The following is a 72,089-nucleotide window of genomic DNA, read 5'->3' on the forward strand; positions in this document are numbered from 1 at the left end:
CAAAACTTTCACCACCATCCAAGATAAGGGAGGCCACTTAATTGGCTGTCTCTTCACACTAAACATTCATCCCTTCACTTGTGTACCTTCATCCCTTCTAGTTTGGCACCCAGTTGTGCTGCGGTCTGTAACGTGACTTGGTTACTCCGACAGCATATCCAAAGCAAGAAGGCGGGGAAACACCACCACCTGCAGGCTCCCCTTCAAGTTGCACAATATTCTGACATGGAAGTATGTGACTCCACAGATCTAAGGACCTTTCTCTCCCTGCAGCCTTCACAGTGGCTAAAGAAGGTGGCTAACCACCACCTTCTCAAGGACAATCTGGAGGAGCAAATGCACTGGCTTTGCCACCCACCCTCATGTTATTCGAAAGCTAATCACGGCTGTTGCAAGTGTTAAATGCACCAACCCTGCTGAAACATTGGAGACACACGATGGTGGCATCTACAGCAACTATTAATCTGCTGCAAGAACTCGTGGGGTCGAGCAGCATCTGTGGGGAGATAGGAAGACTAGGCCTTTCCTAGCCAGCACCAGATGTTCCATGATCCGCAGATTTTCTCCAGCAGATCGTTTGTTTCTGCTGAAACATTCCTAGTTTGTGGGGAGTGCACCGGCTTTTCTGCAAGTCCATTGAGGGGAGCTGCTCAGACTCGACCCGAAACATCACCCATTCCTTCTATCCAGAGATTCTGCCTGTCCCACTGAGTTACTCTGACATTTTATGTCTATGTTCAGCCTGAGCTTTGCTTGGACATCACAGAAGGCGTTCAGCAGCCGCCATGTCTGCACACTTGCAGGTTTTGTCACTTTGTTTCTGCATTTTGCTCATGAGATAATTAGGTTTGTTGCTAAGGGGTCTCTTGGAAACAGTGACGGTAACACGGTCAAAGTTTACATTACAAGACGATGTTGTGAAAACTTAAACCACGGTTTTCAGTCTAGGCACAGAAAACTATGAAGGTGTTTGGAGCAGGTTGGGAGTGTGGGGGTTCATACTGTATTTGGAACTATATTTAAAGGTACAACAGTGGGCAGGCAATAATGCATTAAAATAAATGCAAGGTGAACATAATTTGAAAGCATAAACAACAAGTAAAGTGGTTCAGCCATGATTAAAAGAGAGGTAGACACAAAATATTGGAGTAATAGCCCTGTCCCACTGTACGTTGATTCAAGAGTTCTCCCGAGTTTGCCCTGATTCGAACTCGGAGATTTAAGGTAATGGCCGCTCGCAGGTACTCGGAGCTCTCGTGGACATTTTTCAACATGTTGAAAAATCTTCACGAGTCTTCCCGAGCCTACCACGTTTCCCGAGTACCTGCCGTTAACGTTATGAGCCTCTAAGAGACGTCACCGAGCTCCGACGTACCCGCTACGTACATTCTACGTGCTTACCACGAGTTTGATTATTTTTAAAACTCGGGAGAGCTCTTGAATTAACTTGTACAGTGGGACAGGGCTTTAACTCAGTGGGACTGGCAGCACCTCTGGATAGAAGGAATGGGTGGCGTTTTGGGTTGAGACTCTTCTTCAGGCTGAGAGTCAGGGGAGAAGGATATAGAGATAAGGAAGTGCAAGATGTGAGAACGACTCATCAAAGGAAAATGTAAAAAAAGGATAATTGTTAACTCAGAGAAGGTAACAACAAAACAGAGATAAAATGTAATCGGGGACAGTCAGAGTGGTTGGAGAACTGGGAACAGCACCTCATATTTTGAGTGGGCACCTTACACCCCAGGGTATGAGCATTGACTTCTCTAACTTTTAATAACTCTTGCATTCCCTCTCTCTCTCTCCATCCCTTCCCAGTTCTCCGACCTGTCTGATCGGTGCTGCAGGCTGGAGGTCGGCCGGTAGGCGGGGATGTCGGGTAGACGGTCACTAGCGGCGGTGTCGAGTAGGTCACTAGCGGTGGTGTCAGTAGACGGTCACTGGCGGTGGTGTCGGGGACGGTAGCCGGCGGTGTCGAGTACTCGCTAGGCGGTGGTGTCGGGTAGACGGTCACTAGCGGTGGTGTCGGGTAGACGGTCACTAGCGGTGGTGTCGAGTAGACGGTCACTAGGCGGCAGTGTCGAGTAAATGGTCACTAGCGGTGGTGTCGGGTAAACGGTCACTAGCGGTGGTGTCGAGTAAATGGTCACGAGTAGACGGTGTCGGGTAGACGGTCACTAGCGACGGCAGTGTCGAGTAGACGGTCGTCACTAGGCGGCAGTGTCGAGTAAATGGTCACTAGCGGTGGGTGTCGGGTAGACGGTCACTAGCGGTGGTGTCGAGTATGGTCACTAGCGGTGGTGTCGTGTAGACGGTCACTAGGCGGCGGGTCGGGTAGACGGTCACTACTAGCGGTGGTGTCGGGTAGACGGCTAGGCGGTTGGTGTCGGGGTAGACGGTCACTAGGTGGTGGTGTCCAGTAAACGGTCACTAGGCGGTGGTGTCGAGTAAACGGTCACTAGGCGGTGGTGTCGGGTAGACGGGTAGACGGTCACTAGGTGGTCGAGTGGGTCACTAGGTGGTGGTGTCGAGTAGACGGTCACTAGGCGGTGGCGTCGAGTAGACGGTCACTAGGCGGTGGTGTCGGTAGACCGTCACTAGGTCGGTGGGTCACTAGGCGGCGATGTCAAGTAGACGGTCACTAGGCGGCGATGTCAAGTAGACGGTCACTAGGCGGCGGGTGTCGAGTAGACGGTCACTAGGCGGGCGGTGTCGGCGGCGGTTGGTCGAGTCACTAGGTGGGTGGGTCACTAGGCGGCAGTGTGGCGGCGGCGGGTCACTAGGCGGCAGTGTAGGCGGCGGCGGGTCGAGTAGACGGTCACTAGGCGGCGGTGTCGAGTAGACGGTCACTAGGCGGCAGTGTAGGCGGCGGCGATGTCGAGTAGACGGTCACTAGGCGGCGGTGTCGGCGGTATCGGGCTCCCTCAGGCAGGGCAGGGACGGGATGAGAGGAGCTGAGGCAAAGATCCTATAGCAGTCTGCTATAAGATCTTTGAGCTGAGGGACGGAGCAAAGATACGGGAGGGAGTGGGTGAAGCAACGGGAACTGCGCAGCGGATCGAGCGGGGAGGCGGCACGGAGCCGGGTCGGTGAGTAACGGTTCACCCTCTGCCCTCACATCCCGGGCCGGCAGCAGAGCCCGGCACCGCCCGCTCCCTCAACTCCGGGCCTTGGGCAGCGGCGTCGCCCCGGCTGATGGGAGAGAGGGAGGGATGGAGGGAAGGAGAGAGAAGGAGAGAGAGACGGAAGGAGCAAGGGGAGAGAGAGAAGGATGGAGGGAAGGAGAGAGAGAGAGAGAAGGAAGGAGAGAGAGAGAGGGTGGGGGAAGGAAGGAAGGGGAAGGGAGGAATGAAAGAGGGAAGATGTGGAAGGGAGAATGAAAGGAGGGGAGAGGAGCTTGGGAAGAGGTAAGGTAAGAGGGAGAAGGAAAGGGGGAAATGGGGAGAAGGATGGAGGTGGGGGGGAAGAAAATATTTAGCCAAATATTAAAACAATCCCAATTCTAAAGTTTTAGCAATTCTTCATTTAACACCATATATAAGCTTTATTTTAATCAAGGTTGAATCACGTTGCTTGTTGTTTATGCTTTCGTTATGTTCACCGAAACAAAAAAACACCTTGCATTTATTTAAAAGTGAGTTATTGCCTGCCTGCTGTCGTACCTTTTAAATATAGTTCCACAAATACAGTACGAACCCCCACACTTCCAACCTGCTCCACACACCTTCATAGTTTTCTGTACATAGACTGAACACGGTGGTTTAAGCTTTCACAACATGGTCTTGTAATGTAAAATTAGATAATGTTACTGTCATTTCTTGCCAAGAGGATCCCAAGCAACAAGAACAATCCTTGAGCAAAATGTTAGCTACTAGAGGAACAGCAGTCGGGTAGCATCTGTGGAGGGGAATTGATCACTCCTGACCTGAAACGCTATCTGTTCCCCTCATAGATGCTGCCTGAGCAGTTGAGTTTCTGTAGTAGTTTTTTTTTGCTACAGATCCCAGCTTCTGCAATCTCGTTTGTCTCCAATAATTAACTTTCTCGTTGCACAGCGGTAGACATCCTGTTCCCAACTAGTTCCTCAACACAAGACCTGGAGACTCATCCCCTGCATCATTACCAACTTAAGTTGCCCAGTCTGTGTGCCAGTCCAAGCGTCACGATCACTGAGCTACCTCGTTACATGGACCTCCATATAGGTGGGCTCTCTGACCACAACCATCAGTGATTCGAGCCCTTACCCAGGTGCCCTCTCTTTGTCCCTTCCCCATTATCACCCCTCCTTCTTTTTCTTCTCATCTATTCTTTTCTCTCTCTCTCTTTCCTCTCTCCCCTCTTTCTGCTCCTCTCCACCCTTCTTTTCCTCTTTTCAAGGGATGTGGAATGATGAAAGGAAGTTGTATACTGTCTTGGTGAGACCACACTTGGAGTATTGGTCTCCTAATCTGAGGAAGGACATTCTTGCCATAGAGGGAGTACAGAGAAGGTTCGCCAGACTGTCTGCTTCCCCTCCACCCGACTGCTGTTCCTCTAGTAGTTAGCATTTTGCTCAATGATTAATTATTTTTGTTGCTAAGGATTCTCTTGGAAACAGTGACGGTAACACGATCAAATTTTACATTACAAGACCATGTTGTGAAAGCTTAAACCACGGTTTTCAGTCTAGGCACAGAAAATTATGAAGATGTGTGGAGCAGGTTGGCAGTGTTGGGGTTTGTACTGTATTTAGAACTATATTTAAAAGGCACGACAGTAGGCAGGCAATCTCACATTAAAAGAAATGCAAGGTGTTTTTGTTTTCGTGAACATAACAAAGGCATAAACAACAAGCAAAGTGGTTCAATCTTGATTAAAAGAGAGGTTATAGATGGTGTTAAATGTAAAATTGCCAAAGCTTAAGAATTGGAATTGCTTTAACATTTGGTTAAATATGACTTAAAAAATTGATAAGAAAAAAAAATTGGGTGTGAGAATAAACCAGCAAAGCATCAGAACAGACTGTAAGAACATAGAAATAAATTGAAAGTGTTAGTTCCTTGCAGGCTGCGATGGGGGAATTTATAATGGGAGCCAGGAAATATCAGAGCGAACATATTTTATGTGTGACTTCACAAAAGGATAGATGGAAAACCCTTCCAGAAATACAGGAGAGGCAAGGGGAGGCCAAGTTAGTGGATATTATTAATTCAGAGATATACAGATTCTTGATTAAAACGGGTGTCAAGGGTTATGGGGAGAAGGCAGGAAAATGGGATTAGGAGGCAGAGATCAGCCATGATTGAATGGCAAAGTAATCCTAATGGGCCGAATGGCCTAGTACTACTTCTATAACTTGCGAACTTGTGAAATACTAGTGGAGAAATTAATAAACCTGAAAACTGATACATTCCAAAACCTATTGATCTGCACCACAGAGTTTTGAAGATAATCGCAGTTGCTTAGCACAGAAATTGACTCTTCGACCCACCATGCCCATGCCAATTGTTGCCCATTTATATGAATCCCATGTTCCACACCTGGACTGTATGTGTAGAATAAGTAGAAACAAGGAACTGCAGGTGCTGATTTACAACAAAAAAAGATGCAAAGTGCTGGTGTAACTCAGTGGGGTCAGGCGGCGTCTCTGGAGAACGTGCATAGGAAGCCTTATGGAGGCTTCCAACCCTAAACGTCGCCAAATCCATGTTCTCAGGAGATGCTGTAACTTTTAATGCCGTGCCTATTTAAGTATCTGTTTGACTACCTCTTAATTGTATCTGATTGCACCACCTCCTGTGGCAGCACCTTTTGGATGTCAACCACCCTTTATGTAAAAAAAAAACCCCATCAGATCTCCTTTAAAGATAGACATAAAAAGCTGGAGTAACCTAGTGGGTCAGACAGCATCTCTGGAGAAAAGGAAGAGGTGACGTTTCGGGTCAGGGCCTTCATCAGACTCAACAGGAGAAATCACAGAGGGGGAGCAGTGAGAGAAGATGTTAATACATACATAGATACATAGACAATAGGTGCAGGAGTAGGCCATTCAGCACTTCGTGTCAGCACCGCCATTCAATGTGATCATGGCTGATTATCCACAATCATTACCCCGTTCCTGCCTTCTTCCCATATCCCTTGATTCCGCTTGCCCTAATAATAATAATATTAATAATAATAAATTTTATTTATAGACGCCTTTCAAGAGTCTCAAGGACACCTTACAAAAATTTTGCAGGTAGATGAAAAACATGTAGGGGGAATGAAATAAATAGTAGAGACATGACTAGTACACAAAGTAAAGACAGAATTCAATACAAAACGCAATAATAAGGCAATTAATGCACAGATGAAAAGGGAGGGGGACGTGGGGCTAAGGATAGCAGAGGTGAAGAGATGGGTCTTGAGGCGGGACTGGAAGATGGTGAGGGACACGGAATTTCGGATCAGTTGGGGGAGGGAGTTCCAGAGCCTGGGAGCTGCCCTGGAGAAGGCTCTGTCCCCTAAACTGCGGAGGTTGCTTGTGGATGGAGAGGAGACCGGCTGATGTGGATCTGAGGGACTGTGAGGGTTGGTAGGGGGAGAGGAGGTCAGTGAGATATGGGGGGGCCAGATGGTGGAGGGCTTTGTAGGTGAGGATCAGGATTTTGTAGGTGATCCGGTGGGAGATGGGAAGCTAGTGAAGTTGTTTGAGGACTGGAGTGATGTGATGCCAGGATTTGGTGTGGGTGATGAGTCGGGCGGCTGCGTTCTGGACCAGTTGGAGTCGGTTGATGTAGGTGGAGCTGATACCAAGGAGAAGTGAGTTGCAGTAGTCCAGTGAGTTGCAATAGTCCAGTCGGGAGGAGATTCAATTCAATTCAACTTTAATGTCATCGCACAAATACAATATTGTAGAAGCTGTTCCTCATCCTACTAGTACGTGACCTGAGACTCCTGTACCGCCTCCCTGATGGGAGGAGGGCAAACAGTCCATGGTTGGGGTGTGAGGGGTCTTTGATGATCTTCCCAGCCCGTCTCAGACACCGTTTTCGGTGGAGGGCATCCATGGCAGGGAGCGGGGCACCGATGATGTGCTGCGCGGTTTTCACCACCCGTTGTAGTGCCTTCCTGTCCGCAGCAGTGCAGCTGCTGTACCATACCGTGAAGCAGGTGGTCAGGATACTCTCTATGGCACAGCGGTAAAAGTTGGTCAGGATCCGGGGGGACAGGTGGGCTTTCTTGAGCCTCCTCAGGAAGTAAAGGCGCTGCTGTGCCTTTTTGATCAGCTTGGAGGTGTTGAGGGACCAGGTCAAATCCTCTGAGATATGTACTCCGAGGAATTTATAGCTGGAGACGCGCTCCACCTCAGTCCCGTTTATATGGATGAAGGCAAGGATAAGTTTTTCAGCAGCAGGCGGTGTGAGAGAGGGTCTGAGTGGCGATGTTGCGGAGATGAACGAAGGAGGTTTTAATGACATGGCGGATGTGAGGATCAAGGGAGGTCTTTGAGGGTGGAATCAAAGATCACGCCAAGGTTGCGGGCCTGGGGAGATGGGGAGACAGTGGTGCCGTCGATGGTGAGAGTGGGGTTATTGATTTTGCTGAGTGCATGTTTCCGGCATCAAGCGTGTCCAATCCCTTAATTTTATGTTTCCCCTCATAAGATCCACTCTCATCCTAAATTCCAGTGAATACAAGCCCAGTAGCTCCATTCTTTCACCATACGACAGTCCCGCCATCCTGGGAATTAACCTCGTGAACCTACGCTGCACTCCCTCAATAGCAAGAATGTCCTTCCTCAAATTAGGAGACCAAAACTGCACACAATACTCCAGGTGTGGTCCCTCAAGGGCTCTGTACAACTGCAGAAGGACCTCTTTGCTGCTATATTCAACTACTTTCATTATAAAGCCCAACATGCCATTAGTTTTCTTCACTGCCTGCTGTACTTGCATGCTTACTTTCAGTGACTGATGTACAAGGACACCCAGGTCTCCTTGTACTTCACCTTTTTCTAATCTGACACCATTTAGATAATAATCTGCCTTCTTGTTCTTGCATTCAAAGTGGATAAGCCTCAGAGGGCAGTGGAGGCCGGTTCTCTGGATACTTTCAAGAGAGAGCTAGATAGGGCTCTTAAAGATAGCAAAGTCAGGGGATATGGGGAGAAGGCAGGAATGGGGTACTGATTGGGGATGATCAGACAAGATCACATTGAATGGCTCGAAGGACCGAATGGCTTACTCCTGCACCTATTGCCATGCATCTGCCCACTCACCCAGCCTGTCTCAGTCACCCTGCATCCTCAAAGCATCCTCGTCAGTTCACAGTCACCCAGCTTTGTGTCATCTGCAAATTTGCTAATGTTACTTTTAATTCTTTCATCTGAATCATTAATGTGTATTGTAAATAGCTGCGGACACAGTGCCGAGCCTTGCGGCACCCCACTAGTCACTGCCTGCCATTCTGAAAGGGACTCGTTAATGTCCTTACTCGTAGTTTCCATGTCAATACCTACCCCTAATACCATGTGCTCTAATTTTGCCCAGTAATCTCATATGTGGGACCTTATCAAAAGATTTCTGACGGTCCAGGTACATTACATCCACTGGCTCTCCCTTGTCCATTTTGCTCTTGGCGGGGAGAGGAGAAATTCTTCAAAGTAGGCATGACACAAAAAGCTGGAGTAATAAGTTTATTGGCCAAGTATTCACATACAAGGAGATTCAAGATTCAATACTTGTATGTGAATACTTGTACACAAGGTCTACACAATCATGTAGGGTGTAGATATAGTAGCTATAGGCCTAGTTTCCTCCCACACTCCAATGACATACAGGTTTGTGGGATAATTGGCTTTGGTAAAATTGTCCCTAATGTGTAGGATAGTGCTAGTGTACGGGGATCACTGGTTGGCGTGGACGTGGTGGGCCGAAGGGCCTGTTTCCTTGCTGTATCTCTAAACTAAACTAAAGGTGACGTATAGGATCGCAACCCTTCTTCAGTCTGAACTAAACTATGTCAATTAGTTCTGGTAAACTACCTACCAGGGCCCCATCAATCTCCTCCTTTGTTTCCGTAGCATCCTAGGACAAACCTAGGACGACCCTGCGGATTTATCCCCTCGGCCAATAATGTTTGTTCCGAACATGATGCTCTTATCTGCCTGAATGTGATCCATATCTCTCGATTCTCTGTACTTCAATGTGCCTATCTGAAAGTCTCTTAAACGCCACTATCATATCTGCCTCCACCACCACCTCTGGCAGTATGTTTGCCCTGCACATCTCCGTTAAACTTTCCACCTCTCATTTTATGCCCTCTAGCATTGGATCTTTCCATCCTCGAATAAAGGATTTTGACTGTTTACCCTATCTATGCCTCTCATCATTTTATATACCGAAGTATTTAAGTCGTATAAAGACCTTGGCAAAACATCTTTTACCTGTTGTAAACAGTAATAGACAGCAATTATTTATTTTCATTTCTCATCACTCTGATGTCAGCGATTTGTGAATAGGCCTATAAGTTCTTTTTTTTGATCGTACCATTTGACTGATCCTTCTTCAGACTGAGAGTCGGGGGGTCTGAAGATGGGTCTCCACCCGAAACGTCACCCATTCCTTCACTCCAGAGATGCTCTCCTGCTGAGTTACTCCAGCTTTTTGTTTGTAGTGCCCTATATTGCGGTCTTGCACCAAGGTGCCATTCTGTCGATTGTTAGTGGAACACTGGGCTGTATTCGTGTTTCCCACCCTCACCATTGTCATAGTGCTGCTATATCCAGACTTGCTGATAACGTTGCTTGATCTTGTGCTGCCGGATACCTTGGATTTGTCAGCACTTCAACTTGTTGTCTCTTGGTTTTTAAAATGTTTTGGTCTAAGAGGCCATGGCCAGATCCCACTGACAATACATATTACAACCTCCATTTTGCAAGCAATAGTTTATGCAAGTGACTGGTATATTTTGTTTAGTCACCAAAGAGGAGGAGAATATATTTTATTATTGCAATAATAATAAGTACAACACTCTTTGTACATTGGACATCTTCACAATTTTGTTCATGTCAGCCACTAAAGCTGCAAGATCCAGCCACAATACTTGCCACTTTGAGCAGTTTATATTTTAGTTTAGTTCAAAGATACAACGTGGACACAGGCCCTTCGACTCAACGAGTCCGTGCCAACCAACAATCCCCGTATACTAGCATTATCCTACACACCAAGGTCAATTTTGTAATCAAAATAGCCAATTAACTTACAAACCTGCACATCTTTCGAGTGTTTGAGGAAACTGGAGTACCTGGGAAAACGCCATGGGTCATGGGAGAATGTAAAAACTCCATCCAGACAGCACCCGTAGTCAGGATCGAACCCGGGTCTATAAGGCGCTATAAGGCAGCAACTCTACCGCTGTGCCACCCCTAAAGTTGTGTTAGGATTTCGTGTGTGTACAATGAGTAATGACTTGAGTCCAGCACATTTTGCCTCTCACACATTAGGGAGATGTATGTAGCTTAGAAACTATTTTTATAGGCATTCTTTCCATTGGTTGAAAAAGTGGCGAACATAATGAATAAAAAGCAGAGAACGTAGTCTGAGAAGCTGGAAGCAAAGATTGTGCAAGCAGTGGGATTTGGAGCAGTTATTACCATTGGAAGTGACACAAAAAGAATACTAACTGTAAAAAGAATATGTTTTCCTTGTTCCCAACTGAAAAATTATAAACTTTGCCCATGCAGTGATATCACTATCATCCGAACATTCGTAACTCCAGTTAATAAAACATTTTATTTATCCAGTGCTATGAAGCCCTTAATTTGTTTTTATTGGCGAGTTCCAATATGAAGTCAGGGTCTTGAAGTACTAAGCTACAATGTGAATGATTGTGTTCGGCTTTGCATTCATTAAGCTCGCATTACAGCAAAGCTTGGAATATGCATTCCGTTTCTGTGAACAAATGTACCACATTATTTGCAAGACTAATACAGGCAAATGGTTAATCGTTTCATTAGAAGACCCCCCCTCAAGACTCTTCCAACATAGATGCGCAGAGGATAAAGACGGGTGGAACGGCAGATGCTGGTTTACAAAATAAGACACAAAATGCTGGAGTACCACAGCGGATCAGGCAGCATTTCTGGGAACATGGATGGGGGATGGATGTTTCAGGAGCGAACCGAAACATCACCTATCAATGTTCTCCTGAGATGCTGTTGACCCGCCGAGTTACGCCAGCGCTTTTGTCTTTATTTTGATGCAGGGATCAAAGCTGCCTCAGTGGATCCTGAGTTTTGTGCCAGGTCAGAGGTCTTGCCCTGCAAGTACCCTCTTCCTCAATCACCAAACACTGTGCTGGCATATTAACGATGGCAGTGACTTACATATCAGTGCCACCCTTTGCCGAGTGATGCATACTGTACTTTAGGAAGTGGTCCACATTTTGAAGGGTCTTACTGTGAATTATCAGAGGATAGTGTGGTGTCGTTGGCACATATTGGTAGAGGACTTCTGTCCTGTCAGTGTTGAGTGTAAGAGACACTTGTATACCTCAGTGAAAATGTTGCTACTGGCCTTCAAGCCCAGTGTCTGAGCATGTGCAAATGTAAGCATCGCGTATTGGTGCCTGACTGCTGTGTTTTGAGAGACAAACGTGCACATGTACACCCTGTAGGAAGTGAAGCTTATCGGATCAATAGATGCACCAGTGTAAGTTAGCTTGCCGCTGCCTGATTCACATTACACATTGCCCTCGATTTATGAATTGTTGCTAAAATGCAGTTATAGTTTAGTTTAGAGATACAGCATGGAAATGGGCCCTTCAGCCCACCGAGTCCATGCCTAGCATCGATCAGCCGTTCGCACTAGTTCAACATTATCCCACATTCTCATCCAATCCCAACACACCAGCGGCAATTTCAACCTCCAAACTCACACATATTTAGGATATGGGAGAACGCAAGAGGAAACCTACATGGTCACAGGGAGAACATGCAAACACCTCACAGACAGCGCCTGTAGTCAGGTCTCTGGCGCTGCGAGGTAGCAACTCTGCTGGATGCACCAGTGTGCTGCCATGCTGGCTTGTTCAGGTTGCTGCCCTTCATTTATGTGGATTCTGTCGCTGTAACAAAGCATGGGTAACATTAACAATAAATGGCAATTGAAATCCCAGTTGAGTGGAGAACAATCTTTATTGGTAGAACTGTGATTAAAAAGATTGTAATCGTCGCAACTCACAACTGCCTAAAATAATTGGGAGGTGGGAGTTATTGAGAGTGGGGTAAAGGGAAGATGGAAGTGGGTGCCACAATTCTCAGGGCTGGGTGAACAGGAGAGAGAGATTCACTTGGCTCAGACCCCGAAAGAGGACATTACATTCCTATTTTACGATACGTGCCAATTTGTTTTGAATGTAGTGCTTACATTTCTGTGACCAAGGTTCTTGAGCTCTGGAATGCAAGCTGAGGTTTTACATTGAAACTAATGGGAACACCGAATCGGTTCACAAATTTCTGCTTTACGAAGCACTTTCCGAGAATGTTACAGTCTTGCAAATCAATGGATATCGGTATCAACTTTCCTTTGTGGTCTAGTTCACTCATGCTGAAGCAACAATTTAAGATTTGCAGACTATTTATTTTGGCATCCACAGTGCCTAAAATAGCATGGAATGGTGGTGGTGCAGGTTGCAGTTTTAACCATTGGCATTTCCTCGTGTATCATTAGTTGGTTGATTAGCTGCACTTGGTAAGGCCCAAGGGAGCTTCATATAAAACTCTCGTCCATGATCAAATGACTTGTACACCTCGTTCTATATTACTAAAACAGTTAACGTTCTTGGTTCTGCATAATAGGAAATGTCCAGAAATAGGGACTGTGTGTTTTATCAATGTAAAACCAAAATTCTTCACAAAGCCAATGTGACCACAGGAGATGCAACACTTGTCCTTATATTTCCTCCCTAGACGCCATCCAGAGACCCCGACAGTCCTTTCAGAGACAGGGGTTCACATGCACCTCTTCTAACCTCATCCGCTGTTCCCGATGTGGGCTCCTGTACATCAAACGTAGACTCGGCGACTGTTTTGCTGAACACTCGTGCTCGGTCTGCTGAGGCCTACGGGATCTCCCGGTTGCCAACCATTTAAATTCCCCTTTCCATTCCCATACTGATCTTTCCGTCTTGGGCCTCCTCCATTGCCAGAGAGAGGGCACCCACAAATTGGAGGAACAGCACCTCAGTTTTCACTTGGGCAGTTTACTATTCAGTAGAATGAATGTTGAATTCTCTAATTTTAAGTAACATCTCTTACACCTCCCTCTCCCCTTGCCCCCTTCCTCCACCTAGTTATTTAACCAGTTTCACAGTGCACCATATTATACCCCTCTTGAGATTCTATCCAACAATTGGCCTACCAGGGCACCTGCCTTCCTGAGGCCATTTTTTTGCTGGCCCTCATTTGTGGTGGTCTTTTCTTCAGCTCTTCACCTAAACCCTCACCCATCGCCTACTTTCAGTCTGATGAAGGGTACCGACCTGAAACAGGGTCCTTTTTCTCCAGAGATGACCCGCTGAGTTACTCCAGCACTTTGTGTCTATATCAGGTTAGATGCTGAACAGGAATAGGGAATTTCAAGATTGGATTAGTCTAAGTGGCTGATTATGGGCAGTTACATGATGCAGAATAATAAAGGTGGAAATCACATTAATAGAAATGGTCCACAGACCATCTGAAATAAAAGGTGGTCAGCTAATTCCTTAAGACATTTTTAAGGTGATGGGGGAAATTTAAATAGGAACACGAGGGGTGATTTTTTCACGCAAAGGATGGTGGGTGAATGGAACGAGGGGCCGGAGGAGGTAGTTGAGGTAGGTACTCTATCGCAGCATTTAAGAAACATTTGGATAAGTACATGGGTAGGATAGGTTTAGAGGTATATAAGGGTCAAACATGGGCAGGTGGGACTAGTGTAGTTGTGTTTGATAAATCACCAGATTCAGACAACAAAGTATGAATAACAATGTATTTTATTACACTACCAATAAGGCACATAGGCTCACGTATCCGCAAACGCTCTCTCCAACCTTGAGTACACAGCAAAGCATGCTGCCGGATATTCCTGGTGTCGATCTCCTGACACCGTTCGCGACACCGTTCGGCTGGGGCTCTCTCCTCGGAAGGGCGTCCGACACTATCCTTTATGGCGTTTTGTATCTGAACAGACCATTCCATACCCCTCTCCCGGAGCCAATCATAAGTCCCCCTGCCTGCGTTGTTTCCGCACTACTAGCGGAAGGGTGGTCTATTGAGTCTACCCAACTATTGCTGTTGTGTTTTGCTCAACAAAGCTACACTTTCCCAGGAATGGTGTGAGAAGAGCCAAACTTTCTCAGGCACTGTGAACAGGTGCAAGGATATCTGACGCAATGTCTGGGGAACAGTAAAGAAAGCAAATACAATGCTAGCATTTATTTCAAGAGGGTTTGTACACAAAAACAGGGATGTAATGCTGAGGCTCTATAAAGCGCTGGTAAGGCCGCATTTGCAATATTGTGAGCAATTTTGGGCACCATATTTGAGGAAGGGTGTGCTGGCTCTGGAGAGGGTCCAGAGGAGGTTTACAAGAATGATCCCAGGAATGAGTAGATTAACCTTTGATGAGCGTTTGTCGGCACTGGGCCTGTACTCGCTGGAGTTTAGAAGAATGAGGGGGTCCTCATTAAAACATACAGAATAGTGAAAGGCTTGGATAGAATGGATGTGGAGAGGATGTTTCCACTAGTGGGAGAATCTGGGACTAGAGGTCATAGCCTCAGAATTAAAGGACATTCTTTCAGGAACGAGATGAGTAGAAATTTCATTGGTCAGAGGGTGGTGAATCTGTGGAATTCTTTGCCACAGAAGGCTGTAGAGGCCAAGTCAGTGGATATTATTAAGGCAGAGATAGATAGATTTTTGATTAGTACAGGTGTCAGAAGTTATGGGGAGATAACAGGAGAATGGGGTTAGGAGGGTGAGATAAATCAGCCATGATTGAATGGTGGAGTACACGTTGGTCCGAATGGCCTAATTCTGCTCCAATCACTTACGACATCTTGTTTTCGAAGTGTTTGGAATGCTGTGCTGCTAATTTGGAACTCCATTTTAGCTGAAATTGTCTGTTTTTTTACAATACAATGGGACATGTTAGTCGGTATGGGCTAGCTGGGCCGAAGGGCTTGCTTCCACGCTGTATGCCTTTATGACTATGAAATTAGGGAAATAATTAACCACTCAGACTTCAATTGGATTTTAAGAGGTTGGTAAAAGTTTGAAGGGAATGGAATCATTACAAAATGCACAAATGAGTCTTGTGAGAGCATTTGCAGTTGAGACAAATAATCAAATGAAATAAAAGGCCCTTGACTCTGTACAGCAGAGCATAGAAGCTGGATGAGTGGATAACTCAGCCCTTGACCCTGCCCTACTGCGCATTGAGGTGATTTGTCCCTCCATATTCGTGCCTACTCTCAGTAAATTCTCATTCATTGGTCAGGAATCTGCCTCAAAGGGTCTCCGTTTCCACTGGCCTGAGAGGAAATCTGCCATTTTTTGGCTTAAATAAGTGAACTGCTATCTTGAGATAGCGATGCCTGATTCTAATTTTTCCCATAAGTGAACGTGACCACCCTGTCAAACCTCTTCAAGACCCTGTCTGACTTGTTGATTACACAAAAGGGCAATTGTTTAAATGATCCAAATTTAATTCTGGATTGTTATTCTATTATTTATAAACTTATTTGGATGCAATTTTAATTGTTTGCGTTTTTTGACCTAAACACTTGAACTACAAGGGAGTGTAATTTCCATTTCCTAATTTTCACTTGCAACATTTTCCTGGAATATAACCCCTTCGCCTCTTTAATTTGATTAAATGCCTCAGTAACCAGTGAAATGCAACCCTTCCCCATAATGTGAAGCTCTCATGAGATCCCTTGAGACTCCCACAGAAACACACTGTTGCGCACTGCATATGTGCCTACTCCTGTATGTGGATTTTTTTTTTTTTTTTTAAGAGTTTACAGATGTAAGTATAAAACAAATAGATTTAGCAAGTGATCAAAATTTTGGAAAAATGGTATGACTGTCTGTTGGTGTGAGGTCTTCGAAGTAGAACTGGGATAAGATAGAGCAAAGTCTTTTCCAAATGGTGAAAAGCTAGGAAATACTAGATGCCCAAAGAGGATTAGGACTCCGATATTTAGATCATGAAGACACAGCATGCATGGAAAACAATAAAGGTGAATGGAATGTAAACTTGTGATGACAACTGCAGCATTGTGAGAAGTCCTGGAAACCACACCTCCATGAAGGACATTTTAATTAGCCTCGGAGGGAATGAGTGTGTTTGTGAAAGTGATACCTGACCTCAAGGGTTGAGTTACGAGACGGCACTGCCGACTGCAGCTGCCTTCTCTCTTAATCAGACGATGAAAGGGTTGAGGTTTTCAAGTTTCTTCTGATGGTAAAGTCCAGGGCCAGGGAGTGTTGTTGATAGTAAACCAGACGCACTTCCATTATCAAAAAAGATTGGAAGCTTTACGATCTTTTATAAATGCCAGATGGTGCTATCTGTTAATTTTCAACCTAGGTTTGCTAGATTAGTGATTAAGGTTATCAAACAAAGGCATAGTTAGTCACAAACAATCATTTTTTTCTTTGAGCATACTTGAAGCCTCTGCGTCTTGTCTGATACTCCGGGCTTGTTATGGCCTGTTATGTCCAAGTCAGACCAGTGATAGAGCTTCCAATCAGACCCACCCCCTTGCTCTTCCTCCACTCCACGGGTGTCACGGGTTATGGGGAGAAGGCAGGAGAATGGGGTTAGGAGGGAAAGATAGATCAGCCATGATTGAATGGCGGAGAAGACTTGATGGGCCGAATAGCCTAATTCTACTCCTATCACTTGTGATCTTATGATTTCCTGCACATGATTTCCCTTAAAATGGTGTCCAATTCCTTATGAAAGTTGATGTGGTCTATTTTAAACCAAATTGGATAGGAAATAGAATTGTGGAACATTTCCGATCCATGCTATCATACAAGAAGGATGAGTTAATTGGATCTGGAAAGTTTGGCTATAGTGGGTGTGGTCATTGTAAGAGAATGTTGTATATAAGCAGAATCAGTCAAAGCCAATGTGATCTTGTTACAATGCCAGTTCACAAGTTTGGTTCTTCCATTATAAGATGGCATGCAATTATGATGTAAAGAAATGATAACCATGGAAGTGAAGTATTTTTACAAAAAAACCCAATGTGACATGTACTTAAATATACAACAGCTTATGATGTGTCCCACAAAATTAGGGTATTGGGAGTAGAAGGTAATGAGTTAAGATGGAAGATTATCAGGGAGATTTAGAGCTGAGGCAAGGCCAGCAAATTGGATTATGAGAGTCAGACGAAAGGTCCTGATCCAAAACATCAGGTCAGGTAGGAAAGTGTTAGTGTGCAGGGCTCACTGATCTGTATCCATGCTGTATCTCTAAACTAAAAATAGAAAAGATCTGCGCATTCCCTCAACAGATGCTGCATGACCTGCCGAGTTCCCCCAGCGCTTTGTGTTGTGCTCAAGATTCCAGCAGCTGTAGTTTCTTGTGTGTCCAAATTGGATTGTTTCCGATATTCACAACGTGTTAGCCGAGAAAGCTTTTCATGTAGGTAATGCCTCAATGAAAGTTAACTCCAAAATAATCAGCTCGTGTATGCACAAAAACCAATTAGAATCGGTAATGAGATTTCTTTTTCACTCCGTTTTCTGATTGTCCATTCCAGAAGCCATTGGTTGCATTCCTGTTAGTTATACATTTCTCTATTACAAATAAGATCTCAAGTATTGTCTCCGCGAGACTTGAGATGCATTCATTTATACCTTTTTAATTATGTGTAGGAAGGAACTGCAGATGCTGGTTTTAATCAAAGATAGACACAAAAAGCTGGAGTAACTCAGCGGGACAAGCAGCATCCCTGTAGAGAAGGAATGGGTGATGTTTTGGGTCAAGAAGGGCCTGAAGTTTATTCTGAAGAAGGGTCTCGACCCAAAACATCACCCATCCCTGCTCTCCGGAGATGCTACGTGTTCCGCTGAGTTACTCCAGCTTTTTGTGTCTATCTTCCTTTTTAATTGTGGATCCCTTTCACCACTTTATGTATTCTATACACAGTTCAATTTGCCGTCTTTATTCTCTTGCCTTTTTCAACCTTGGTGGGGTTTACCATTTGATTGATTTTCTCAAAATAAATAAATGTAGTCCAGAATTCTGCTGACTGTGGACGGCCGGTGGTTCCAATGGGCCTTGAACAGCCCACCATAAATCTGGGAAATGGGAATTATTACTGGGATTCCTTTTCATAAGCTGTGCAATGTTTCTCTCCAATTAAAACTAATCCCCATTCATTTGAGTGGGTATTTCCAGTATGGCGATAAGGAAATAAGTTTTAGTTTTATAGATACAGCGTGGAAACGGGCTCTTTGGCTCACCGACCAGCTATCACCCGTACACAAGTTCTATACTACACACTAGGGACAGTTTACAGAAGCCGGTTAACCTACATACCTGTTCAAGAAGGAACTGCAGATGCTGGAAGATCGAAGGTACACAGAAATGCTGGAGAAACTCAGCGGGTGCAGCAGCATCTATGGAGCGAAGGAAATAGTCAATGTTTCGGCGAAACCCTTCTTCAAACTATTTGAAACGTCGCCTATTTCCTTCGCTCCATAGATGCTGCTGCACCCGCTGAGTTTCTCCAGCATTTTTGTGAACCTACATACCTGCATGTCTTCGTAATGAGAGAGCAATCCGGAGCACCCGGATAAAACCCACGTGGTCACAGGGAGAACATTCAAACTTCATGCAGGCAGTACCTGCAGTCAGGATTGAACCCGGGTCTCTGGCGCTGTAAAGCAGAAACTCTACTGCTGCACCTTTGTACCGGCCCCACTTTGGACTCTGGAAATATAAATATCACAATCATTCATTGGAATTTTATTTAAAAACCTGTAATTTTTTTTAAAACATTGTTTTATTAAAATTAACAATTTTCTTTTTGCAGATATTGAAGCTTGGTGATTTATATTAAAGTTGGAATAATGAGAATAGCAGGTAAGATACAACCAGCTTTATTGATTAGACTTTTGACACCGTTTGCATTACTGCGTTAACGGTATAAAATTTAATTTGGAGCTAAATTTGACAATTTATTCTTGTGAATTTACATTAAGTCGACAATCTGCTGTGTTAGTCATGCTGATTTTGTGGTTTGGCTTTAAGCATGTAATTATTGGCACAGGAAATAGGACATTTGTCTTTTCACCTGGACTTGGAAATGATTGCTGTCAGCAAGATATTATAGCTGGGAACATGTTCGATTTTTCAACATGAATATTCTGCAAATTGAAGATAAAATGAATCATGATGGAGATTTGCAAACATTCATCACAAGGGACTCGGCATAAATGGAGTGCAATTTATCCTGGTCTTAATGGTTTTATTTAACGGGGAAATTGTTAGGAAAGGTTGGTGTTTAGCAAGGATGTGCATTTCCGCTCTACATTGGTTCTGAGGAAAACAAACCCATATATAAGCACTAATTGCAGTAATTTAGAATATAATGTCATCTTGTTTATTGAAGTACATATTGAAGTACTTGTTGAAGTAAAATCGGACATTAATTGATATTCAACCCAAAAAGGTGGTAACTGGCTTTTCTGCTGTGTTTTATATTTTAACCCCTTCTTAATTACTTAATATAGTTTTATAATCTTGCACTTAAATTTAATATTTACTCATTACTGTTCCACCACTGATTTTGTGGCACTCTTGGCTTTGCTCGTGTATCCACTTTAATGGACCAACAGAGGTCACTGCCTCCGAGAGGGGTGGAACGGTACCGGAGCGGCCCAACTAGGCTGCTACGGGGGCCGAGAAACCAGCCTGCAAGATGTGCTGGCTCCAGCTGGGCTGGAGTTCCAGAGCCCCGGCTGCAGGTTGCAAATTCAACCCACCGATCGGCCGTGGAAGCCCCGATGTGGTAGAAATTGGCTGCCTTGCCCAGCCTAGGGGCCACATTTTCGAGGGGACTTCCAGGACAGGGAGATTTCAAGTGGGCTCTCGTAATTTTGTCTCGATTTAAGGAGGTGCCAGACCACCAATTGCTGGAAAATCAGTGGTGGGCCTGTACTGAATAAATAACAGAATTTTCACCCAATCTATTCAGATTTGCATACAACACTCAACTTTAAAAAAAAAGTGCATTTGATCTCATTTGAAAATATTAAGCCTTTTAATTAAATAATCAATTCAAAAATGCTGCTGGTATCATTTAAATTATAAGATTTTTGTCTTGCAATCATAATCTTTAGTGGATCTTACTATAAATGTGATTACATCTGAAACTTAGCCTGTTTGAAACGGGGCTAATCACAAAATGGTAGAATGAATACAGTATGAACGATAGTAATTTGACCTGTCAAATCCTGACCGGATCTACTTTATAAAAAAAAAAAAGGTTCCATTCTTTTCCAAACCCCAGCCCCCTTTCATAACTTTACAAAACCAAATTTTCCTTTCCAATATTTATCCAGCTCCTTTGTAAATATTGCTGTTGAGTCTTCATCCACTAACACAATGCATTACCCTGTGCAAAAAGGTTTTCCTCGTGTCACTTTTGGTTCTTTTGAAGATTCATTATGACGTTCTTGGTTTTGCTCTCTTTCCCCTTATGAGATTCAGGATTTACAGTGGTCATTTATCAATCTATCTGCCCTGGTACTCTCAATGAATTATTTCATGTTTGTACTCCTTTTAGAGTCATGGTGTGATACAGTGTGGAAACAGGCCCTTCGGCCCAACTCGCTCACACCGGCCAACAATGTTCCAGCTACCCTCGTCCCACTTGCCTGCGCTTGGTAAATAACCCTCCACACCTGTCCTATGTACCTGTCAAACCGTGTACCTGTCCAACTGTTAAACGATGGGATAGTCCAAGCCTCAACTTCCTCCTCTGCCAGCTTGTTCCATACACCCACCACCCTCTGTGTGGAAAACGTTACCCCTCGGATTCCTATTAAATCTTTTCCCCTTTAGCTTGAACCTATGTCCTCTGGTCCTCGATTCCCCTACTCTGGGTAAAAGACTCTGTGCATCTACCCGATCTAGTTCTCTCATGATTTTGTATACCCCTATAAGATCTCCCTTCATCCTTCATCCATGGAGCAGAGACCTAGCCTACTTAACATCTCCCTATAGCTCACACCCTCTAGTCCTGGTAACATCCTTGTAAATCTCTCTAGCCCTGGCAACATCCTCGTAAATCTTAGATTTATAAATTTTAGAATTGTACCCTCTAATTTAGTATTTATTATTTGTACCAAAATGTGACACAATTCTTAGTACTAAATTTCGTCAGCCACTTATCCATGCGTTTCATCAGTCTGACTATGTTTCCTTGGTCGACTGCCAACCTCTTCATAGTTCACTGCACACCTAAGTTTTGTGTTATCTGCATATTTGGAAATGTGCTTATTACACAGAAATCCAAATCATGAGATGTGTAGGAAGGAACTGCTCTGTCTCAGTCTGAAGAATGGTCTCGACCCGAAACATCGCCATTACGTCTCTCCAGAGATTCTGCCTGTCTCGCTGAGTTACTGCAACATTTTGTGTCATATCTTCAATCCAAATCATGAGAATAGATTATGAAAAGTATTATTCCTTCTGTTAATCCCAGGGTGATCCACTGTACAATTCCCTTCTTTTAAAACTTGCACTATCTCCAGTTCTGCTGCATTCATTTCATTCTCGTTCAGTCTTTGTGATTCTATTATCTGACACTTAATCAAATGCATTGGAAAATCAGCGCATACCTCAAGAATTCAATTTCCTTCATTTACCTTTCGTTCATCAAAGAACTCTTGAGATTAGTTGCACACGATTTGCCATTTGCAGTCGTTCTGATGGGTGCCGAGCCGAAACGGCACCTATCCATGTTCTCCAGAGATGCTGCCTGACCCGCTGTGTTATTCCAGCACTTTGTGTATCTCTCCTTGCCATTTGACAAACTTAGCTTTCTCTAGTTTATCTATATTTGTCCACATGACAGATAATTCTGTCCCTGATTATTGTTTCTAGCTCTTTTCTCATCACCCGTAGGATTGGATTTATTCCCACAGCTCTTTTTGAACAAGGGTGCAACATTTGTAGCTTTCCAGCCCCAAAGTTATGTACATTTTTAAGATTATAGTCAGGCCTCCCTTAGCAACCTAGGGTACTTCTCAACTGAGTAAATTGATATTGATATCTATACATAACTAAAACTCTGATCTTGGGCTCTTCTGGTTTGCGCGTTTTTTCTATTTGCGCAGAAACGGTACGCGATAGCACTACGATTTGTCATCAGCGCACTCCCCGTTCTCCTGTGCTCCGAGTGCAACATGTTTCGTTCCGACCGGTGGTATATTGCAAAAGTTAACGAGGTTTAAAAACCGTAAAAACCGCGCATGCGCAGATCGACCTCCTCTCCACACCGTGCGTATTGGTCTCCTGTCACTCCTCGGGACGGTCCGCCCCTTCCTGTGCCATCGCGTCTTTACTGGAACTGAGGGACGCTGCGGGTGGCCGGCGAAGATCTCCAACCGGACACAATTTTCGGAGGGACCAGAAGCGGCCTGGCCCGGAGTCGGAGATGACGCCAAAAAGAAAGCGGAGAGTCTGATCCCAGCGGAGGAGAGCGTCCAGCTTTAATTTTAACAGTTAAAAGACATTTGGTACATGGATAGGAAAGGGTTACAGAGATATGGGCCATACGCGGGCAGATGGGACTACTGTAGATGGGGCATCTTGGTTGGCATGGGCAAGTTGGGCCAAAGGGCCTGTTTACGTGCTGAATAACTCTATTAACAGACTTTTCTACCATTTGATCTTTCAGGTCCAATAAAATTTGGGGTAGTCATTGTACTGTTTTTGCTGATGGGTTATCTCGCATTCCAAATATTTGAAATCAAAATAGATGGAAATTTCAAATCAATATTTGGTAAGTATTTGACCACATGCCTTAGTAACTTGAAATGTTACGTTTCCAGAATGAAATGCAGCACAAAGTTTTGACATAGAAATGACATAAACATAGATATAAGTTATTCATTATTATACAAGAAAATGGCTTGCATAATTATTAATATTCAAAAATTGTTATAATGTTAATAATGGGTGCACACCAGACAGACGCTATTTCATTTTGATTTGTGTGAGTTTTGCTTTTCATCAATTTATTCTGATCCTTAACCATAGGCGACAAACCATGATAATTCATAAGTAACTAACCCCTTCCCCTCCCCTTTCTCCCCCAAGGCTCCCCCTTTCTTCCCCCACTCCCCTCCCCTGAACCTTGGCTAACCTTGCACTGTTTTTTGCCCTGCCTCTCCCCCTCCACCTGCATCCCTTCCATTGTATGGCCATTGGAAGGGATGCAGGTGGAGGGGGAGAGGCAGGGGGAAAAACGGTGAACGTTTCATAATTTGAAACTCTATCCTTTTTGGGCACGCACTAGTCTTTTCATCTCTGGTCTTTGTTCAACAATCTGCCTGTCAAAGAACCCCCTCGCCTCTGCCCTTTTTTTCAGCTTCCTTCTCAACACCTGAAGAAAGGTCCCGACCCAAAACATCACCTATCTATGTTCTGCAGAGAAGCTGCCTGAACTGCTGAGTTACCTTAGCATTTTGTGTCTTTGGTATAAACCAGCAACTGCAGTTCCTTGTTCTTACCTTCACTAATTCTCCTTTTCGACTATACGGTCTTTTTTCAAATAATTAATGAACTTGAGTATAAAAATAGTTTGTGTGGTGAATTCCATATTCTGTGTGTCCTGTGAAAGAACGTTTTCTGATTCACCACCTGATAGCTGATATCTTCTGCATTTTCCACGAATATCTATAATATCAGCACAATTGTCTATCCTTCTCTTCTTTTAGACATTAGAGATACAGTGTGGAAACAGGCCCTTCGGCCCACCGAGTCTGCGCTGACCAGCCTTTACCCCATTCACTAAATCCTTGTTCCTGCCAATTAATTTTCTCCTCGCTTCAAGGCTCTTTATTCATTCCTATTTAATATGTTTCCTCAATGTCAGTCTTCATTTGTCTGGGCTGTGTGGTGTTAACTGTCGCCAGGAAATCAAATGTGCTAACCCTGATGGTATCCGGAAACAAGTGTCAACTGCAGTTACCAATCCATTATCAATCTGTTGCCTTTCATTTTGTTTCTTGCAGTTCTTTTATCAAACTTTATTACATTTGTTTCAAGGGAAGTAATCTGCAGCTCTTTTAACTGCTTGTCAGTGTTATGAGCAAGCTACTTGCCCTCTCACAAAGTAGAAGAAAAACCATGACTACGATTACAAAAGAAGCATTGTGGGCTATGTTTCTTAATACACATAGTTTGTAACTTCCTAGTGATATTTTTTTTAGATAAGTTGGCTGGACTGTTACTTGTAAGTTAAAATTATCCAATAGCAAGGCTATGAAATTAGTTTAGTTTTGTTTGGTTATTGTCATGTGTGCAGTGGGAAATTTTGTTTGCGTGCTGTCCAGTCAAATCATGCTTATCCATGAGTACAATCAAACCATTCAGCCAGTGGTGCAAAGAGAAAAATACCAGCGTGCAGGATATATTGTCACTGCTATATATCTAGAGCTGCAGCGAAAGTGTAGGTAAAAATGTGCAAGGGCAACGATGAGGTAGATTGGAAGATCAGGACTAAATCAGGTGGCACATGCTTTCAAGGTTGTGTGTTTTCTGCCTGAGAGGGGAGAAAAGGGAATGACAGTAATCAAAATGGTTCTTGATTCTCCTCATTCCCTGAGGTCAGTAACCAGCTCCTTTGTCATGCTGACCTTCAAGGAGACATTGTGTACAGATGCTGATTTAAATCAAAGGTTGACACAAAATGCTGGAGTAACTCAGCGGGACAGGCAGCATCTCTGGAGAGAAGGATAGGGTGACGTTTTGGGTCGAGACCCTTCTTCAGACCGATACGGTTGTTGCCTTGACAGCATGTTTCTAAGTTTTCCGTCTCCTTCCTGTACTCCATTTCGTCATTGTTTGAGATCCGGCCCACAACGGTGGTGTCATTTTGATAATTTACAAATGGAGTTAGAGCAGCATTTGGCTGCGCAGTCATAAGAATAAAGAGTGAAGTAAGAGGCTGAGAATGCATCCTAGTGGAGCATTATTACCATAAGGATATTTTGTCGCCTATCGTCACTGATAGTGGTCTATGGGTCAGGAAGTCGAGGATCCAGTTGCAGAGGGGGATAGAGCTGACACCTAGATTCAAGAGTTTGGAGATGGGTTTGAGAATGAAATTACTGTGTAGAAAGAAGTAATCGTATCCAAAATATTGCGAATTGACCCCAATACATGTTCATCTAATTTCACAAGAGATAATGGTTTTAATAAACAAGACCCAAATGTACATGCTTTTCACGAGCATTTAATGGAAGCCTTCATCATGATGCATTTAAAATCTGAAAATATTCGAACTTCACGATTGACATGTTTGTCAAATGTGTGCTTGCATCAAATTACTGCAAAGCACTTGAGTTGTTTACTAACAACAGACAAATGATTTTATTTTGCAGCCAGATCACAAGATGATGCGCAAGTACGAAGTAAGTTTTCAGATGTGTGAAATGAAGGTTCAAAACTTTAGTCAATCACAGTGATTGATGAATTTATATTAAACCCATTAATTTTCAGGGGAAATGGAACTATCTATAGTTGCAATTATGCGCACCAATGGTAAATGTTTGAGTGCCCTATGGCGCAACAATGGCACATTGAGTGCTGTATTTCAAATTTGCATCCTCTTTCAGTCAGAATGTGTTTTGAGTGTATGATTGTTTAGGATTGGACCCTCAAAGGCTTCAATATATACATCCTATATTAACTTTATTTAGTTTAGTTTAGAAATGCAGCATGGAAACGGGCCCTTCGGCCCACCGAGTCCACACCAACCAGCAATCCCCGCACACTAACGCTATCCTACGCACACTAGGGATAATTTACAATCTTTACCAAAGCCAATTAACCTACAAACCCGTACGTCTTTGGAGTGTCAGAGGAAACTGAAGATCTCGGAGAAAACCCACGCAGACATGGCGAGAACGTACAAACTCTGTACAGACAGCACACGTAGTCGGGATCGAACCCGGTCTCTGGCACTGTAATTGCTGTGAGGCAGCAACTACCGTTGAGCCACCGTGCTGCCCTATAAGTATAGGGTGATTTAGTTATTTTGGTAAATGGTGATTTAGTTATTTTGGTAAATGGTGAATGTAATCATCTATTGATTCAACTTTGATTTTCTGTTACTTGGGTATCAAGCACTTTCTGTGTTGAAGTTTTTGCCCAGCTTTTGTCACCTCAAATATAATTCTGCTAGACATAAAATGTAAAACAAATTTATGCCCCACTTTGCTAGCGTCATTTTGAGGTTTATCTGCGACTTGAGAAAATGGAGCAGAAATATTGTAACCGCATGTCTGTTTGTGGCAGCACAGTGGCACAACGGTAGAGTTGCTGCCTTACAGCGTCAGAGGCCCTGATTCGATCATGACTATGGGTGCAGTCTGTACAGAGTTTGTATTTTCTCTCTGTGACAGTGTGGGTTTTCTCCGGGTGCTCCGGTCTCCTCCAACACGTCAAAGACATACAGAATTGCAGGTTAACTGGCTTCATGAAAAAATTGCCCCTCGTGTGTAGGATAATTCTAGTGTAACTGATGATTGCTGGTCGGCGCAGACCTGGTCTTCTTTTTCTTGCGAATGAAACATAAATATACCAAAGGAATAGTTAGATCTCAAGCCGGTTGTTGAGCAGCCAGGTTGTTGTCTCTGCGCCAATGTCTGCCAGGCCCTGAGCTGGTGGGTAGTCCGAAGGAACTGTTTCAGAGCTGCATCTCCAAAGTCTAAAGTCAGTCAATTTTGTTGTATTTCTGGGGGTTTTTTCTCTACCCGATAATTTATTGAATAGTATGTGTGGATGAGAAGATTTGTTTTAGTCAAATAAATCTTAACATTTTATCTTAGCAACAAAGTCACCAAAGTACAAATGTGGCCTCGCAAAGCCCTGCCCTGAGAATCATTTTGCATTCAAAATGGCCAGTGGAGCAGCAAACGTGGTTGGACCCAAAATTTGTATCGAAGATAAAATGTAAGTATTGATATATTTCTCCTCCTGTGTTACATTCAGTTGCAGATGAGTGAAGTACGGAGGGATGGACATTAACTGGAGCACAAATTGTAAAAGGCTGATGCAGCAGGATTTTGGGAAGGCAAATGGTGGATTGGTCTATATCATGAGAGTTGGAGTTTAGAAATAAGGAAGTGTAGTTATAATTGTACAACATACTGGTAAGGTCATATCAGTACGTGTATTGTGCAAATCATTGGTCTCATTATTTAAGGATTTTTTTTGGGGAACCCTACCAGACACAGACAATTAGATAAATGATTAATGATTCAGTATTTTAAAGCTGTTTATCATGAACAAATGTTAAACAGAACACCAAGAAAGGTTGCTGAATGTGGGATGTCATTTAGTGTTAATTATGGATGAACATATTTCCATCTTTCCTCAGCAAAGCCTATCTTTACCCTGTTTGATAAAGCAACTTGATATTGGGATCTGGGGATCTAATTGATTTGATTGGGCAAGGAATAACATTGTGTATTCACATGACAGATTAAAATAAACTGGATAAGTAAGATGTAATTGAACATATCTTATTTAATTTTGAGGTTTTATCTAAAATGAGATACTCTGTTTAAGTATGAATTTGTTTTAATGTAATCATTAAACACATGGAACTGCTGATGCTGGTTTACGAAATAAAACTAAGTGCTGGGGTAACTCAGCAGGTCAGGCAGCATCTCTGGAGAACATTGATAGGCAGCATTTCGGGTTGGGACCCTTCAGATGATAAAATGCCACCCTATCGAAATCTCACCTGTCCATGTTCTCTAGAGATAGACACATAGTGCTGGAGTAACTCAGCGGGTCAGGCAGCATCAGTGGAGAAAAAAGATGGGTGACGTTTCAGATTCAGTCTCCTGAGATGCTGCCTGGCCCGCTGAGTTACTTCAGCAATTTGTCAATTTAATCTGTGTTCAGTTAAAATGCAAGTCAACTTTGTTTGCAAGTGAGAACTTGTGTTTAATAATGCAGTCATCCTCTTTACTCTGATTTCCACACTGACTTTGGTGGTGCAAGCTGTGCTTCACTACTTTTGATAAGAATTTCTTCACAAAATTATGTTGTGCAGAAAATCCGGTGGTTTCTAAACTTGCAGCATCCGGAGCAAGGTACAAATGATATACCCTTGCACAAAGTAATTATCAAGGCATTAGCAGATCAATGCAATTAACGCTGAATCATTTTGAGGTTTACATTGACACACATTACATCTAAGGTTTGACATATCATTACACAACATCTGTAAATAAATAACTTGAAACCATAGCTTTAACGAACCTGAGGGCAGAGGTTTAAGATGAAGGGGGAAAGATTTTATAGGAATCTGAGAGGTAACTTTTTCACACAAAGGGTGGTGGATGTTTGGACCGAGCTGTCGGTGGAGGTAGTTGAGGCAGGTACTATTGCAACGTTTATGAAGCATTTAGACAGGTACATGGATATGATAGATTTGGAGGGTATGGTTCAGACGCAGGAAAGTGAGACTAGTGTAGATCGGATATGTTGGTTAGTCTGTTACTAAACTATGACTGAAATATGATGCAATTATTCACTCTTGTAGAATAATGAGCAGCGTGAAAAACAACGTTGGTCGTGGCATAAACATTGCCACAGTAAACGGTGAGTGAATCATCTTATCCAATTTGATCTAGTTCTTGATTGCCTCCTTTGACACAATGCTTCTTTCAGCGGTTTCTTACATTGCTCAAGATCAGTTACTCAAATTCCTGAAAATGTAATTATTGTTTTGATATCAGTATTTTCTTAATTATTTTGTACTTTGTATGGGGAAGCAACATCAGCAGGGCTTGTATATAATTGATGGGTGTCATTTACATGGAACGTACAGGTAAGGGGTCACAGCTTAAGGATAAGGGGGAAATCCTTTAAAACCGAGATGAGAAGAAATTTTTTCACACAGAGAGTGGTGAATCTCTGGAACTCTCTGCCACAAAGGGTAGTTGAGGCCAGTTTATTGGCTATATTTAAGAGGGAGTTAGATGTGGCTAAGGGGATCAGGGGGTATGGAGAGAAGGCAGGTACGGGATACTGAGTTGGATGATCAGCCATGATCATATTGAATGGCGGTGCAGGCTCGAAGGGCCGAATGGCCTACTCCTGCACCTAATTTCTATGTTTCTATGTTTCTAAGTGTGCTGTACCATGAATGGCATTAGGGCACTCAATATTTATCAGGCAAGAAAATATTTAAAAATGACTTTTTTGTCTTGTCAAAGATGAGACTAAAATCTATTTTTTTAAATGTATTTAAGAATGATTAACCATTGTTAATTTTGTTAACCCAGGATTCTAAATATTTGGTGGTTTACTCTTCAATTAAATGTTGGTATTTTACACTTAAGCTCATTCACTCTTCTGCTTCTTTCAGGTAGAACTGGTGAATTATTGGACACTAAAGTTTTTGACCTTTGGGGTGCAGGTACAGATTTAGTACTTTTATAACATCTTTTTAGATTTGAGTATACCTGTTGGTTTATAGTGATCTCCTTCAGTGATGAGATATTCATGAGGACCTTTTGGAAAGGTTCAATGTTGTTAGGTTTTATGGTTTGCCTGCCAACTCATTAATCACACTAAACTTGCTGAGTCTTTGAAATACTTCTGACATGAATATATTTAGTTGCTCTGGTCCTGCTGCAGCAACGTTTTCCATATGAATCTGCAAAATACCTACCCTCAACAGAACTTGATAGGTTTGGTCTGTGTGATGGACCGGGCTACATCTTCAACTCTGTAATTTCTTGCTGTCTGGGACAAAGATGTTCCCAGACCAAGCTGTGATGCAACCTGACAGTACGGTGCATCTGTGGAAGTTTATAAGAGTCATTGGAGATATACCAAATTTCCACAGTCTCCTAAGAAAGTAGAGGCATTGGTGTGTCACCTTGTGGTTGGTCCATGACAGATCATTGGAAATGTTAATGCCAAGGAACCTGAAGCTCTTAACCATTTTCTCTTTGACACCATTGATGCTGATTGGGGATTTATTCCACCACGCTTGGTAAAGTCAATAATCAGTTCCTTTGCCTTGCTAATATTGAGGGAGAGGTTGATGAGCTGACACCATATTACTGTTCTCTTTCTCTTTTCTGTGCTCTGTCTCATCATTGTTCGTGATCCATCTCACCACAGTGGTGTAATCTACAAACTTCTAGATGGAGCTAGAGCTGAATTTGGCCGCACAACCCAGAGAGTATAGGGAGAATGGTAGGGATTCAGAACACAACCTTGCAGGCCAACGGTGTTGAGAATTATTATTGAGGAGGTGGTAACGCCCCTCCTAACTGATGCTGGTCAATGGGTCAGAAAGTCGCGGATCCAGTGGCAGAGATGGGGGCTGATTCCTAGTTTGAAGATTAAATTCTTCGGTCCTGGAGTTTGGATATGGAGCGAGCTACTGGAGGAAGTGGTAGAGGCAAGAACTATAACAACATTTAAGTCATTGCACGGGTACAGGAAAGACTTTAGAGGGGGGTTCAAGCAAGGGCACATGGGACTTGCATAGAAAGGGCATCTTGGTTGGCATGGACATGTTGGGTCGATGTATGAAGTCAGAGATTTCTGCTTTTAGTTGTGAAGTATACAAATTGATTTGTATTATTGTTACACTAACAAGCTTTGAATCTTCTCAGAGCTGATTGTCCGATGAAAACATCAAGCAGCACAATGGTAAATCTTGGAGTGGCTGTGTGTTGCAGATAGAGTTGATGCCATCAATAATTGAGGGCCAAGATATCAGTGCAAGGGTTGAGAAGAGAAACATTTTGCGGGCATTTTCTTTATTTCCAGCTTGAGCCTTTAGAAGATGCTGGTGAAGGCTTCCTTTAACTACTATTATTTGTGTGAAGGTATTCCCATTAAATGGAGCGTTACAGGAATTTTCTCAGTTATAATAAAAAACAGATGCAATATATTTCCAAAATAGGAGAGTGTTGATTGGAAAGAAATTCGCAGGATTTCTTCCTTTGTACACTGTATGGGGGAAAAAAACCAGATTGTAGTATAGGAAACAATTCTAATGCGATGTTTCTGATACTCATTTTAATGTAGCACCATGTGAAATAAACATTTGGTTTCATTGCACAATTACACTATTTCACTAATTTCCTGATCTTGGCACTTCATCACTCTCCTCCAACCCCACCTCGAAACCAATTCCTGACGTAAGTATGATCAGTTTTGGTGCTGTACTAATCCACGTATCACTTCCCCCCCCATTTCTGTCAGGCACATCAGAATACTCAAGGTTTTGTTGATGGCCATTAATTAAATAGTTACAAGGAAATAAGAATTTCCTTCCCTGATTATGACTGTGCACATATCATTTTCTATAATCTGACTGGTGGCAGTTACTAATTTGAGAACAATACCACGATGTATAAATGTCATGCTTTAAATACATGGTTCAATATAGGTAAACACAGCTTAAGTTAATAATTGACCTGAGTGTAGTAAATTTACTTTTGTGTTCCCCACAGATGTAAAGCCTTTCAATGAATTTCTGAAAACCTTAAAGGAAGGAACAATAGTTTTTATGGCTACGTATGACGATGCTGCAACCAAGTTAGTAAACAATCATTAACTCCTGATGAATCAGTCGGAGAATTGTTTATCAGTTTACTTAGTGTTCTCATTTGAAGTTGATCTGGTATGGGGAAGGAAAATCAGCTCCCAAAGTAACCCTAGGTTGGAAAGTTTTTAATTAAATACAATGTTATAATGTGCATATATATATATATATATTTAAATTTTAAATTTTGTAATTGGCCTCTGGCATGGTTTACAAACTGCGAAAATCAATTCAACTTTAGATGACGTGAGTGTATAAATTAAGATTATAGCCGAAAGCCAACTTTCATGGTGAAATGACAGTGAATAGCTTGTAATTGGAAACTGGGTGGGGAAAATTAATGAGGAATAAAGATGATAATGTGTTTAGGTTGAAGTCATGATAGAAATTATAAATTAATATTTCTTATTATAGATGTAGAAGTTGTTGGAGAATATTTCATCAGAACAAGCAATTTGTGTGGAGGGAGATGTGGGTACCATGTTAGTTCAACCACCTTTAGACTTTAGAGATACAGCGTGGAAAGGGGCCCTTTGGCCCACCGAGTCCACGCTGGTCAGCGATCGCCCAGTATACTAACACGATCCTATATGCAAGGGACAATTTACTGAAGCCAACTAACCTACAAACCTGCACACCTTTGGAGTGTGGGAGGAAACCGGAGCACCCAGTGAAAACCCACACAGTCACAGAGAGAACATACAAACTCTGTACAGACAGAACCCGTAGTCGGGATCGAACCCGGGTTAATGCCACTGTAAGGCAGCAACTCTACCGCTGCGCCACTGTGCTGCCCTTTCTTCAGAACTGAGATAAACAGGAATGAATGGTACTGGATTGCAACCACGGCACTTCGAATCCAGTCACTCCTGTAGCAAAAAGCACACTGCTGGAGGAAGCCAGCAGGCCAGGCAGTATCTCTGCAGTTCCTCCAGCAGTTTGTTTTTTTCACTCCAACTTCCAGCATCTGCAGTCTCTTGTGTCTCCACATGCCTGATTGGGCGTGTTGCCTTACAGAATAATCATGCAAGTCATAAATACAGAGTGGTAACTTGAGACCGTATCCTGGACTCCATTACTGTTCTCGAACATATCTTGTTGACAAAATATTGTCTCGGTTGCAGGAGGCTACCTACTGACAATGGTGCCACATAGTTTTCTTTGTCTGCAACGTGCCGCACAGAATGTCAACAGTAGTCCATGTGCTACTGGACAAAATTCAGCCATTTCACAAGAAATCAAACTGTACATCTACAAGCAAGACTTGTATGGTGTCTTCCAAAGAGTGGCAACCAAGCTGTGAGGTATTGTTAAACTAAGCATTGTATGGGCGATAAAGGTACATGGTGAGAAGCAGATTGTTGTAATTTTGTTTCAAATTGCCTTGTTTTGCTGCAGACTTGATGATAATGCACGCAAACTGTTAGGTGAATTGGGGAGCGCATCTATTTCCAACCTCAGCTTCCGAGACAACTGGATTTTCGTCGGTGCAAAGGGGATTCAATCAAAGAGTCCTTTTGAGCAGGTATAATAAGTGTTGATGCTGTCAACATGTTTCTCCCTTGACTTACAACAATACTGTTTGGCCTTTTCTTGTTGCAAATACATGTCAATATTAGAGCTGCTGGGAAAGCTATATTTTATATATGTATGTATATGTGTGTGTGTGTATATATATATAATATATATATATGTGTGGGTATATAGAGAGATAGAGAGATAGAGATATAGATATATAGAGCTGTTCTACTGCTGCGAAAGTTATATTAAGTGAACAAGCAGCTGTTGTGATAGTTTCTACTGAGGCTGTAGGATGGAAAGACTGGTTTCTTGAATATTTTGCTCTGAACTTGTTAGCTATGAATTATTCAATAGGATTCAAATTCATAGCGCTTCCCAAAGATTGAAGTTTAGCAATGCTGTTACTTTTATATATATGTGTATATATGTATATATATATATATATATATGTATGTGTATATATATATATATATATATATATATATGTATATGTGTATATATATATATATATATATATGTGTGTATTATATATATATATATGTGTGTGTATATATATATATATATGTGTGTGTATATATATATATATGTGTATATATATATATATATATGTGTGTATATATATATATATATATATGTGTGTGTGTATATATATATATATGTGTATATATATGTGTGTGTGTGTGTATATATATAGATATATATATATAGATATATATATATATATATATATATATATAGCTGTTCTACTGCTGCGAAAGTTATATTAAGTGAACAAGCAGCTGTTGTGATAGTTTCTGCTGAGGCTGTAGGATGGAAAGACTGGTTTCTTGAATATTTTGATCTGAACTTGTTAACTATGAATTATTTAATAGGATTCAAATTCATAGCGCTTCCCAAAGATTGAAGTTTAGCTATGCTGTTACTTTTATTATCGGGACAAAATATTTCTATAAAAAATAAATATCACTATCATTCCAGATGTTTTGGGTTTTTTTGAGTTTGCGGAAAGAAGCAGATTTTTTGGAAGAATGTATTGAAATTAATCAGTTGAAAGCCTAATGCTGATGTTTTACAAAGCACCGGTCAGATCGCATTGGCACCGTTACTAATCAAGAACCTATCTAATTGACTATGGTGGTGTTCCATTTGGTAAAGTGCTTTGATAACTGACACAACTTGGCTTTATTCGATGATTAATCCTGACCGTATTTAGCAACCTCGAACAGTTTTGAGTGAATTAATGTACTAGATGATCCTTCCATACAAAAGCTTTAATCCATGGTAGCTTTAATTGTTTTTTTAATCATAATTGTAAGCAGTTAAAGGTCATGATAAACATATTCAGTTCCAATGGTTAAACAATAAACCTTGACTGTGGTGGATTGCTCAACTTTATGGTATTTTGCTCAAATTATTTTCTCTCCAGTGTGCAACCCTAAGAACATGTGAAGCTATGGCCATGAAAGCTTTACAATGTTCTACCAGTAGCAGAAAATAATCAGTACTTTATTTCATATGCAGTAGTCACAGGCAGTCATGGCCAACTGTAGTGTTGGAAGGATTGAAATATTTGGACTAGAAATACATAGTATTGATGCTATGGGTGGCGCAGCTGCAGCCTCACCGCACCAGAGACCCGGGTTTGATCCTGACCTTGGGTGCTGTCTGTGCGGAGTTTGCACGTTCTTTCTGTGACCACGAGGGTTTCCTCTCACATCGCAAAGACGTGCAGGTTTGTAGGTTAATTGGCCTCTGTAAATTGCCTCGAGTGTGTAGGGAGTGAAACTGGCATAACAAAGAGCTAGTGTGAACGAATAATAGATGGTTGACGTGGACTCGGTGGGTTGAAAGTCCTGGTTCCATGCTATGTTAAAACTATGTGGGACGTAGAGCAGTATGGCACAGGACCAGGCCCGTCGCCTCACAATGTATGTGCAGAACATGACAACAAATTAATCTAATTCCTTTTACCTGCACAAGTTCCAAATCCCTCCACCCCCTGCATATTCATGTGTCAACCTATTATCTTTTCTGCTTCTAAATCCCTGCCAGCCCCCATTCCCCCGTTCCTCTGGCAGCACGTTTGGGGCACCTACCTATCTGTAATATAAACATTATCCCGCAGTTATTTTAAACTTTCCTTTTCCAAACTAGGAAATAGATTCGGACTAAATACCCTATCTAGACCCCTCATAATTTTGTACACTTTTATCAGTTTCCCCCCCAACCTCTGGAGAAAACAATCCAAGTTTGTCCAACCTCTGCTTATAGCTAACACCCTCCAATCCAGGCAGCATTCTGGTAAACCTCTTTTACACGTTCTCCAAATCCTCCATGTCCTTACTGTAAAAAAATCTAAAACATGAATGTACAAAATTTGTGGCTTGTGAGCAGAAAGATGAGTTGGTTGAAGCTGGAAAATTCTGTATGGTGCTGTTGTGGCCAAGGAACTCAAGAGTCAAGAGAGTTTATTGTCATGTGTCCCTGATAGGACAATGAAATTCTTGCTTTGCTTCAGCACAACAGAACATAGTAAGCATTGACGACAAACCTCGTAAGGTGCTGTAAACCTGGTTGGAATGTATAATTGTGGCTCATGCCTGTTTTCTTCCAATGAAACAACCATTCTACATGTTCTAATACACATCTTTTTTCCCCCTACAGCATATAAAGAATAATAAAGACACAAATAAATATGAAGGCTGGCCAGAAGTTCTAGAAATGGAAGGGTGCGTTCCTCCCAAAAAAGAAGAAATTAAGCCTTGAGAGCAAAACTATATTTTTAACATAGTTTCTTTGATTTGACTTAACCAAGTTTTCTGTTCATTTTTCTTTTAAACTTACAATTTGAGTGAAAACTTCACCCCTTACAATTAACGTTAGCTTTTATTTATAAAGTAGCAACCCTGTGTTTTTGTGTCAGAACCTTGGGTGCAGAGACAAAATCATTGATTGTTCCTCATTTCCTTTCACAAATATGTTTTGTTGAATGGGTATTCCTGCTTGCATTCCTTTTCAAAGAAGAACAGGAACAAGACTGGTCGAAAATAGTTGCTCATATTTTCTTGATTGATCCATTGTGTTGCAGTTTGCATGTTTATAAATATACTACAGATCATTGTGAAGGATTTGGATGGCACATTATGCGCTGATGGATTTTGTATATAACTAATTTTTTCCAGAGCTATTTGGAAAACTGATGCCCAGTGCTTGAGCTAGGAAATTATCATTGTGATATTAATGTCAACTGGTCAGAAGCACTTGGAGTTCATAATCAACTTTAAACGAGATTCCTGAATTCCTCAGGCTTGGAAACAAAAGTTGGTATTCTAGGCAATATTTATTTTGTTCCCTTTTTGATATCTTTATGTATTGGTACACATTAGTGAATTTCTGCAGCATTGCGGGAGATTGAGAAGTAATATTTTCAGTAATGCTGGAATGATTAATTGTTTGTTTTGTAGAGCGTGTCGTTGTCAAGAAAAATGTTTTTTTTTGCTTTAGTGCTAACACTATAATGTTGCCTCTAATTCTTCACAACTGTAGTCGATTACTGTTAGAATAGTGAATTGCAAACTTTTTTTTACTAAGAGTAGACATTCCTGTGGAACTCAAATCTTTTCATAAAGTCTCACCTAATCATCCAACCCAAGGAAAAATAATTGTTTTCATCGCTCTTTTTAAGTAAGATACAAGAAAAAAAGCAGCACATTACATCAGTGAATATCAATGCAGCACAAAATTCTGGTGACGGAAATGGAAGGGAGTGGTTGCTGATCTCAGCATCTGTGTTAATATAAACGGTGAAAGTGAAATCGTGGCTCTTAATATTCTTCTGTAGAAAAACTTAAAAGCTGAGATATTTTGAATTTCTACTATGTGAACAGTTTTACTGTATCATCTGTCATTTCTGCATGTGTCTATTGGAAAAAAAACATTGCGCAAACTCCTAAAAAGGCTGAATGCATTTTTATAATGACGCTGGTATTGCTGCTGAGTGTTCTACCTTTACTCTTCGCAAAATGAATCACCAGCTCTAAGACCTAAAATGTGGGTCGTCTTTGTGTGTAATTAAAAGCTCTCTACTGTTTGTGAGTATTGATTTTTTTAAAATCTTGAAATAACCTATTGTTACAGAAGAGAGAGGTAGAACAAAATAACTGGGTTTTTCTTTCCAGGGGAGGAATGAAATGATCCAGTTATTTTCTAAGTTGGCTGTTTTGCACTTTTGCTAACTGTGAAATATTAAGTTTGTGTGTGAGTGTGGCTTTCTTTATGGTAATGAATCTTAAAAGCAGAACTCAAATGTAATTCAAATTGACTAATACCTGGATAAAGAAATCCGGTTGAAATTAAATGTGCCTCTTGTTAATACTTTGAAAACTAGATACAAATGGTCACATGTTTAGAGATGCAGCGTGTAAACAGGTCCTTTAGCCCACCGAGTCCGTGCTGACCAACGATGCCCCACACTCTACAAACCTGCGCATCTTTGGAATGTGGGAGGGAACCAGAGTACCCGGAGAAAACCCACACGGTCACGGAGAGAACGTACAAACTCTGTACAGACAGCACCCAAAGTCGGGATCGAACCTAAATCTCTGGTGCTGTGAGGCAGCAACTCTGCCACTGTGCTGCCCCAGTTTTTTGTAGCTGTTTTAGGATTATGCACTTCAGTTTATATAGCTACCTCTGCACCACTGTGCCACCCCTCTGGTTGTGTGGATATTTGGAGTTTCATTTATAGAAATTGTCTGCACTATTTTACATGTATATTTACAGGAATATTCTCAATGACCTTGTCCTGAGGTCTCTCAGGCAAAGTAGAGAAAGACTTCCGCTCTTGCATTAAAGTTCTACCTTTTACATTGAGGCCAACATACAGTGGGCAAATCACCTATCAGCCTGCATATATCATGCGATGAGAGAGGAAACTAGAGCATTGAGAAGAAACGCACAGATTCACAGGGAGAACGTGCAAGCTCCACACAGACATCACTTGAGGACAGAATTAATGATGGGTTGTTGGAGCCTTGAGACAACAGCTCTGTTGGCTCTGCCACTGTGCTAGTGTGTGATGCGCTTCATTTAAATAGTTCCTTTTATAACATCAAGAATGTACAACCACAGAGGAAGTCATTTTGAACTGCAATGTCTTACAGTGTCCTCCATAATGTTAGGGACAAAGACCCGTCATTTATATATTTGCCTCTGTACTCCACAATTTGAGATTTGTAATATAAAAAAAAAAAAACACATGTGGTTAAAGTGAACATTGTCAGATTTTATTAAATGGTATTTTTATACATTCTGGTTTCACCATGTAGAAATTACAGCTGTGATTATACATTTCAGGGCACCATAATGTTTGGGACATGACTTCATGGGTGTTTGTAATAGCTCAGGTGTGTTTAATTGCCTCCTTAATGCAGGTATAAGAGAGCTCTCGGCACCTAGTCTTTCCTCCAGTCTTTCCATCGCCTTTGGAAACTTTTATTGCTGTTTATCAACATGAGGACCAAAGTTGTGCCAATGAAAGGCAAATAAGCCATTGTGAGACTGAGAAACAAGAATAAAACAGATAGAGACATCAGCCAAACCGTAGGCTTACCAAAATCAACTGTTTGGAACATCATTAAGAAGAAAGAGAGCACTGGTGAGATTACTAATCACAAAGGGACTGGCAGGCCAAGGAAGACCTTCACAGCCGATGACAGAAGAATTCTCTCTATAAGTAAAGGAAAACCCCCAAACACCTGTCCGACATATCAGAAACACTCTTCAGGAGTCAGGTGTGGATTTATGAAGAAACACTGCTGAAATTTCTACATTATGAAACCAAAATGTATAAAAATGGTCTTAATTAAAATCTGACAAAGTGCACTTTAACCACATGGGATTTTTTCTATTATAAATCTCAAATTGTGGAGTACAGAGGCAAATAAATAAATGATGGGTCTCTGTCTCAAACATTATTGAGGGCACTGTATTTTGTGACAGATTAAAAGATTAAGCAGCTTGTTGGGTGTTGCCCCTGTTGATGCATCAACAGGGCCGCTGGCGATTAATATAGTGGAGAAGCCAAGTTATTTGACTTGGCCTGCTTGTTAACTTAAAAGCCGGAAAATCTGGTTGTTAAAGTAATCAAGGAATTGATGTATTCACACATACATTATTTTTGTTAGTATGAACAGCACCATAATAATTTGTGTATAAATGTCTCAGCGTTACACAGCCAGTAAACTGATCTGTATTGCAATGTGATTACAGTGTTAAATCACCAGCTAACTTAGTGCTTATTCTTAATGTTTGTTGAGCAAACATAGCCAAGGAAAATGGCCTCATTGGTTTTGAGGTTTAGGATGTTCAATCTATTTCAATGACTGCTAGTAAAGAAAAATAACAAGCAACACAGTCTTTCTTACTTTTCAACTCAACCATTTTAAAGCCCATTTTAAGAAGGGGTTTGCACTCTGTTCACACTGCACCTTCAGCTTTCGGCCTCACGCTGCACCTTCAGCTTTCGGCCTCACGCTGCAGATCCTGGTCCATCTCCAGCTTCACTCACAGAGGCTTACAGTTCGTAGAAACATAGAAAATAGGTGCAGGAGTAGGCCATTCGGCCCTTCGAGCCTGCACCGCCATTCAATGCGATCATGGCTGATCATCCAACTCGGTATCCTGTACCTGCCTTCTCTCCATACCCTCTGATCCCTTAAGCCACAAGGGTCTAACATCTGAACTCCCTCTTGGCAAAGTTCCAGAGATTCACCACTCTCTGTGTCCCTCTCTAAATAGCTGTGAGTTCAACATCAGCACCTTCTGGCTGGCCGTCGCAGTTTCTAAAGCATCCCACAGGCTGCATCCAGTCTTTCTTCATGAGACATCCCTCAGCTGACCTTCTCTCTCCCCGTGAATGTCCTTCCTCTGGAGACTCTGCCGCGACTCCCGTCTCAACACACTGCGCCCCTTCAAATCCTCTTGCTTTGCCACACTGCCTCTGCACCTCGCCGCTTTATGGTGACCAGCAGGTCTCGGTATTCCCCCTTTGAAGGGGCGTTTTTTTTAACGATTTTTTAAACCTTGCCAAACAAAACCTTCATAACTTTTGTACTATTTTACCGATCGGAACAAAACTTATCTGACTTGCAGCAGAAGACGAGAATGGTGAGTAAGGTGGCGAAAAATCGTAGCGCTATACTCCTCCTACTCTTTTTGCTTCCTGTTTGCCAGCCAGTTCTCTATCCACATCAATACTGAACCCCAATGCCATGGGGGGATCTAATCTTTTGCGCCAAATTTAAATACAACGCAGACCATAAGTGGTCAAGATGAGAGTTTTAGTAATAGTATAGATCGATAAATAGAAGATGTTGTCTCGTAACGTGTGTGTTGGGATCAGGATAGAAAACTTTCCCCTCATTCTCCGACACCAAACTGAAAATTCTAATCTGAAAGTGCGCCAGACTCCTCTAACAAAAGAACACACCCCTACTATACATCAAATCCCACCTACAAAAGTACAGGCAGATAAAAACTAGAATGAAAATATTAGACATGATAATAATACTGACTTAAGCTTAATGGCTCCTACACACTTGTTTGAACCAGCAAAAAAAAAACTGCAGGTGTTGGAAATTTGAACTAAAAACTTAAAATACTGTCAACACTCGGTTGGTCAGGCAGCATTTGTAGAAAGATCGTAAGTGATAGGAGGAGAATTAGGCCATTCGGCCCCTCAAGTATACTCCGCCATTCAACCATGGCTGATCTATCCCTCTGAACCCCATTCTCCTGCCTCCTGCCCATAAACTCTGACAACTGTAGTAATCAAGAATCCACCGTAAATATATCAGCTGAGAGTAGAAGAGTTAATATTTCAGGTCAAAACAAAGCCCATCGTCAGAACTGGAAACTGAATCGTTTCATTGTAATATTTCATCAATCTGCACAGGGAAAGCCCGGACCAACTCTGTATTACTGATCAACAGCAGTGCTCTTCATTTATTTGGTTATTTAGGTTAAAATAATCGCCAAAAATGACCTTACTTTTGATGAATAATCAGTTTTATAGCACGCGCAGCGGTAGAGTTGCTGCCTTACAGCGTCAGAGACCCGGCTTGGATCCTGACGACGGGTACTCTCTGTGCCGCGTGGGTTTTCCCCGGGTGCTCCGATTTTCTCCCACACTCCAAAGACGTACAAATTTGTAGGTTAATTGGCTTTGGTAGAAAGTGAAAGTGTAAATGTGTAAGATATTGCTAGTGTATGAAGATGCTGGACAGCGTGGACTCTGTGGGCCTGTTTCCACGCTGTACCTAAAGACTAAATTCACTTCATTTTCTATGTCAGTGCTGGAGGCTAGGTGGAGACCCATTGGAACAGAACATTACAGCCCAGGAACGGGCCCCTTGGCCCACAATGTCTGTGTCGAACACGATACAAAGTCAAACTGATCTCAAGTGCCTGTATATGAACCAGAACCCACTATAGGGCCTTGCTATAGCAAAGATCTTAAGAGCTATAGGGTGATTTCACAAAAGGTCACTAGGTCATAGATCCTCACCCACGTGACCGCAAAATCCAACTGGGGTACAAACGACACTTCCAGCACATGTTATTGATGCTAGAAACGCGAACTTTCAAACCTGTTAAAAACCGCGATAACGGCCCGTTTTTGTGCTGTAAATAACTGTGCCAGTCGGGGTGACCGTGAGACACAGTTATCCTGCTTTAGAGTCCAGAAGATAAAGAAAAACGAAGGTAAAGACAAGACAGCGCTGAAGGGAAAATAACAGCGGAAGTTGTTGGCCGTGCAGATATAAAGATCGAAAATATCGGGAATTATCGCGTTTGCTCGCTGCATTTCCTCAAAACATCAATAATGCCTTAATTTTGATGAAATGCAGTGAGCAAACGCGATAATCGTGGGTGAGGATCTATGATCCAGTGACCTTTCGTGAAATCACCCTATAGCTCTGCCCAAAGATCTTTGGCTCTGCCCTCTAGTGTTGCACATTTCCACCCTGGGGGAAAGGTTCTTTTTATTCTATCAAGACTCCCCTCAACCTGCAATTACTCCAGCATTTTGCGATTTTTTTTTTGTTAAACCAGCATCTACAGTTCCTCTTACATAATCAGTCTATTATCTAGTATATAACATCGTCGATGCTTCCACTTTGCTTGTTCCTTGTTTCTACCGGGCGCGGTCCCTCCCCTATTTTCCTGCGTTCCGTCCATCAGATTGAACAAGGGTCGCGACCAAAGATCCTTGGTCGCGACCCCAAACGTCGCCTGGCGTAGGATAGACACAAAAAACTGATGTAACTCAGCGGTTCAGGCAGCATCTCTGGAGAAAATTATTAGGCTGCAAGGACGCTGCCAGAGCCGCTGAGTGCCTCCAGCACTGTGTACATTGCTCGGATCCCGGGCTCAGCCCACTCTCCCACGTCTGCAACTGCTGCCTGAGCTACTGAGTGCCTCCAGCATTGTGTGTGTGTGTGTCCCGGGTTCCCAGGCTTAGCCTTAGCTACGGAGTGCCTCCAGCACCACCTTTATCCAGCACCGCTACCATCAAAGATCCTCTAGCAAGACGACCATTGCCCGGGTCCCCAGCCTCTCCTGTATCTGCAGCTGCTTCTTGTTGCCATTCGCAATGTAGCAGTTTTCGATGACGCTCCAGCCGGCGATTCGCTCAATCTCAGCCAATGTAACGGGGATAAGGAGCAGGAAACGGAACTCTCCCCCTGTGTTTACCATGATGGAGGAGCCGGCTTCCACAGAGTGTGGCTTAGACCCACAATAGTTGGAACAAGGGGGGAGGCGTGTAGCACATTTACTCATTCCTCGGACTGGGGCACCTCATGTAAGTCTATTCCTAAAATAGTTCACCCCCCCCCCCCCTTGTCGTAGAGACATGCAGTGTGGAAACGGACCTTTCGGCCCAACTTGCCCACACCGGCCAACATGTCCCATCTGCACTAGTCCCACCTGCCTGCATTTGACCCACATCCCTCTTAACCTGTCCTAGCTATGTCTAAATATCTCTTAAACGCTGTGACAGTCCATGCCTCAACTACCTCCTCTGGCAGCTCGTTCCATACACCCACTCGGCAGCTCGTAAAAAAGTTACCCCTCAGGTTCCTATTAAATCTTAGACATTCAGAGGCACAGGCAGCATATCTGGAGGGAAGGAATGGGTCACAGTTTGGGTTGGGACCCTCCTTCAGACTGATGAAAACGATTAAATATTTCCCCTTCAGCTTAAACCTAAGTTATCTGATTTGTGATTCCCTTACTCTGGTTTAAAGACTGCATTTACCCCATCTATTCCTCTCATGATTTGTACACCTCTATAAGATTACCCTTCATTCTCCTGCGCTCCAGTCAGCCTGCTCTGCCCTCGAGGCCCGGCAACATTCCTCTGCATTATATCCTTGTAGCTTGGTTTCATAATTTGACATTCCTTCAGTGAAGCCTGTTTTGCTGTGTTGAAGATGCTATGTAAATCTAAGATATTAACTTTGTTACACAATTTCACCAGCCTTTTTTATTCACACAACTAATTACTGCACAGTCCCGTCCCCAATGGCAACACACATTCCACGAGTCCATGTTGCCCCCCTGTGTGATGCAACACATTTGTGGGGGAAATCCTGAGCTGCAGAGAGGTTGCTGTTAAAAGCAGAGGTAGGATTGGGTGGCAGGAGCAGGGATGGACTTCATCATCATGTTCATGCTGATAATCACCTGGCCAAGGTGACCCCTGCAACTCTGAACCAGTGCTGCCACCAGGCCAACAGGTATTTATGGCCAGCTAAGAATTTACCACAAAAAAAGTTTTGGTCTTGAAGGATACAAGATAGAAACAGAAAATAGGTGCAGAAGTTGGCCATTCGGCCCTTTGAGCCAGCACCGCCAATCAATAGACAATAGGTGCAGGAGTAGGCCATTCGATGTGATCATGGCTGATCATCCCCAATCAGTACCTCGTTCCTGCCTTCTCCCCATATCCCCTCAGCTATCTTAAAGAGCTCTATCTAGCTCTCTCTTGAAAGTATTCAGAGAAACGGTCTCCACCGCCCGCTGAGGCAGGGAATTCCACACTCACAACTCTCTGTGGGAAAAATATATTCAATAAGGTCATGGCAGATCATCCAAAATCAGTACCCCATTCTGGCTTTTTCCCGATATCCCTTGATTCCCTTAGCCCTATGAGCTAAATCTAACCCTTTCTTGAAAACATCCAGTGAATTGGCCTTCCTCAAATTAGGACACCAAAATTGTACACAATACTCCAGGTGCGGTCTCACCAGGGCCCTGTATAACTCCTTGCTCCTAAACTCAAATCCTCTCGCAATGAAGGCTTTCTTCATTGCCTGCTGTACCTGCATGCTTCGTTTCAGTGACTGATGTACAAGCACACCCAGGTCTCGTTGCACCTCCCCTTCTCCTAATCTGACACCATTCAGATAATAATTTGCCTTCCTGTTCTTGCCACCAAAGTGGATAACATCATATTTATCCACATTATATTGCATCTGCCATGTTTCTGCTCACTCACCCAACCTATCCAAGTCACCCTGTAGCCTCATAGCATCCTCCTTGCAGCTCACACTGACACCCAGCTTTGTGTCATTTGCAAACTTCGAGATGTTACATTTAAGTCCCTTGTCTAAATTGTTAATATATATTGTAAACAACTGGGGTCCCAGCACCGAGCCTTGCAGCACCCTGCTAGTCACTGCCAGCCATTCTGAAAAGGACCCATTAATTCCTACTCTTTGCTTCCTGTCTGCCAACCAGTTCTCTATCCATGTCAATACCCTACCCCCAATACCATGTGCTCTAATTTTGCACACTAATCTCTTGTGTGGGACCTTGTCAAAGACTTTTTGAAAGTCCAGATACACCACATCCACTGGCTCTCTCTTAAACATTCTACTTGTTACATCCTCAAAAAATTCCAAAAGAGTAGTCATGATTTCCCCTTCATAAAGCCATGCTGACTTTGACCAACCCCATCACTGCTTTCCAAATGCTATAACATCTTTAATAATTGACTCCAGCATCTTCCCCACCACCGATGTGAGGCAAACTGGTCTATAATTCCCTGTTTTCTCTCTCCATCCTTTCTTAAAAAGTGGAGTTACATTGGCTACCTTCCAGTCCACAGGAAATGATCCAGTCGAAAGAACATTGGAAAATGATCACAGATGCATCCACAATTTCCAGGATACTCCTTGAGTATTCTGGGATGTGGACCATCTGGCCCTGGGGATTTATCTGCCTTCAGTCCCAACAGTTTACCTAATACAATTTTCTGACTAATGTGCATTCCCTTCAGTTGACCATACTCAACTCTTGTGTATGGTCTACTGTCTTTACACTCTTATACTTAGTATGATTGTGCCTAATGTATAACAAGGTTGTCACTGAACTGCATGCAAAGAAAGAATGTCATTGTGCTTTGGTGCACATGGCAATAAAATACCACAAAACCATCGCATTTTTGCCTATCCGCACTAATCCTGTTTACCTCCGTTTTGTCTGTATCCTTCCGTAAGAGTCAAGAGATGTCAAGAGAGTTTTATTGTCATGTGTCCCAGATAGGACAATGAAATTCTTACTTGCTGCAGCACAACAGAATATGTAAACATAATACAAAACGGAAGATAAAAGTTCAGTGTGTCTATAGACTGTAGACCATATATACACAATAAATAAACTGATATAGTGCAATAATAATAATAGGCTGTTATTGTTCAGAGCTTATTGGTTGTCCTGTTGATGGCTGTGGGGAAGAACCTGTTCCTGAACCTGGATGTTACAGATTTCAGGCTCCTGTACCGTCTTCCGGATGGCAACAGAGAGATGAGTGTGTGACCAGGATGGTATGGGTCTGACGATGTTGGCAGCCTTTTTGAGGCAGTGATTGCGATAGATCCCTTCGATGGTGGGGAGGTCAGAGCCAGTAATGGACTGGGCAGTGGTCACAACTTTCTGCAGTCTTTTCCGCTCCTGGACATTCAAGTTGCTGTATGCTCTCTACTGTGCACCTTGAGTACCTCTCTAAATGCCTCAACATAGTCATTAGATCTGATTCTGCCATCTCTTGCATTGAGTTCCAAAATATACAATCTTCTGTAGGGAGGAAAACTTACAGAACATGGATAGGCGATGTTTGGGATCGAGATCCTTCTTCAGTGATTGTAGTAGGCCAGAGAAAGCTGGAAAAGAGAAGTCAAGGTGGAACAAATCCTGGCAAATGATAGGATATAGGCGAGGGAGTGTGGGGGAGAGGGGTGTTGGGATTGGCAGATGAGTGAAGTATGTGACAAAGATGAGAGATGAAAAGGAGCCAAATGGGTTTTCCAGTGAAACCTCGCTATAACGGACCACGGGGAGGGGAGGGGGGTGGTGGTGTCCGTTAATGCTGATAATCTGCTATCGCCAAGTATGGGATTCTCATTGTATAAATAGAATAGAATAGAATGCCTTTTATTGTCATTCAAACAGTTTGGTTTGAACAAAATTGCATTTCAACAGTTTCCGGTAGGCGGCGCGACTCTGGTCAGCAGCGGCCTCTGCAGCCCGCCCGCGTTTTTATTATTTTCTGTCTATGTTTCTATGTAGTTTTTGTTATTTTTTGTTGGGGTGTGTGTGTGGGGGTGGGGTGGGAGGGAGGGGGCAACTTTTAAATCTCTCCCTGCACGGGAGACCCGACCTTTTCTTGTCGGGTCTCCGTTGTCGTTGGGGCTGCAATGAGGTGCGGCCTCCAACATAAGAAGACCGGGGACTCTGGTGCCCGACTCACCTCACCGTCGCGGAGCTGGCCGAGTCCGGAGTGGGTGGAGCGGTGGTGGAGCGCTGCTGCTGCTGCTGCTGCTGCGGCCCGACCTCCGGAGATTAGGAGGCTGCTACTGCGGGTCTGCGGACGGCGGCACCGGGAGCCCGCGGATCCCTGGAGGGAGACCGCCTTTCAGGGCCCCTGCAACGGCGACTTCTCCCGCCCGAGTTGCGGGGTCGAAGAGCTCCTGGAGCGGGGCCTAACATCACCGCCCCGCGCGGCTTGGAATGGCCGCGGGACTCTGCGAGCGCACGCCGGGGGCTCTAACACCAAGACCCGGTGTGCGATCTTGCACCACCCGGCGTGGCTTTAATGGCCGCGGGACAATCGCCATCGCCAGCCGGGAGCTGTGACTTTGACTCTGACATCGGGGGGGGGGGGGGGGAGAGTGCAGTGGAGAGACAAGTTTTTTTTGGCCTTCCATCACAGCAATGTGATGGATGTTTATGTAAAATGTAAATTATGTTGTGTCTGGGGTCTATTTGTTGTAATGTATGGCTGCAGAAACGGCATTTCGTTTGGACCTCAAGGGTTCCAAATGACAATTAAATTGACTATTGACTATTGACTTACCGTTACAAAAAAAACCAAGACCCACACGTAACACACTTTACACAAACATCCATCACAGTGAATCTCCAACATCTCCTCACTGTGATGGAAGGCAAAAGTCTTCTCCTTTCCCTTTGTTCTTCTTTGTTCTAAATAGTAGAATAGAAACAAGTGCAGTTGCTGGTCAATCTCAAAAGGGACACAATGTGCTGGAGTAACTCTGCAGGTCAGGCAGCATTTCTAGAGAACATGGATAGGTGACGATTCGGGTCGAGACCCTTCCACAGGCTCTCGGTCCGGAACTGGGCCTGGAATCCAGGTGCGCTGGTGGCCCCGACCTGCTGGTGGGTGGGGAATGGGGGAGAGTCGGCGGAGTCAATGGCAGTGGCCCGTGGGCGGCTGAAATGCAGGCTCGGTAGGTCCGTCCGCTATAACCAAAATCCATTATAAAGAGATCCGTTAAAATGATGGTTGGCTGTATTGTAGTGATTTACCATGAATACCTTGTGCAGTTATTGCTTTCTGTACACATGCAAACCCATTGCCTCCTATACCTCGCTGCTTCTCCAGGGCCTGTTGATCCGATGTCGTGCTTTTGCTTTCCTCCTAGGTATGACATGGAGACCGTCTGGTGCTGGGTCAGTGATCACGTTGGTTTCCGTGGGACGATCAAGAACTCGCCCAGCGATTTTGTGGTGACGGAGATCGACATGTGTGGAAGGCTGGTGAACGACGTTGATTGTGTGCGGGATACTTGCACCATTGACAGCAGCCAACTCCAACCCCAGCCCCAGCCCCAGCCCCGGCCGACCCCAAGCAAAAGGCCAAAGAAACGGGAAAGATCGCCAGCGAATGATTCTGAACGGGCTGGCGTGGGTGAATCAACTGTTATACCCAGCGATGCCAGCCTCAACACTGATCCTGAGCTGTCTGAGTCTTCCATCAATTCCCCTTCAGTTGAAGTGCAGGGACGTAGCTTAGAGATGCTTCTGGGATGCTCGATAGCCGAGTCACTGGAACAGTTTGCAAGCTCAGCGAAAGGGGGAAGTCTGGCCATGGAGGGGAAGGAGGAGGCCACACTTTTACTTGTGACTTTCCAAGAGAAAGGCCAGAGGGCATCCGTCCACAAGGCCGTTCGGCAGAGATATCCCTTCCTGAAGACCGTCACCAGCAGCGCTGAAATACGAGTCAGGCTTGACCCTCAGTACTCCGAGCTCCGTCAGCTGGTGTCCGAGGGAGAAGCCGACGGGCTGTTCCGCTTCTTGGATTCGAGGGACACCAGTTCCAAGTTTTCCTTTCAGCCCGATGGAAACAAGGAACACCGGAAGGCCGTCCATCATTTTGTCAGCAGGTATTTTGGGAAGCTGCTGGAAACCAAAAGCTTTTCCGGGCAAGGGGACGGGAGCCGGCCGGACGCGGTGATTACCGTGAGGTTTCGAGACAAGATTAACGGCAGCAGGAAACGAGCTGCCCATGAATACCAGGGACCATCAACACCGTATACAGGTAGCAAAACCACTGCTTGCTCTTCAACAATGTGCCACAGTTATTGGGGGAGTGGGGAAGATTGGGGAACTTTCATGTTTGGACAGTTAGAGGGTGATGTAAGGAAAGGCAGTATTTTCTTGAGCTTAATTTATTTATTTTCTAATATATTTTGTAGAGGTTAATGTATTTGATTAGAGGTCAATGTTTTGTGCTACGGGGGAAGAGGTGAAGAAGGCTGGGGAAGGGTAGCTGAAAATCAGCATGGACTTCTTGTGCTGAAGGGCTGGATTCCATGTTGCTAGATCGGAGGAAGTCTTGCACTGACGTTGTGCTTTCCACAACCTCGAATGCTTTGCGACCCTCTGGCAGCTAGTGGGATACTCAGACAGTGTAGTCACTGTTGGCATGTTGCTAATGGACGTGGGTGTCCAGAATGGAAACAACTGTCTAATGAGCAACACACTGTGGTGAGGCTGTTTCATGCTGAAAGACCAGTGCTCTGCACGTTAGGAATGATGAATGTTCTCAGTTGTGAACATAGACCATAACAGGTACAGCACAGGGAAAGGCCCTTAGGCCACAATGTCCATGCTGAACATACCAAGACCAACTCTCATCTACCTGCACTTAATCCATACACCTCCATTCCCTGTATAATCATGCACCTATCCAACAGTTTCTTAAACGCCACTATCGTATCTGCCTCCACCACCACCCCTAGCAGCCCATTCCAGGTACTCACCAGCTTCTGTGTACAAAAAAAAAATTGCCCCGCACATCTGCTTTTAAACGTTGTGATTTAACAAATAATCCTCTCCGTTTATTTGAGATGGACGGACATGAAGGAGAGAGAACCAAGGTTGCGGGACGGGGGTTGGGTGGTAACTAGGGCCCTTGACTATTGTTGATGTGGTTGGGCTTTCAATCCGTTCTGAACGTATTTTGAAGCATTCACCCTGCACAAGGTGAACATGGAGACCCTGGATGCAGTCGCTAGCCTGGCCTCTCAACTTGGCGTGCTGCCGTCCGACTTCAGCTACGCAGGCATCAAAGACAAGAAGGCCGACACTTCCCAGACCATGGTCGTGAAGAACGTGACGATCGACAAGTAAGATCAAAATCACGCGCTTTTTAAAAAGTTTGCTCAAGTTAGAATGGGCGCCATTTATTGCCCACCCATGGTTGGCGGAAGGAGATGGAGGGACAGTCGGAGCTTCTCAATCATCAGATGGTGGGGACCAGACTGCAGGGACAGTTCAGGTGAAAACAATGGCTGACGTCCCCTTGACGTGTTCAATGGGACATGGTTGAGCCAAACTTTTATGCTTCTAATGAGCGCCAAGACCTGCACATCCATCATTGCTAAGGCCACAAAGGGCTGGAATAACAACAGGTCAGACGGCATCTGTGGAGAACAAGGGTAGGTGTCGTTTCAGTTCGGGACCCTTCCTCAGACCCAAAATGTCACCTATTGTGGAAGAGTAACATGACAATTGACAAAGTGCTTGCTTGGATATAGTGCCCTTCATAATGTTTGGGACAAAGACCCATCGTTTATTTATGTGCTTCTGTACTCCATCATGTGATTAAAGTGCAATTGTCAGATTTTATTAAACGGTATTTTTAAACAGTTTGTTTTCACCTTGTAGAAATTACAGCTGTGTTTATACATAGCCCCCATTTCAGGGCACCGTAATGTTTGGGACACATGGCTTCACAGGCATTTGTAATTGCTCAGGTGTGTTTAATTGCCTCCTTCATGCAGCTCACAGCGCCTAGTCTTTCCTCCAGTCTTTCCATCACCTTTGGAAACTTTTATTGCTGTTTATCAACATGAGGACCAAGGTTGTGCCAATGAAAGTCAAAGAAGCCATTATGAGAGTGAGAAACAAGAATAAAAATGTTAGAGACATCAGCCAAACCTTAGGCTTACTGCATCGACTGTTTCTAACATCATTCAGAAGAAAGAGAGCACTGGTGAGCTTACTAATCACAAAGGGACTGGCAGGCCAAGGAAGACCTCCACAGCTGATGACAGATGAATTCTCTTTATAATAAAGGAAAACCCCCAAACACCTGTCCGACAGATCAGAAACACTCTTCAGGAGTCGAGTGTGGATTTATCAATAACCACTGTCTGCAGAAGACTTCATGAACAGATATACAGAGGCTACACTGCAAGATGCAAACCACTGGTTAGCCGCATAAATAGGATGGCCATGTTGCAGTTTGCCAAGAAGCACTTAAAAATGCAACCACAGTTCTGGAAATAGATCTTGTGGACAGTTGAGATGAAGATTAACATATCAGAGTGATTGCAAGAGCAAAGTACGGAGGAGAGAAGGAACTGCCCAAGATTCAAAGCACACCGCATCATCTGTGAAACACGGTGGTGGGGGTGTTAAGGCCTGGCCCTGTGTGGCTGTTGAAGGTACTGGCTCACTTATCTTCATTGATAATACAACTGCTGATAGTAGTAGCATAATGAATTCTGAAGTGTATAGACACATCCTATCTGTTCAAGTTCAAACAAATGCCTCAAAACTCATTGGCTGGCGGTTCATTCTGCAGCAAGAAAATGATCCCAAACATACTGCTAAAGCAACAAAGGAGTTTTTTAAAGCTAAAAATGGTAAATTCTTGCGTTGCCAAGTCAATCACCCGCTCTGAACTCAATTAAGCATGCCTTTTATATGCTGAAGCGAAAACTGAAGGGGACTAGCCCCCAAAACAAGCATAAGTTAAAGATGGCTGCAATACAGGCTTGACAGAGCAGTCATTGCATGCAAAGGATATGCAACAAAATACTAAACATGACTACTTTCATTTACATGACATTGCTGTCTCCCAAACATTATGGTGCCCTGAAATGGGGGACTATGTATAAACACAGCTGTAATTTCTACATGGTGAAACCAAAATGTATAAAAATGGCCTTTATTGAAATCTGACAGTGTGCACTTTAACCACATGGGATTATTTCTCTTACAAATCTCACATTGTGTTATGGCCTGGGCATGTATGGCTGCAGAAGGTACTGGCTCACTTATCTTCATTGATGATGCAACTGCAGATGGTCAGTTATCTTCATTAATGATACAACTGCTGTTGGACAGAGTTATCTCACCCAAACAGATGTTTTGGTGCCTTCTGAGATAAGAACTGAACGTATTGTAAATTATAGCTGATCTCAATGGAGGAGCATCGAACAGAGAACTAGAGAGGGGGGAGAACACACGCTGGAACTATGAGATGCAGAACATCTGAATGGTGGCCGATTAGGAAAAGGGGAGATGCAACGAGACCTGGGTGTCATGGTACACCAGTCATTGAAAGTAGGCATGCAGGTGCAGCAGGCAGTGAAGAAAGCGAATGGTATGTTAGCATTCATAGCAAAAGGATTTGAGTATAGGAGCAGGGAGGTTCTACTGCAGTTGTACAGGGTCTTGGTGAGACCACACCTGGAGAATTGCATACAGTTTTGGTCTCCTAATCTGAGGAAAGACATTCTTGCCATAGAGGGAGCACAGAGTAGGTTCACCAGACTGATTCCAGGGATGTCAGGACTTTCATGGTTCATAGTCAGGACAGGTTTCATTAGTAACTTGTCAGTTTCTTTGTTGAACTAAATTAAGGCGCAATCAGGCCTTTGTGTAACTTCTGTTAAGTACATTGGCCTCTGGAAATTGATACACCAATTTGCTAAAACAACCTTGACTGAAACACAAATTAGGGAGTCGGGCTCTGAGTCAGCATTTGTTAACCATTCACTTTTTGTAATGAACAAAAGAAGAAATAAAATCCAAACGGTCTCTGAATGAGCTCTTCAGTAGCAACACATAAAATCGGCTACGTTATTCAGGGATGTAAAGGCACCATTACAGTCTGCCGTGAGCCACAGTAGCATAGAGTAATACAGTGTGGAAACAGGCCCTTCGGCCCAACTTGTCCACACCGACCAACATGGCCCATCTACACCAGTCCCACCTGCTTGCGTTTGGCCCATATCCCTCAAAACCTGCCCTATCCATGTACCTGTCCAAATGTTTCTTAAACGTTGTGATAGTACCTGCCTCAACTACTTCCTCCAGCAGCTTGTTCCGTACATCCGCCATCCATTGTGCAAAAAAAGTTACCCCTCTGGTTCCTATTAAATCTCTCATGGTTTAGGCAATCTCTAGGGAGTCCACTGGGAAAATGCTGAGATGGCTGTGGAAGGAGATGTTGCAGTTACACAAGGGCTTGATCTGAAAGAACGTTGTTCCCGATGTTGGGGAAGTCCAGAACAAGGGGTCACAGTTTAAGGATAAGGGGGAAATCCTTTAGGACCGAGATGAGAAAAACATTTTTCACACAGAGAGTGGTGAATCTGTTGAATTCTCTGCCACAAAAGGTAGTTGAGGCTATATTTACGAGGGAGTTAGATGTGGCCCTTGTGGCTAAAGGGATCAGGGGGTATGGAGAGAAGGCAGGTACAGGATACTGAGTTGGATGATCAGCTATAATCATATTGAATGGCGGTGCCTATTTTCTATGTTTCTATGTTCTCCTAACACAAGCCCGATGCCTCTTCCCAAGGTGTCAGTAGCTGATGTTACACATTACCACTTGTACACAGTACTAATACTCTTGTTAATCAGTCGGATAGCCTGGACAGTTGAGATCATGCAGCCTTTAGCTTGGAAATGCTTGGTTTGTCCTCCTGCCGTGTGAAGCGGGAACCTTGCACAAAGTGTACTGTTGCCAATGTTTGTAACTTTAACATTGTGATGATTCATTAATCATTTCAATCATTATATTGGGAGCCCTGGAAAGGCTAGCATTTATTCCCCTTGGATTTACTGATAGGTTTAGAGACACAGCACGGAAACAGGACCTTTGGCCCACCGAGTCCGCCCCGACCAGCGATTCCTCTGCACTATCCCACACACTGCGGAAAATTAACAATTTTTACTGAAGCCAATTAACCTGTACATCTTTGGAGTGTGGGCAGAAACCAGAGCACCCAGAGAAAACCCATGCGGTCACGGGGAGAACGTACAAAATCCGTACAGATAGTGCCTGCAGTCAGGATCAGGTCTCTGGTGCCGTAAGGGAGCAACTCTACCACTGCGACTCCAGGGCTTTATTTCTTGGAGCGCAGGAGGATGAGGGATGATCTTATAGGGTGATTTCACGAAAGGTCACTGGAGCGTAGATCCGCACCCACATGACCGAAAATCTGAAGTGGAGTACATGCTAAAAATCATTGAAATCCCTCCATCATTGCAGTTGTCCTCAGTACCGCAACCTGAATTATTTGTTCAGGTCCCTGGAGTGAGACATTGTCACGTAGCTCCTGAGTCAATGGATTTCAAGAGCTGCCGCCTAGCAGTACCAGAGACCCAGGTTCGATCCTTGCCTCACGTATTGTCTGTGCGGAGTTTGCACAATCCTCCTGTGATCCTCCGGGTGCTCCGGTTTCCTCCTACATGTGACAATAAAGCATTCATTCATTCATTCATTCATGCACCTCCCAAAGACATGCGGGTTTGTAGGTTAATTGACCTCTGTAAAATTGACCCTAGTGTGTAGGGAGCGGATGAGAAAGTCGTCTAATCTAGAACTGCGTGGACTTGATGGCCATAGGGCCTGTTTCCATGCTATTTATATAAATACAAACATGGAAAATACTAAAGTGTTCGGTATGGTTTTTTAAAAAAATAGAATGTATGTACAGGTAGCCTGATTCACTGCGTTATTCACACTCACTTTGTTCCCTGCCAAGGTTAAAAGCAAAGCAGTCATCCATCCAAAACAAGGATTTGAAGATCTATAATCTGCGAACTACAACTCAGCACTTGCGAGTAGGACAACTAAAGGGAAACCATTTTAGTATCATCGTAAGAAATGTCAGCAAGCATCTGAAAGATGATCCTGAAGCAAGTCTTGCTGAAAGGGTGTTTGGTGCCATTGAGAATGTCAAGGTAAAGTCCCATTGAAGACTGTGGCCTTTGTTGCATTGAGGATAAACATCCTGAACTGTAAGGGAATAGAAGGGGAAGATAATATTATTGACTCAGCCCTGCATGGTATGTAAGTTATAGAAACAAAGAACTGCAGATGCTGGTTTGTATCAAAGTGCTTGTGGGCGAGGCAGCATCTCTGGAGAAAAAGGATGGGTGACGTTTTACGGTCGGGACCCTTCTTCAGACTGTAAGTTAATGTCTGGTAAGGATTCTATCCTCCACCTTTGTCCTTGGGTCAGCTTGGTTGACAGACAATGCTGGGTCTGAAATGCCAATTCATGCAATGCATAGTTTATGCAAATGCAATGTTCGAAAGATCAGAATCATTAAAATGTAAGCATTTGGCCCATCTCATCCTTTCTTATTTTAAGTTAATTTACTCCTCGGCAATTGTTTCATAGCTTTGCAGATAATGACTCTTCAAGTGATCATCTGGGTACTTTCAAATCAAGTGAGCTCACCTCACCACCCAGGCAGTGAATTAACGATTCCCATCACTTGTTGATATTATCTTTCATCATCTCACCTGTAATTCTTGCACTAATTGACTTTAGTCACCTATTCCTTTTCTCGAGAGATGCTGCCTGACCCACTGAGTTACTCCAGCATTTTGTGTCTATCTTTGGTGTAAACTAGTATCTGCAGTTCCTTCCTACACTGTTACCCCCTCGCTTGGTTCAGAGCCCAGGATATATTTTGTTTAGGCCTGGCATTTTATCAATTGAAGATGTCCAACCTACTATTACCTCCATAAGATGGACTAGAAAGTACCGCCTTGAGTTATTAGATCCTCCTGTAGTGTGATGAGTATGCTACTGAAGTTTGAAGAAGGTTCCCAACCCTAAATGTCACCCATCCTTGTTCTCCCGAGATGTGGCCTAATCTGCTGAGTTACTCGAGCACTTTGTGTCCTTTTGTGCAAACCAGCATCTGCAGATTATGCTATTGTTTACCATCCTTTGTAGCAGGCACAGACTGTCTGGATTTGTTATATCATTAGCTAAAGAAAAGTTAAATTATTTTCCCTATTCAAGTGGGAATTCCCTATTTTCCCTATTCTAGTTGGTTCTTGAGTGAGACTCTCATGATTAAAAAGCAACGTCTATTTAATTGAATGATAAGTTGTTATGTATAAAATTTTGATATCTCTCATTCATTCTAATCAGATTAGTACTGACAATGAATTCTTTCCATTGCAGGAGAGAGGTTTTGTAAACTACTATGGGCCTCAGCGGTTTGGCCTAGGACTGAATGTTCAAGCTGATCAAATTGGTTTGGCTCTTCTCAAGCAGAATTTGGTAAGACGTTTTCAAAGCGAGCATTTTTAATTCCTTCTGGTGCATAGTGATCACACAGAGCTGTGGGCTTGAGGACTTTGTACTGTTACTATACCATTTCTTAGCAACAAAAATTGGCCTGGATCCTCGGGTTAAATTTTAACCCGATATCATGGGCGATTTGTGATTGTTATTGTGTGTCCTGTTAATGTCCTTGAAATTGGATATAATCTGCACCTTACCTCTGTAGTGTAGGAAGGAACTGCAGATGCTGGTTTACATCGAAGATCGGCACAAAATGCTGGAGTAACTCAGCGGGTCTGGCAGCATCTCTGGAGAGAAGGAATAGATGACGTGTCGGGTCGAGACCCTTCTTCAGACTCTGCAGAATTGATACAGAATATTCAGAGCATAAATATTTTTACAGCTCTGAACTTATTTTATACAGGGTTCATTTAAAGAGAAGCTGAATTGTCACTTTGAAATGAAAGCAGTGGAGAGTTATATTGCGAGATGCAGATAAAAGGGACAAGAGGAAGATTGTGTAGATTATAAATAGGTTTTGAGTATTTGAGCCAAATGATTGTACCACACTTTTTTTTGCCTGATCAATTGGTCCTACATTTACTACCTTGCCTTTGAATATCCTTGTGATTTTACATAGAGATTGAAATCTAATAAAGGAGATTTGAGAGGAATGGTAAAGCAAACTATTTTCAAATCTAGAATTTCTTTACGAGATGCAACCATTTGATATTATTAATACATGATGTTTCCACCACTTAATCACTGGCTGATGTTGAAGGAAATGAATTTAATGAAGGCAACTTGTAGCTGGTTTTCTTCTTGCACAGTAAATTATAACTATTTAGATCTCCTTACTACACAGAAGGTAAACACACAGTGTAGAGCGAGCTAGGACTCTATTCCTTGGAGTGCAGGAGGAGGAGGGGTGATCATATAGAAATGTACAAATTATGAGAGGAATACATTGGGTAAACACAGAGTGGGGGAATCGAGAGCCGGAGGACATAGGTTTAAGGCGAGGAGGGAAAGATTGAATAGGAACCTGAGGGATAACTTTTTTACACAAAGAGTGATGGGTGTATGAAACGAGCCGACTGGAGGAGGTAGTTGAGGCAGGTTTTATCTCAATGTTTAAAAAACATTTAGACAGGTACATGGATAGGATACATTTAGAGGGATATGGGCCAAACTCTGGCAGGTGGGACTAGTGTAGATGGGACATGTTAGTTGGTGTGGGCAGATTGGGCCAAAGGGTCTGTTTCCATGCTGTGTGACTATGCCTCTCTAAGGCGGTTCGGCCTATCGGGCCTATGCTGGCTCTCGGAGCAATCTCCTCTCTATCAAATATTTCCCTGAAATCTGTTTCTCTTAACTACAGGGGTAATTTAATGTAAGCCAGTTAAACCAAATGTCAAACACGTCTTTGGGTTGTGGGAATAAACTGGAGCACCCAGAGGAAATCCACACCGTCATAGGGTAGAGCAGGCTAACTGCACACAATGAGATGCCAACCCAGGCCTCTGGAGTCGTGAGACAGCAACTCTACCTGCAGCACCACCTTGCTGCCCAAGATGGTAGCAGGCTTGGAGGTTAAAGAAAATTCCATTCCTGCAGAGCCTTTTAATGCACTGAGGTGTTGATCCACTAGGATATTGGGAAGGCAGTTAGCATTAAAATGTTTAAAAGTGCCTAGATATCTTGATATCTTTCTCTTCGGCTAATGTCATATTGCACTTCTGGGAAGGATGTTATGATGTGAGTCACATTTAAAACGCCATTGTTGCTGATGTGAAGACCGTTAGTCACAGAACTCCTTTATATCTGCACAGGTGAAAGCTCTGCATTTATTCTTTACTCCAGAAGAAGGAAATGATCCTGTTAATAAGGCCAAAAGACATTTTATTAATACAGGTAAGTGCCAATAGCCACAATCAAAAAAATATATTTTTTAATTTTAGAATTTATTTTCTTCGTGTTAAGCAAATAAGTGTAGACACAAGGAACTGCAGGTGCTGGTATACCAAAAAAAGATACAAAGTGCTGGAATATCTCAGCAGGTCAGACAGCATCTCTGGAGAACATTGCCTGTCCATGTTCTCCATTGATTGAAGTAGTTTGTCGCCCCGCTGTAAATGCACTGATGTGAATTCCATCTTAAGGTCTCAAAATACTTCATGCAAGTGAAGGTATGAAGGTCCCGACCCGATACGTCACCTATTCCTTCTTCTCCAGAGACGCTGAGTTACGCCAGCATTTTGCGTCAATCTTCGGTGTAAACTAGCATCTGCTATCATGTGTCTATATTAAGTGGATTATCTGTGTTAGATACTGCTGTTTAGGGAAGGCTTATGTTTAGGGAAGGGCCGAATGGCCTACTCCAGCACCTATTGTCTTCTATCTATTGTCATACATTAAGAGTGATACTGTACTTCATTGTCTGTGAAGTGCTTGGTATGTCCTGGGATTGTGAAAAACACTTTATTTTTGTTCCTGAATGCTCAGGTAAAACAAGATACAGTATATTCTCTACAGCAAGAGCAGAATTAATACTTGAAGATCTCCAGCGATTGTACCTGTTTCCTTCACAAATGTTTAACCACAACGAGAATATACTCCCTCACTTTGATTTTAGTTTTAAAGATACAGTGCGGAAACAGGCCCTTCTGCCCACCAGGAGTCTGCGCCGACCAGTGGTCCCTGCAAATTAACACTATCCTGCACACATTAGGGACGATTTTCAAATTTACCAAGCCAATTTACCTGCATACCTGCACGTCTTTGGAGTGTGGGAGGAAATCTCGGGAGAAAACCCATACAGGTCATGGGGAGAACGTACAAACTCCATACAGACAGCACCCGTAGTCAGGATCTAACCCGGTCTCCAGCGTTGCAAACGCTTTACGGCAGCAACTCTATCGCTGCGCCACTGTGCCGTACTTGAGGCCCTGCAGAGTCCTTGACATCATCAGTGTTTTCTTTCCTTCAGAGGATGCCAAAGCAACTCTTGCCCTGATGCCAGAGTACAAAACCAGGGAGCGACTGGTGCTCCGCGCATTAAATCGCTATGGCAACAGCCAGGAAGGCTGCACACGGGCTTGGCTCAGTTTACCACACTACATGCGCATTCTGTACGTGCACTCGTACTGCAGTAAGATCTGGAACGAAGCCGCAACCTTCCGCTTGAAAACCTATGATATGCATGTTGTGGAGGGAGACTTGGTCACCTGTGATAAACCTGAGCAAGACCTTTTATCTCGAAACAATCAGGTAAGTTAATTTGATGATTTGAAAAATCCTAGTACATTCTCTTCTGCCACACTGCTCTGCAGGAGACATCTAGATTCAAGAGTCAAGTGTGTTTTATTGCCATATGTCCCAGGTAGAACAATGAAATTCTGACGCTGCAGCACAACAGAATATGTAAACATAGTAATATATACACACTCACATACTTGCAAACAATAGTGCAAAAAGACAAAACCAATGCCCCCAAGTCTATGTAGTTCTGAGCTTATTTGGCGGCTGTATGTTTAATAGCCTGATGGCTGTAAGGAAGAAGCTTTTCCTGAACCTGGATGTCCTATCAATTCTCTCAATCCTTTAAGAATGGATAAACATTGACTCCTTTCTGAAGGAGTACAAGGATGCTTGATGAAAATGTAGCTTTTTACGAAATCACATAGTTATTGATTACCATAGAACTTGCTTGTTGTATCCTGAATTGTGAATAGCTCCCACAGGAGATGCTGGAATCTTGTGCTGAATAACTCAGCAGGTAACCATTTGTGGAGGGACAGTGCGGCGCAGTGGCGCAGCGCTAAAGCTACAGCGCCAGAGATCCGAGTTCGACCCCAACTACAGGTGCTGTCTGTGCAGCGTTTGTAAGCTCTCCAATCGCATGGGTTTTCTCTGGGTGCTCAAGTTTCCTCCCACGCTCCAAAGACATGCAGATTTACAGATTTATTGGCTTCAGTAAAATTGTAAATTGTCCCTAGTTTGTAGGATAGTGCTATGGTACCGGTTGATCACTGGTTGGTGCGGGCTCGGGTGACAGAAGGGACTGTTTCTGTGCTCGATCTGTAAATTAAGGGAAATTAATAGACAATGTTTGAGGTTGGAAGAAGGGTCCTGACCTGAAATGTTGTAGGTCCATTTCCCTCCACAGATGCTGCCTGACCCGCTGAGTTCCTCCTGTCTGCTTTTTGCTGAAGTAATGGGTCATTCTTGGTCCAAAATGTTGCTTTGTACAATAGTTAGTTGATTCCAACATCCATATCTAGTAAACATGATTATGAATATTTTGGCTTCATATCCATGGACATCTGCAGTGTGTTAGAACATTGTGTTTAAATGCTGCTGAACTGAGAAGAATGATCTTATTGAAAGGTGTAAATTGACGGCCTTCTGCTTCTGTAATGCCCTTATGTTGTGAGCGGATTTAATTGGCAATGGTTTACTACTGTCAATGAGTGCTATCTAATAACTAATTTAATCTACAGTAGATTTGGCTCTGATGACAATTTGATTGCATTCATGTAAATCTGCCAGAGGCAGATGAAAAAAAGACACAAAGTGCTGGAGTATATCAGCGGGTCGGGCATGATCTCCGGTGAGCATGGATAGGTGACGTTTTGGGTCTGGACCCGTCAGAAAGATTGTGGTAGGAGGTGGGGGGTTATTCCAGCACTTGCATCTTATTTTGTGAAGAAACCAGCATCTGCACTTTCCTTTTTCTTTAGACTTTAAAGATACAGCGTCCTTGCAGACCAATTTAATGCAGATGCTTTAAATCATTAGAGGCATTGTTTCTAGTCCCTAGACCCCAGATGAAGATATAGCTGTGATGGAAGGCCAAAAAAACGTATCTCATCCCACGACTTTGGCGATTGTCCCGACATTAAAGCCACGCCGGGTTTACTTTAGAGACCCCGGCGTGACTTTAGAGATACAGCGTGGAGAACGCCGTTGCAGGGCCCCCTCCCTCCAACACACTGAGTGCATGCTGACCGCATGATCACCTCATGCACTAGCACTATCCGACACATTATAGACATTTACCAGTTGTTTTAATACAAGCAATTAACCTGCAAACCTATATGTCTTTGAAATGTGCAAGGAAACTGGAGCATCTAGAGAAAACCCCCGCGGTCACAGGAAGAATGTACAAACTCCGTAACAGACAGCACCCGTAGTCAGGATCAAACCCGGGTCTCTGGCGCTGTAAGGCTGCAGCTCTACCGCTGCACCACTGTGCCACCCCTATAAGACTAGACTATAACATGTATAGTCAAGGAGAATTTCACTTGCCTTTATCGTTTGATAAATGAGCTAAAACCAATGGATTGCTGGCTCATGCACAGCTTGCAATTAGTGGGCCCTTGATATGGTCAAAGTAGGTGTTGCTTATCCCATGTTAAAATCATTACCCTTCAAAATGCTTAATCAGATCAAAAACACTTAGGAATGTCCCGAGGACCTGGAATGTATTTAAAATAGCATTTTAGTCCACGTTTCATGATTTTTATTCTACGGAATTATTTTTTAAATCTGCCTGTTGTTTGCAGATTTGAGTTGTTCTTGATCTGGGGAACACAGTGATTAACACCAACAACTCAATACAACGCTGATCCAATTATTGTAGGATTGCTACTTGAAGACGAGAGCAGCAGCATTCCACCATTGGAAATAAACCAGGACATTGCAGATCTAATTTGTATTTGGCAAGCTGCCTTCTAAAAATACAAGTAAACAACATCCACTGACTCTCCTTTGTCTATGCTGCTATTTACTTCCTCAAAGAATGAGTTCCCCGCCTCCGGATTGTGGATCTTTGGTCAAGTGTGTTGGTTATAAATCCTAGCCCACAACTAATAAGAATCATGTGTGTATAATTATACACACACACACACACATATATATATATATATAGTACATATGTGTGTGTGCATGTACATGTGTGTAGGTTGAATTGCTGTAAGAAAAAGTGTCTATTGTTATAAAACATTTTCGAAGAACGTCTTTCAGAAAAATTAACATTTGAATTGTTTCCAACCAATAGGTGCATGTTGTGACAGCCAAAGATGTGGAATCAGGAAATTACTCCATTAACCAGGTAAGGATTATATCAGTCTGAAGAAGGGGTTCGGCCCGAAACGTTGCCTATTTCCTTCGCTCCACAGATGCTGCTGCACCCGCTGAGTTTCTCCAGCTTTTTTGTGTACCTTCGATTTTCCAGCATCTGCAGTTCCTTCTTAAACACAAGGATTATATCTCAACCCTTTATCATAAGTTTTTTCCATTCATCATTGAAGGGCTTTCTGGAGAAATGTGTGCATATTTTCTGGATTATGTTTAAGTAATGTACAATATTGGTCATTATTGAAGGAAGAAGATGGTTAATTGATTTTAGGAAAATGAAAAAGTATGAGTTTTATTCCAGGATTTTCATCAATGTAACAGTGCAGCCAAGTTAGTGTTCATCTAAATGTCTAAAATTATTTTAGTATTAAATCTGAAGAAGGATCCCGGCCTGAAACATCACCTTTCCATGTTGTCCGGGGATGCCGCCTGACCCGCTGAAGTAGTCCAGCATTTTGTCTTTCATTGGTATAAACCTTGGCTTAGTCACACCTTATCTTGCTCCTAAATTGGAAAGCTGTGAGTTTGAGCTAATTTCAGCATATGCGCATCTCATTTAGAAAAGCTCTTCAATTTAATTCTGATATTCAAATTATCTCTGCACCCTCAGGAAGGTTAAAAGGTTTTACAGCATCACTCAAAGAAATGATGGTGCGTTCTCCAATAGTTGTGATCATTAAAACAGTACATGACCTGATCATTAACATGATGTTTGGGGGACAACAGACACAAAGGAAGGTTACACAAAAAAGCTGGAGAAACTCAGCGGGTGCAGCAGCATCTATGGAGCGAAGGAAATGGGCAACGTATCGGGCCGAAACCCTTCTTCAGACACAAAGGAAGTTTTGGATTAACAGACAGTACCTATTCATTGATCATAACCTTCATGCTGCGTAAAGATGTTGAGTTTGTGTATAAAATAGTCACTGGACTTCAGAAGTGTGTTGGCTGTAGAATAGTTAGGGTCAATTTTAACTTAGACAGAAAATCTTGACGAAGGATCCCAACCCGAAACGTTACCTATCCTTGTTCTCCAAGGATGCTGCTTGACCCGCTAAGTTACTCCCACTCATCTTTCCTTGGTCAACCAGCATTGGCAGTTTCATGTTTTTTACCGAAAACCATTAATTGTATTAATACAGATTTTAACTCGAGTCAAGAGTGTTTTATTGTCATATGTCAAATTCTTACTTGCAGCAGCACAACATAGTACAGCGGTATGAACATTGACCTCCAATTTCAGGTGGTCCTTGCATTCTCCCTCCTTCCCCTCCCCTTCCCAGCTCTCCAACAGCCTACAGTCTCCGCCTCTTCCTTTCTATTTCCCGCACCCCCCCCCCCCCACATCTGTCTGAAGGGTCTCGACCCGAAATGTCGCCTATTCCTTCGCTGCATAGATGCTGCCTCACCCACTGAGTTTCTCCAGCATTTTATCTACCATAGTATTCTGTAACATGCTTCTCATGTTAAAGTATAAATTAAGAGGTTGCTTTTCAATGTTTTTTTTGAGATTAAATTTAAACTGGTGTTTTTGTATTTAACTTAAGGTTGTTCTTCCAATGCCCGGTAACAGCATCCAGTATCCCAGCAACAAGCTAACTTCATGGTACCAAGAAGCTTTGGTGAGAGATGGACTACAGGGTTGCAGGTTTAGAATCCCTGCACTGCAACTGAATGTCCCAGGATGTTATCGGCCTCTCCTGGCACTACCTCGGCGGCTCGAGTGTCGGTGGTGGGAAAGTGAAGAGGTGCTTTGTACAAAGGAAGAGGCTGACTTTGCTGTTGGTGAACCCGACCTGCCGCTGAAAACGGGAGACGCACTTTCTTTGTTATTCAGCCTAAACCCATCAAACTATGCAACGGTGTGTCTCAGGGAAATAATGAAATGCCACGTATAGTTTTACTCAAATTTTGTGCCTTGGCATAGTCACGGATGGTCTGGTCACAGACTCAGTAGATAAGCTGGCACTTTTGGGTAATCGAGCGTTTGCTTTTGGACAGATGGCTCACGTGTTTATGTATGAAGGCTGCTGTGGAAAAAGTTAAGTGCTACAGGTCAATGTTTAAGTTGTGAAAATTGACTTGGCTCAGCAAAATGAGAAGTATCGAAAGGAGCTGGCTGATGCTGTACTTTCAGTCTGAAAAAGGGTCCCGACCCGGAACCTCACACATCCTTTTTCTCCAGAGATGCTGCCTGACCCGCCGAGTTACTCCAGCACTTTGTATTTATCTTCAGCAAAACGAGACCAGTTTCTGTGGAATTTTGGCCTTTTTTAATTATATAAATACTTTTATTCAGAAAATAAAAATAAACATATGAACACAATCAAAGGCTGCCTATATTGACAGTTTACAAGTAAACGGTCATCAGATTAATATATCGCCAACTTTATCAACAATACACTCGACCTCCCGCAGCGACCAGTGTCCACGGAAGTTCTCCAAAGTCCCCGTGTCCCTGGAGAGGGAACACGCGGGCACGGACGTCGGCCCGGAAAAGGGGCAAGCAGCCAACCCCGGTGCGGCTGTCGACCCCGGTGCGGCCATCGACTACCCGCTGCCTGGACCCGCGAATGGCCATCTTGACCAGGCCCAGGAGCAGACCGACAAGGAGACCCTCCCTCCCGACCCTCCCTCCTCTGTACCTGGTGCCCAAATATCAGGAGCATGGGCTAAAATGTAGCCAATACTTGAGGAGCAGCCCCTTCAGATAGTCGAACAGGGGCTGCAACCTCTCACACTACACGTACATGTGGAACACGGTCTCTTCCTCGCCGCAGAAGTGACAGGCGGCAGACGAGTACGTGAACCGGCTCAAGTACCTGTTACAGGCCACAGACATGTGCAACACTCTCCACCCCAGGTCCCCGATGTAAAGGGGGACGACTCCCTTATAGAGAGACAAAGTTTATGAGAAGACAGGAAAATGGGGTTGTGAGGGAAATGATTGAATGGTGGAGTAGACTTGATGGACCAAATAGCCTAATTCTGCTCCTATGTCTTATGAACTTATAAAGGGTCGATCAGAGGGTTGTGAATGGGAGTAAAGAGGAATGGGAGCAGAGAATTGGCAGCCAAACACCCTGAATATTCCTCATCCTTAGTACTAGTATCATTTAAATATCTAAAAGTGTAGAAAATAAAATTACTTTTAGACTAAAAATAAAAATAGCAGTAGTACAGGGAAAAAGTGTAGAGATGGGCTACACAATGTGTAGTTACTAGGGAAGTCCACAAGAGAGCAATGTTATGTGCAGACCAAACAAATCAAGGTGAATTGAGCCAAGACAGTAAACTGAGCTGCTTACTCTTCCATAAAAGAAAAATACAGATGAGCTTAACAGTAGCTCCAAACATAATATACCCCTATCTTCACAACCACTCCCTCCAAAAAATTCAGAGCTCTAAAATACCCTTAAGATCCTTATCTTAAAGTTTGATACAAATGGTCGACAAGGTGGCACCGTGTGTAGTAAATCAATTTATTGGTTAATTGAGAAATAACAATTTCCTTATTTATCACGTTATAATAATACAAACCAGTATAGCATACAATATGTAATATGCATTGATTTGCTAGCGTTGGATTGGTCGGTAAAGCAGTGAGAACAAGCTGCCTCAATGTTAGATACAAGCAGCAACGGTCTTTGTCTTGGACTTCATCGTTTTGAGATGATTAAGCTATAAAACCACGGCTGGCATTGATGATTTACCGATCGATGAGCCCTTGATTATCTGCTAAGTCCTCAACCTTCACCGACTAACCTATATAAACTATTTTGAAAGGTCTGTCAGTATTCCGTTGGTTCATTACTATTTTGGCTGTCTGCTCCCTAACTGATCAATAATAAACATACCAAAGGTGACCTCTCCTTGATTAAGCAAGGGATTGTGTACCCTCTTCATCTCTGGCCTTACTCGTGAGTTCGTGTTGAAACAATTTTTTCCTGTGACGATCACTCCAGTGGCTTGCTTTAAGTGACTTGCCTCTCTTATCTGTCTGAAGCTATTGGAACAGGTTCCCTCACTTCCTTATCTGAATATAAGTAGCATTGTGTGTTTATCTTATTGTGGCCTCTCCTCATCCCCATACCAGGGACATATTGCTGCTTTTAGAGATATGCTAAAAAAAAAACTATCAGATAAAGCTTTTCATTTAAATAATGTTGTCTCAACATTCTCTTAAGTTAAGTTGTTCTTGCACTGTATAATCATAGAATCACATAGCACAGAAATAGTCCTTGTCAAAAGCCTTACTGAAGTTCATGTAGGCAAAATTTACTGCTTTGCCTTCATTTATGTTCTTTATTACCTCCTCAAAAAATCTGTTTGTGACATGATCACACAATTTAATTATGCAGCTAATATTTTCTTACAGTAAATACCTCAATCGTTTTGCCTGTATTCTTAACAACATAATCAAAAGACTAACTTTCAGCATATCAATGAAGTTGTACATCTGGTTGGCAGGTTGTTACTAATGAGTTCCTAGTCTACTGAAGACAAAAAACAGATTGGGTTCACCTCTCCCCTGAAAGTCAATTGTATTCTGTGCTCCCTTCAAACTCACCTGGGCCCATTTACATGTTCCACTGAAATGCCTCGGGTTCTATTTTTCACATTCTCATTAAAATCAGCAAGTTTGGTGGAAGATTTAGTATAATTTTAAAATTCTAGATGAAGGGATTAAAAGTAGAAAAGTAGGTGAATTCTGTGGAATTCTCTGCTTCAGAAGGCGGTGGAGGCCGGTTCTCTGGATGCTTTCAAGAGGGAGTTAGATAGAGCTCTTAAAGATAGAGGAGTCAGGGGATATGAGAAAGCAGGACCAGGGTACTGATTGTGGATGATCAGCCATAATCACATTGAATGACAGTGCTGGCTCGAAGGGCTGAATGGCCTGCTCCTGCACTTATTGTCTATTAAACAAGAGGTGAATTGAAACTACGTTGGGAGTTGAGATATTTTTTAATAGTGTGGGAAATCTGCTGTCTGGCACCAAAAAACTCCAGTGTATACTGGGCAAACAAAGTTTTACGATAGTGATGAAGGCTCCATGTCCTTAACAAGCTAAGCTAATTGATTGGGAATAAAGTGACAGATAGAGTACCATATGGAAAAATGCAAGGCCACAAAAGTGAAATGCAGTGTTTTCTCTTAATTGGCGAGAGATTGGGAAACATAAAAGTAATTCTTATACATAAGTCACTTAAAGCTAAGAACATAAACGAAATGCTGGGAGAAACTCAGCAGGTCAGGGAAAATCTGCAGAGAAAAATAAGGTGTTCCAGGTCAGGACCCTTCCACTGCCCTGATCAGTCTGAAGGTTCTCAACCCAAAATGTCGGTCCATTGCTCATCACAGATGTTGCCTGATCTGCTGAGTTCCTCCAGCACTTTGTTGATGTTGGAATATTGAGTCTCTTGTGTCTCAATTAAAGTTAAACACATTGTGTCACAGGCGATTAGGAAAGCATATGGTACATTAGCCATTATTGCTATGTCTAAGAGTACCACCTTCTCGCAAGTTTCTTATACCCTAAAACCTTTCAAGGTGTACTAATGCCCAAAATGGCATTACAACAATGTGAAGGTAGACAAAAAAGCTTGAAAAACCAGCAGGTAAGGCAGCATCTTTGGAGCGAAAGAATAGAGGACGTTTCGGGTCGAGACTTCTGTTTTTGCACATTAAATAGAAAATTGCCACTACTCAACATACTTGCAATGGACCCTAACTTTACTTCACCAAATCTGCAATGGACCCCAACTTCATTTCATCAAAGATAGACACAAAATGCTGGAGTATCTCAGCGGGTCAGGTAGCATCTCTGGAGAAAGAAAGGTGACCTTTCACTTTGTGATCCTTCTTCCGCCCTTCACCAGATCTCTGCAATGGATCCCAAACTTTACTTCATTCTACACCAGATCCACTCCTTCAACAAAACTCACCACCACCATGGTGGGTGGCGCAGTGGTGGAAATGCTGCCTTCCAACACCGGAGACCCGGGTTAGATCCCGACTAAGGGTGCTGTCTGTATGGAGCTGGTACGTTCTCCACGTGGGTTTTCTCCGAGATCTTTGGTTTCCTCCCACACTCCAAAGACGTACAGGTCCGTAGGTTAATTGACTTGGCGTAAGGGGAGATTGGCCCTAGTGCATGTAGGATAGTGTAATGCCCCTGTCCCACTTGGGAAACCTGAACGGAAACCTCTGGAGACTGCGCCCCACCCAAGGTTTCCGTGCGGTTCCCGGAGGTTTTTGTCAGTCTCCCTACCTGCTTCCACTACCTGCAACCTCCAGCAACCACCTGCAACCTCCGGAACCGCACGGAAACCTTGGGTGTGGCGCAAAGTCTCCAGAGGTTTCCGTTCAGGTTTCCTAAGTGGGACAGGGGCATAAGTGCGCAGGGAATCGCTGGTCGGTGGGCCGCAAGGCATGTTTCCTCGCTGTATCTCTACACTACACGGCTACTCAGCAGGTCGGGCAGCGCCTGCGGAGACGGATCCTGAGTCGACGACACTGCCGGCCGTTGGCGGGGCTGGAAAGCCCGCGTGCGCGTGCACGAGACAGGCCGTTGCCGGGGCAACCGGCCCGCGCTCGCGGAGGAGCCGCCCACCCGCGTCACCCTGGTCGACGGACGGTGGGGGAAACAATGTGGGCGGGGCTGCCATTGAACCTTTCCCTTTTAAAAAAAATAAATGTGTCTCTGCCAGGGAGATCTTTAAATATATATATATATATATAAAATGGAAGGAGCCAGAGGCATGTTTTGCAACGGTTGAAGGGGGAGGTGAACTGATTTGAACCGAGCACCGAGGTGAGGGGAGCCGGCTCGAGCTCCCGGTGAACGGCCGGCGGGCAGTGGCGGGAAGGCGGTCGGGCGGGATGCGGCGCCACCTCCGCGCCGCCCTGCTCTGCTCGGCCTTCGTCCTCCTGCTCCTCCTCTACGTCTTCAACCAAATCGCCGGCGCGGAGGAGGAGGAAGAAGAAGTAGAAGCAAAAGAGGGTCGGGGAGCATCGGCTCCGCGCGGGAGAGACCGGGATCGTGAGCAATACCCGTCGAGCAGGTAAAACCGGCTGTTTAAAATGGTGGGGGAGGTGCGGGCCGCGGCGGCAGCGCCTCCTGACGGCTGGAAGGCCAAACAGCCCCGCTGCTGTCAAGGGTCCCGCTGTCAATGGCTTGGCAATAGATAGACACAATATACAATACAATACAATACCATTTATTTGCATTTGAACCTCACATGAGGTTCAAACGAAATTTGTTTTCTGCAGTCATACAAGAAAAGAACCAAGACACACACCAACACAATTTACACAAACATCCATCACAGTGAATCTCCTCCTCACTGTGATGGAAGGCAAAGCCTTGTCTCTCGACACAACGTTCTGGAGTAACTCAGCGGGACAGGCAGCATCTCTGGAGAAAAGGAATAGGTAAAGTTTCGGGTCGAGACCTTTTTTCAGTCTAATGAAGGGCCGAGACCCGGAAAAGGCACCTATTCCTTGTCTTCAGAGATGCTGCCTGTCCTGCTGAGTTACTCCAGAATGTTGTGTCTATCTTCGGTTGAAACCAGCATCTGCGTTCCTTCCTACACATTGGTTTGACAATGTCAAGAGAGTGCCAAGAGTGTTTAATTTGCCTTTTACCTAGAGTGGCAGGTGGTGCTGTCAGAGATGGCAACCTCGCCAACAGTCTTTTATTTTTTGTTATTTTTAGTGTGTTTTGAAAAATTTGTGTTATCGTTCTCTGGTTTGTTTTATGTGGGGGAGGGGGATCGGGGGAAACTTTTATCAATCTCGTACCTTGCCGGAGATGTTTTCCGGATCGTATCTCCGGTCACTCTGCGGCCAAACATCATGAAGCTGGCGGCCTTGCTCGAGACTGACTTTGAGCCCCACCGTGGGGCCGTGGACTTACCATCGGAGCCTGCGATCCCTTGCCTGGGATCGATGCTCCAACGCAGCTTGCGGATTCCAACATTGAGGAGCTCGCAGTCTCGGGTAGAGACTGATGTCGGGAAGCTCCAAAGTCACTGGAGGTTTCACAAGCCCCGACTCGGGGTTCGATCGCCCGGCGCGGGGAGCTAAGATCCTCCCGTTGCGGGAGCTTGATCGCCCTGATGCAGAGGACCCGACTGCCGGCTACGGGAGCCAAGATCGTCCTATCAACAGAAGGTTCCAGGTCCCTGACGGCGGGAGAACTAAGAAGGGAAAAGATTGAACTTTTCGTTTCTCCTTCCATCACAGTGAGGAATGTGGAGGAGTCACTGTGGTGGATGTGTATGTTAAAATGTATTTTGTGTGTCTTGTTGCTTTTTATTGATATGACTGTATGGCAAATCAAATTCCTCGTATGTTGCAAAAATCAAATTCCTCGTATGTTGCAAATCGTAATTGGCTAATAAAGTATTATTATGATTATTATAAGGGAATTACGAACCAGAGACCGTAGGTTTAAAGTGAGAGGGGAAAGATTTAACAGGAACCTGAGGGGCATTATTTTACAGAGATGGTGGTGGGTATATGGAATGAGCTAACAGAGGAGGTAGTTGAGGCAGGTGCTATGACAGCATTTAAAATAGATAGGAACGGGTTTAGGATGATATGGGACAAACACAGGCAGTTGAGACTAGTGTAGATGAAGCATCTTGGTTAGCATGGACATGTTGGGCCTAAGAGCCTGTTTCCATGCTGTGTGACTATGGCTCCATGTTACATGTACTGAACAATGAAATTCTTACTTGCAGCAGAATAACAGGCTTGTAAACACGGTACTCACAGGAAGCATAATTTTTTAAAAAATCAATAAATTAAAAACCATTAGTGCAAAAACATTGAAGTCTCTCGTGCAACCAAGACAGTTCATAGTTTAGATGTATTATTGTCATATGTACGAGGTACAGTGAAAAGTTTTTGCATGCGTGATAACAATACACATGTGTACAATCAAGTCAAACACAAGTAAAAAAGTTATACGTTGAAAAGAGTGTTTTGTAGTGTTCAAGAGCCTGATGGCAGTTGGGAAGAACCTGTTATTGAACCTGGAGTTGACAGCTTTCAGACTCTTATGCCTTCTTCCAAATGGTAGGAATGAAAGATGATTGTGGCCAAAGTGATCTGGGTCCTTGATGATACTGGCTGCGTTTTTGAGACATTGCTTCCAATAAGATCCCTTCGATTGTGGGGAGGTCAATATCTGTGATGACTAGCCACTATCCATTTGCCTTGTTCCTGGACTTTCGAGTTGCCGAACCATACCATTATACAAGCAGTCAACTTACTCTCTACATGTAGAAGTTTAAAAGAGTATTTGTCGCCAAACTGAATCTTCTCAATCTATTACTGTATTGATCACTTGCAGACAAACGTGTCCTTGTGAAC

The 72,089-nt window shown here is 43.4% G+C and overlaps 3 protein-coding genes across 7 annotated transcripts in view; all 3 read left to right on the forward strand.

Moving 5' to 3' along the window:
* The first annotated feature begins 2,885 nt into the window (after positions 1-2,885).
* Positions 2,886-37,459, forward strand: fam3c (FAM3 metabolism regulating signaling molecule C). Of its 2 annotated transcripts, XM_055650271.1 has the most exons (10): positions 2,889-3,086; positions 19,060-19,109; positions 22,933-23,037; positions 25,643-25,672; positions 27,092-27,215; positions 28,819-28,877; positions 29,647-29,697; positions 31,757-31,841; positions 33,247-33,373; positions 36,034-37,459. In XM_055650271.1, exons 2-10 carry the CDS (start codon positions 19,097-19,099, stop codon positions 36,133-36,135), a joined length of 696 nt encoding a protein of 231 aa, XP_055506246.1. In that variant the 5' UTR covers positions 2,889-3,086; positions 19,060-19,096; the 3' UTR covers positions 36,136-37,459. The 2 variants fall into 2 exon arrangements, with proteins under 2 accessions (XP_055506247.1, XP_055506246.1); XM_055650272.1 differs by lacking the exon at positions 25,643-25,672 and having other exon boundaries at positions 2,886-3,086.
* A 4,795-nt stretch (positions 37,460-42,254) lies between these two features.
* Positions 42,255-68,211, forward strand: pus7l (pseudouridine synthase 7 like). Of its 3 annotated transcripts, XM_055650273.1 has the most exons (9): positions 42,265-43,234; positions 48,381-49,276; positions 50,207-50,366; positions 55,026-55,224; positions 56,466-56,564; positions 58,400-58,481; positions 59,557-59,837; positions 62,629-62,682; positions 64,256-68,098. In XM_055650273.1, coding segments are annotated over exons 1-9 (2,124 nt in total). In that variant the 5' UTR covers positions 42,265-43,232; the 3' UTR covers positions 64,607-68,098. The 3 variants fall into 3 exon arrangements, with proteins under 3 accessions (XP_055506250.1, XP_055506248.1, XP_055506249.1); XM_055650275.1 differs by lacking the exon at positions 56,466-56,564 and having other exon boundaries at positions 42,255-43,234; positions 64,256-68,211; XM_055650274.1 differs by lacking the exon at positions 42,265-43,234 and having other exon boundaries at positions 64,256-68,100.
* Positions 68,212-69,365: 1,154 nt separating this feature from the next.
* Positions 69,366-72,089, forward strand: part of LOC129706211 (glucoside xylosyltransferase 1-like) — a 31,799-nt gene continuing 29,075 nt past the window's right edge. Inside the window, exon 1 of one of the 2 annotated variants that reach the window (XM_055650277.1) lies at positions 69,366-69,772. In XM_055650277.1, the coding sequence (XP_055506252.1) occupies positions 69,591-69,772 (182 nt within the window). In that variant the 5' untranslated portion in view covers positions 69,366-69,590. The remainder of the gene's footprint in view (positions 69,773-72,089) is intronic. The other variant, XM_055650278.1, reaches the window with a different exon arrangement.

This window comes from Leucoraja erinacea, chromosome 19, assembly GCF_028641065.1.
Source record: "Leucoraja erinacea ecotype New England chromosome 19, Leri_hhj_1, whole genome shotgun sequence".
NCBI lineage: Eukaryota > Metazoa > Chordata > Chondrichthyes > Rajiformes > Rajidae > Leucoraja > Leucoraja erinaceus.

Coding starts and splice junctions, on each gene's coding strand:
- fam3c (XM_055650271.1), top strand. Junction 23,038..25,642: donor AAATTTCAAATCAATATTTG/GTAAGTATTTGA, acceptor TTTATTTTGCAG/CCAGATCACAAGATGATGCG. Junction 29,698..31,756: donor TTTTGACCTTTGGGGTGCAG/GTACAGATTTAG, acceptor TGTTCCCCACAG/ATGTAAAGCCTTTCAATGAA.
- pus7l (XM_055650273.1), top strand. Junction 49,277..50,206: donor ACCATCAACACCGTATACAG/GTAGCAAAACCA, acceptor CGTATTTTGAAG/CATTCACCCTGCACAAGGTG. Junction 50,367..55,025: donor AAGAACGTGACGATCGACAA/GTAAGATCAAAA, acceptor TTCCCTGCCAAG/GTTAAAAGCAAAGCAGTCAT.